The sequence below is a fragment of the Erpetoichthys calabaricus genome, chromosome 14 (assembly GCF_900747795.2).
Source record: "Erpetoichthys calabaricus chromosome 14, fErpCal1.3, whole genome shotgun sequence".
In the NCBI taxonomy this organism is placed as follows: domain Eukaryota; kingdom Metazoa; phylum Chordata; class Cladistia; order Polypteriformes; family Polypteridae; genus Erpetoichthys; species Erpetoichthys calabaricus.
The window spans coordinates 24,990,066-25,062,154 of NC_041407.2; the positions used below are offsets into that span (position 1 = coordinate 24,990,066).

Sequence of the window (72,089 nt, forward strand, 5' to 3'; positions counted from 1 at the left end):
GCTGGTCACGCTGACGGGGTGGACAGGCTGTCGCCCACCCCCATACCGCCATGACTCGGAGCTGACAGTCAGAACTTCACTGTGGTCCAGTGATGCCAGGCGCACAGACCCCAAAAGGGGGGGTTGGGGGTCAAGCGTCTAGGGTTACCACCTGTGACATGAACTTGCAGACGTGGGTGGAGGAGTCACTTGATTTGTTGGCGCGATTCATCTGAATAAGAGCCTTGCGTCTCGGAGGCAGAATGTTCTTCATGACTTGGGGGAGAAACGGAATAAATTAAAGTCTGAGCAGCCACTGCCTTGTGAACAAACCCCCGGTCAGATCTGCCAGATCAGTCGAGTGCATTTCAAAGGGTTTTGATTTCATTTTTGATTTTTGATTTTTTCAGCCGCCTTCCCAGAGGGGCCAGCGCTCGGCTGACAGAGCAGGTCCCCCACCGACGGAGATGCCGGTTGGGCGCTTGTCTCTATTCTTAGCCCCAGTTGAGGAGGCTGCTGTCCCGGCAGTAATGATGACAGGTCCTGCCAGGTCTCCCACCCACCGGACCCCCCAACTTTAGCCGGCCTTGGTGCTGGAGGAGAGACGCGGGCAGGCAGGTGGGCTCACATCATGCTGACAGGCCATATCATGTGCAGCTAAGGAGTTCCTGTGGACAAAATGTGGAAGCCATCACCGGCGTGCTTCACCTGCAGCTGGCCAGCTGAGACCTTTGAACTCCCGGGCACCATGTTCACACCGAGTGGCATCGATGCCCTGCTCTTCATCTAGTAGCCGGGCTTTGAATCTCCGTCGTCTGTCCTGCCAGAATTAATCAGACTCAAAAGATGCTTCAAGAAGCAAACAAATAAACGGAGATCACACTTGATAGTCTAAAGCAGCAGGATGGGAGAAAAAAAGGAGGAGGAGGAGGAAGAGGAAGAGTGGAGTGGGAATCTACAGGACGGTCCCCATGGGGTGAAGACGGAGGGATGATGGTGTTGTGCTCACGTTTCCTACAATGTCAGTGTCTTGTCATTGCCTCCATGTTTGTGTCTCTCCAATCTGTAGCTTGTAACTCCTTCAGAGCTCTCTCGGTGGTCTCTCGGTGGTCTCCCTCGCTAGTCCTAATCTCTCAGTTCATGATTGAGTCCAGGGCATATTCCATGACTTGGACATTTTCTTGTCTCCACCCTAGAGTCGCTCGGAGGGTCCTTTTGTCTTCGTTGTGTATGTTAGCCCACCAAGCTGGACCTTCCACATTCGGGTGCAAACCCCAGGCAGATGACCTCCATTGAGCTAATTCCGTAACTTCTACAAACCAGTTGATGACTCACCTATAGGTGTGTCACGTTCAAGAGGGGGGGGATATCTGCGCATGGTGTTAGGTGGTCCGCGGAGCTCTGGAGATTTCAAAGTGCAGGCTCAGATCGGGGGTCTTGATGGTGCTGCTCTGGCGCTGATGAACGCACACTCACTGTATATAAACGGGTGCCGCTTTCGCATTTTGGAGGGTGGAGGGTCACATCCGCGCCCAGTCAAGCTAAGTTAGAAGGAGCCTGCCTGGCAGACGGTTGGGGGGATAAGGGGGGACGGTTGAAGGAGAGAAAGAAAGAGAGAGAGAGAGAGAGAGAGAGAGATGGAGATGGATTTGGAAAAGCCAGCGTGTGGTATGGTGGAGGGAGACCTAGAGCTGGCGCTCGAGGGGGCTGAAGAGGGTCTTTAGGTTTTTAGGTAGCTGGAGTGACCCATTGCTCCCAGAGGAGAGGCTCGGTGTGGCGCACCGTTGGGACCTCAGAGAGCACCAAGGACCCCAGCCTGGGTTTAGATGGTGGGACGTCTCCTTGCGCTGCTGGATCCAAACAGGGTAACCCGGGGAGACTTTCAGGAGGACATGTCCCATTTGTGGATGTTCACCTCGTATTTATTCCTAGGTTTATGTCAACGTTGCCCAGTTTCGTGGCTTACTTATTTATGGTTTGATGCACTGCACTGTTTATCTGAGCGCTGGTTTTGAATGATTTTAATAAAAGCACCAGACACGTTTCCGCATGGGGAGTCGGGTTGAAGATGTGACCGGACGGGTGGAGCCGACCTGGACCACCTCGTCCAGTCGATTAGTGTGAGTTTTTGTTTGGTAATTAATTTGGAGCATTTTACAGAGAGCTGCCTCAGGAGACCAAGTCACAAATCAACGTGAAAGAGACCTAAACTGGGAAGAAGTTATGCGTCACCACACCGCTCCGAGGACGATGAAGGCCTATTCAAGTAGGTGCGTCGTGATGAAGTGGGAGTTACGAATTCTTTCGACCTTTGAGGGCCTTGCTAGTATTTAGTGACTTGACGTCATTCAGGACGCGGTTTGCTTTGTGCTCGTTGAGGTTCTCCATTGAAACTCCTTTCTTGTTTTTTTCTCAAACTTCAAAACAACAGAAATTCCTCCTCCCACCCCCTAATCCATATTATTAACCGAAGGTTGTAAACCGGATGGGCACAGGGCTCACCGGATGTACGGAATCCCCACAGGTCCATGCTGTGACAACGCGCGGGCCTACAACGTGCTTGCGAAAGGAGTCACGGCTCAAACCAAAGAAAACACAGTAACGAGACTACGACCTGTGAACTACACCTGAGGTCAAGCGTGCACGCCAGGGTGTACAGCCGCCTGGATGCGACCGCCCACACCACCGCATATACCTTCCATGATATGTCTTCACGCAGCGGCATCCCACCGAGGCGCATATTGCGGTGTGGCGCTCGCCCCACAGTCAGACGCAGCGGATTCCCAGAGTCAGTAGGTGGCCCCCAAACAACACAACCTGTTCAAGCAGTCGGTGTCAGCGAAGGCAACAGACTCACGTCTCCACAAAATTAGGGCGCAGGGCTCACCAGACGTACGGAATCGCCAAAGGTCCATGCTGTGACAACATGCGCGCCTACAACGCGCTTGCAAAAGGAGTAATGGCTCAACGAAACAGCTCAACTAACGGAAATACAAATCCGAGCCCATAGCTAATGACACAGCCACAGAGAAAACAAAAACGAGACGAATCAGCGCGTATTTGAATCACATTACAGTGTTACAGTACGGGAACCTCAGAGGTCCACACTACACAACATACAACAACGAGCTGCATGGATATACACAATGAACGCAGGCGCCTACAGTACCGACTCCAACACGAAAGAGCTCAACTAACAGAAATACAAAAACGAGCCCGCATGGATACCCGGACAGCATGTACGCCGACAAGTCATCATGTTGACATATTTAAACATTGACATAGAGTGCCTACACACCTCATGACTAGCAGAATCGTACGTCAACGTCGCCGCCATATTATGAGTGGCACTACTGCGGAGTGAAGTAATGAATAATGTGCTGCTTGAGATTGTACAAACTGCTGTACGCTCCAAAGCAAATCCCGGGGGATTACATTTCATAGGTAAGGCTGAACAATTGTTTTGGTTATATATGGCCGTTAGGAAATCCCGTTGTTTAATCGTTCCTTGAACTACGCCAGGCTCCGCTAGCAAAGCTATGCATTTAGGTGCTCAAGTGAGCCTCCAAACAACGTGTTGGCTAAATGTCTATAGTCTCTATATTGATTGTTGTTAGCTATTAACATGTCTCACACCTGATGATGTTCTTTCTCATTTACGAAACACACTGAAAGTGACAACCATCATATATGCTCATGTCTTTAGTTGTGTCTGTCCTCCACAAACTGAGGCTGCACCATAGTGCCAGACTGAATACTCTCATATTACAAGATCTGAGTGAGTGACAGGGGTATGAAAGCAGTCCCCAACATGTTACGTATATGGGAGAATGCTTATAAATAATTAGTATTATTATTATTTACTACTTGCCAGTATTGGTGTATACATGGATATGAATAATTGAATTTAAACAATTTGCCGTAATCTGTTGTATGTGAATAATACTGTTTTATACGTTATTGATTGTTCATCACCATACACAGTTTACACGTCTAACTGTATTAAACACCACAAGCAAAGGAGTCTCGGCTCCAAACAGAAATAACCAAGTGATTGCACTGCTTCCTGGAGAAAGCCGACTCTTTCTATGTACTGACAATGTTGATTCTGAAGACGTAACTGAGCATCTTAATTTCCCATTAGAATATTTGAACACTATTAACCCTGCCAGATTACCACAACACAATCTTAACCTTAAACTGACAACAATAGTCATGCTATTAAGACACCTTAATACTGAGGGTGCATCGAGGCGCACAAGCACTGCCACGCTGCGACGGTCCCGCCCATAGCTAACGACACAGCCATACAAAACACAGTGACGCCGGATGGACGCAGGGCACATCGAGGCACACGCGCACTGACAGCTCAACTAACGAAAATACAAATCCGAGCCCATTGCTAACGACATAGCCACAGTGAAAACAACAACGAGACGATTCACTGCGTATTTCAATCACATTACAGTGTTACTTTAAACAAACAAACTTTACTTTCAGTCATGCTATGAAGATACAGCTCCCACCCTACATCGTGTGTCATCCCTCCAACGATTATATGGAATGCCATTCGTTCTCTTGCGATTCGTTACAGAATCGGGGGTTTACTGGTGTATCATGTGATCAGCCGAGCCGCCAAAGCCCAACTGACCAATCAGATTGCTCGGATGGAACACACACACATACAGAGACACGCAGTAGTGTTTAATTATATAGCAGATAATCACAAACTAAATGAAAGACAAACAAATAAGCAAAGGGGATTTGCCCAAAAAAGACAATCCAAGGTAAAGGAGTCCAAATCTTAGAATCCAATGGCAAAATCCCATAACCGCTAGCAACATCTCACCAAAAAATTCCAAATCCAATAATACTCCCAAGAAAGATCTCAGCTCCACAGACTCCAACTGAGAGCAGCTCCTCAATCTCAATGCAAATGCTGAGGGCGGTCCCTCACCAGTGACATCATGGTGGCCCCGCCCCTTGGGGGTTCCACCCACAAAACACAAGGGTTAGATCCAAACTTCAATACATAAATGATAATAACAGTCAGTCAGTCAGCTAGTCATTATCCAACCCGCAATATCCTAACACAGGGTCACGGGGGTCTGCTGGAGCCAATCCCACCCAACACAGGGCGTAAAGGCAGGAACAAATCCCAGGCAGGGTGCCAGCCCACCGCAGTAATAATAACAGGCATTAATGTAATATAAAAACAAGAAACAGATGAAAATTAATAATTCAAAAACAACAATACAACAGAAAATGATGATAAGCTAGGAAATAAACCCTGGCTGAGATCTCCAGACGAGAGCTTCAGAGTCTGAGGTTTCATAAGTCGAAAGGTACAAAGCAACACTGAGACTACAGGAACGATCTCTGCAGGACTCAAGCCAGACAGCACAAAGAGAGTCCGTCTACCAGAGGTGAAGCTGGCGGCCAGCGAGACTGAACACAAGCGGGCGGCAAGATGTTAAAGTGAGTTGACATCGAGATCAAACAGAAGCCAACCACAAGAGATTAGGAGGGCGCGGAGATGTGATGGGATCAGACTGCGGGCCCTGAGGTAGGTGACCTAGTCGAGGACTCCGAGGCGCTAAGGTCTAACACCTTCTGAGTGCGAGGGGGAAACAAAGCATTCGAAAACCAGAATGCCTAAAATCTCAAATGTCTGCAGGGTTACTGACCTCTGACAGAACGGAACGCTTTGGAGTTACGGGTAGCTGGCAAAATCAAAGAAACGCCTCCTTCAGTTCTCTTGATAGGACACTCTGGGCCAACAGAGTGTAATTGCAGACCGCAGAACCTTTGAGGTCAGCCATGTAAAGCCCCCTCAACGTCCCTCACGTAACACCCATCGCATCAGACTGTAATTAGCATTAGGACCCTGTTACACTGTGGTTAAGATTAGGGTTGGAGGAGGCGTTTTGTGACTGACGTGATGGACATTACCTCATCTATGTCATACGTATTGCAGACTGCAGCTACGCCCTTCTCCTTTGGGCTCCTCCATGCGCCGGTGTGTGGATCTTCCAGGGGTCCAGAACTGCACTGGTGACACTGCTTTTAGATAAGAAATTCTGTCATTGGGTTGGAGTTCTGGTTATGGGCGTGGAAAACTCCATCTCAGGTGCTGCTGCAGAATCTCCAGATGGTGCTTAGCTGGGTTGAGATCTGCTGCCTTTGGAATGGGGGTGTAAGGGTTTTGGGGGATATTTTGGATATTTTACACCATTCACTTCAGTGATAATTTCGGTGCTGTGGTGGTCCCATCCTGCCATTAGTGTAGACATGCGAAAGCCCCAGGTGAGCCTGATGACTCCGATGACCTTGCTGTTACGTGACTTCCAGTCGTGTGGGGGGAGGGGGGGTATGTCAGATTGGCTGACCGCAGTTGTTGATCTTGTTGCCAGACCATATCAGTATATACAAAATAAAAAATTTCCAGGAAACCTGACTCCTGAACTCCCAGCACAGTCCTGCTCAACCCTTTGGCTGACAGTGAATAGCGTGCTGCCTGACGGGGCCGGAGCGGTATGAAGGGTTACTTTGGTTCCTGATTTTTCATGTTTTACTTCATTTATTGGCCGCTCTGTTACAGCTTTTTTTTTAATGGTTTTGTTGTTATTTTTCAAATATTTTCTGCCTTTTTGTGTTGTTGAGTATGTTTGTGGTTTTGATCTATACTAATAAAAGGCAAAGCCCTCACTCACTCACTCATCACTAATTCTCCAACTTCCCGTGTAGGTAGAAGGCTGAAATTTGGCAGGCTCATTCCTTACAGCTTACTTACAAAAGTTAGGCAGGTTTCATTTCGAAATTCAACGCATAATGGTCATAACTGGAACCTCTTTTTTGACAATATACTGTAATGGACGGCAGCTCGATGGCCGTGGGAGGCGGAGTTGACTGTCACGTCATCACGCCTCCCACGTAATCACGTGAAAAGACTGTGAATGCAGTAGGGAGAAATGAAGGAAGAGCCGCAAACAGCGAAGAACAAAAAATTCATTAAACAATTGAGAAGGGAGTGAAACAATAAGAAGCGAGCGAGTGAAGCATACAAGCATCTTCATAAGGGAAACAAAGCACGGTGTAAAACGTAAGTTTAAATTAAGTTTATAGAAACGCTCCCGCTGCGGAAGGCAATAACATATTCGCGAGATAAAACTTTAATGAGAAGACACGAGGTATAAACGAACCACACGCCGTAGTGCAACGTTAGGGGCTTCACCTCTGGCACTGACGTTCGAGATTCGATTCCCGAGAGGGGATGCAGTGAGTGTGTATGCCTGATGAGCCCAGAATTAGGGAGAAACACATGTCGCATACTCTTTGCATTATTTGAAAGTAAACTATTAAAACCATTCTATGATCTGCTTCTGGGAACAGAAAGAGGGCACGTGGCGGACGTAAGGCAACTTCCTGACCAACCACAAGCGTAACCTGGCAGGTAACCACCCATACAATCAGATTGTGATTCAGAAAACGAATGCCGTGAATGTAATTACCACGATCTACATACTGTCAAATAAACGAAACACACACCGTAGCGCGACAGCTGTGAAAAGGGAGGTTCACAAAAAAACAGATCCTTAACAAATTGTTATTGGTATATTTTCGATCCGTTTAAAAAGGTTTTCTTCTTAATAAAAAATTAAAAGCAGTACTTCGCCGCAACGAAGCGCGAGAATTTGGCTATATATATCTGCTTCTCGCAATTAAAAGAGGGCACGTGGCGGATGTTAGACGACTTGATGACCAGGCATAAGCGTTACCTGCCAGGTAACCACCCATACAATCAGATTGTGATTCAGACTAGGAATGCAATGAATGTAATTACCCCGATCTACATACAAGGCGAAAGTCTTGCAACATTCAAAGATGATGGTTTGGGATAAGTACACCATACAACATAAAAGAGCTTATGAAGCCTTGAACCGAAAAAAGCAAGATCTCAGAGATCGTAAAAAAAAAATAGGAGGTAATGTCGTTTTACTCGCTGTAGATTTTAGTCAAACATTACCAGTTATTCCACGAGGGAGACCAGCAGATGAACTCAACGCGTGTTTAAAATCCATGCTTCTCCCACGCTCGGTTATATGTCGCGTGTTCTCGGGTAGGTACACCAAAAAATGTATACATTTAAGCATGTAATGGGCAAACAAAAAATGAGGTATACCCGAAGGCACTGCAGTAGTACTCAATGTAACTTTACTTCATAAATGTTAATGTTTTACTGTTTAATAATTTATACACTTCTGATATGTTGTTCAAATTCTTTTATCAAAATGCCAGTGACAGCGCACTGCACGATAACATGGAGTGAATACACCATACACATCCGCCCACGGCCGCCCTGGTGTGCGCAGATAGGAGTTGATTCTACAATAAAATAAAATAAAGATAAAAAGAGTAATACATTCATCACCCATAAAGCGGATAGTAGACGTGACGTACTATATGTGTACCACATTTCAAGTGTATAGGTGAAACGGTTTGCAAGCTACAGGTGATTTAAAATCCTGGACAGACAAACGAATAGCCACGGTAGCAAATTACAGAAGAAGATTTTACTGTTTAATAATTTATATTTATATGAAATGTGCTTCTTATATATTACTTCATATTCTCATATGATAATGATGTTAATGTTGTTTATATTGATTTCTATGTTATTGTAAGTGCATGTATGTGTGTATATGTATATATATATATATAATATATGTGTATATGTGTGTGTTATATATATATATATAATATATGTGTATATGTGTGTGTTATATATATATATATATATATAATATATGTGTATATGTGTGTGTTATATATATATATATATAATATATGTGTATATGTGTGTGTTATATATATATATAATATATGTGTATATGTGTGTGTTATATATATATATACATATATATATATATATAATATATGTGTATATGTGTCATATATATATATAATATATGTGTATATGTGTGTGTTATATATATATATAATATATGTGTATATGTGTGTGTTATATATATATATATATGTGTATATGTGTGTGTTATATATATATATATATATATATATATATATATATATATATATATATATATATATATATATATATATATATAATATATGTGTATATGTGTGTGTTATATATATATATATATATATATATATATATAATATATGTGTATATGTGTGTGTTATATATATATATATATATATATATATAATATATGTGTATATGTGTGTGTAATATATATATATATATATATATATATATATAATATATGTGTATATGTGTGTGTTATATATATATATATATATATATATATATATATATATATATATATATATAATATATGTGTATATGTGTGTGTTATATATATATATATATATATATAATATATGTGTATATGTGTGTGTTATATATATATATATATATGTGTATGTGTATGTGTGTATATATATATATATATATGACAGCAACACTCATAACAATGACAACACAATTACATTAACAATCATGTTACGTTATTTTTAAAATGTTTCCTTTACTTTTTTATAACCTCTTTAACACACTACTTCTCCGCTGCGAAGCGCGGGTATTTTGCTAGTTTGTGATAATTATTACATTTTATAAGTGTATTTTTTTTTTGTTTTGTGGTTTTTAAGGTTCATAATTATAGAGTTGAACTCTTGAATGTATTTTGAGCAAGTCTGTTTTTTTACTGTCTTGTTCTTACTGTTTACACGATGGGCCGCGTACTGTCACATGACAGGTCGGTCACTTATCTGACCTCACAGAAAGTCAACACTACAAATATGGCTGCGGTCACCCTGGCTGTCCCTCAGTGAATACTCTTAGAATTCTCTACAAATCATAACGATGTTTGACTGGGATTTTTGGACGCCTGTCTCAGCTATGACTTTTTTATTTTCTTGTATACAAAGGAAAGAGAAAGTATAGGAATCATGAAAAAATTTCGACCTCGAGATTTTGATGAATCTCGATGTTTTAGACCTTCCGGAGTCTGAAAATAATGTTTTTGAAATGATGTCGGTCAGTGAGGTTTTGGACACCTGCTTTATATCAAAAATAAGGAATCCTATCAATGTTTGGGCCGCTTCTGCCAACCGGAAGTGGTACTTTAACTGAATAGTTTCGCAAATTTTCAAATAAACTATGGTTATAATTACAGATTGGTGATTCAAATTTTGTATCGATATTTATAATGATAAGCAAACAGAGATGACATTTGATAAAAATAACTCAACCGGAAGTAGTAGTTTATTTAACCCCTTAACCGCCCTCTGCCGGATATATCCGGCACCGTTGTTTTAAAGCTAACGCCATACTGCCGGAATTATCCGGCACATTTGCCTGTGGTTATATGAATGCCTGGCAAGTAGTATAACTGACGGTTTGGCGTGGGTATTATTACTACGTTGTATTTCGACAAGTCTGTGGTTGTTTTGGCCGGTCATGTGACGTGATTCGCATGTAACAGCTGTGAATATGGCGAAACGTAAAACTGACTTCAAGTGAGGCTTTGCAGGCGATTTTGGACAGTTCTGATCATGATTGTAGCAGTTCTGAAGAAGATTTTAGCAACAATGATGAGCAGCAACGTGCGCTGCATGATACTGTGAATGAAGACGCATCGGATGACGGCGCTGAGTGGGTGTATCCCCAGCATCTCAGCTGGGCTGCTGCCCGTGGTGAACTACCTTTTCTGCATTCGTTTGAGGGAACGTGTGGCTTTACTGTTGATGTGAACAATTACACTGCTGAGCAGTTTTATGAGCTGTTTGTGTCACCTGATTTGATCAGACATTTTGTTCATCAGACAAATCTGTATGCAGCACAGTTTATTGAGAAAAATCCCAATTTACCTCCACATTCCCGTGTTCGTGCTTGGTTTGACACTGATGAAAATGAAATGAAAAAATTCATTGGGATTTTGATGTTGATGGGAATAATCAGAAAACCAGATATTGAGATGTACTGGTCTACAGATCCTATGTATGCAACACCTATTTTTGCAGCTGTCATGACACGTAACCGATTCTCTTTGCTGCTGAAATTCTTTCATTTGAATGACAACAGAAACGAGCCAGATAAGAAAGATCCAAACCGCGACCACTTGTTCAAGCTACGTCCTTTGATTGATCATTTATTTGAAGCATTTCAGTTGCCCTACATGCCAGGACCGTCAGTTGCAGTTGATGAAAGTTTATTGTCGTGGAAGGGCCGCTTACAGTTTCGACAGTATCTACCATTGAAAAGGGCACGGTTTGGTATCAAGATGTTTTGCTTAGCTGAGAATTCAGGTTACATTTATAGATTTCGTGTATACACTGGCAACTTGCACAACATTTAGTGGTCAATACTGCTTGAATAAATGTAAAAAATGTAAAAAAAATGTAAAAAAGTAAAAAAACGAAAATTGTTCAGATTTCGCCTGGCGTGGGGAATATTTAGGGAGTTGGCGGTTAAAGGGTTAAACAACCATCCGAATTTTTTTGTATCATGGAAATGTAAATGTGCACACAATATTAAAAACTGTATTCAATATAACACATATTCTTTCAGTAACTTTTATTAATTTTATTTTAATTTATACGTCATCAGTTTAACAATAACGTGTAAACATTAAACATGCCATGTAAATATCAAGATGTCATGGGAACAATAAGCTGCTACGTCCCCGTCGTGTTCCTGGTAATACATTGAATTTTGTGATATTCTATTTTTATTTCCGCCATCATTATCATAATTAAATGTAGCTTAATGTAGTTTCACCTGTAGCAATTTATTGCAAGAAATCTATACTAATAAAAGGCAAAGCCCTCAATGACTGACTCACTGACTGACTGACTGACTGACTGACTGACTCACTCATCACTAATTTGAATGGAATTACTGAAATAAATCAACTTTGTCTGATATTCTAATTTTATGACCAGCACCTGTATATATATATATATATATATATATATATATATATATATATATATATATATATATATATGTGTGTGTGTGTATGTATGTATGTGTGTATATGTATGTGTATATATATGTTGATACTGTATATGTATATATATGTGGATGTGTAGATATGTATATATAAGTATATATGTTTATGTATATATATGTTTACATAACCTCTTTAACACACTACTTCTCCGCTGCGAAGCGCGGGTATTTTGCTAGTATATATATAATATTAACACTTTTTCTATGTTTTTTGGTGACTATAATTCTTGTTATTTTGCATGTAATCGAGGTAATGCATATGTAATTATGACAAAATTCCACTACCGCTTTCGACCTCCCTAAGTGCGACAATATCATTTTAATATAAAGGTTGATAATAAATAGAGCTACAGTGCATCCGGAAAGTATTCACAGCGCATCACTTTTTCCACATTTTGTTATGTTACAGCCTTATTCCAAAATGGATTAAATTCATTTTTTTCCTCAGAATTCTACACACAACACCCCATAATGACAACGTGAAAAAAGTTTACTTGAGGTTTTTGCAAATTTATTAAAAATAATAAAACTGAGAAATCCCGTGTACATAAGTATTCACAGCCTTTGTCATGAAGCTCAAAATTGAGCTCAGGTGCATCCTGTTTCCCCTGATCATCCTTGAGATGTTTCTGCAGCTTAATTGGAGTCCACCTGTGGTAAATTCAGTTGATTGGACATGATTTGGAAAGGCACACACCTGTCTATATAAGGTCCCACAGTTGACAGTTCATGTCAGAGCACAAACCAAGCATGAAGTCAAAGGAATTGTCTGTAGACCTCCGAGACAGGATTGTCTTGAGGCACAAATCTGGGGAAGGTTACAGAAAAATGTCTGCTGCTTTGAAGGTCCCAATGAGCACAGTGGCCTCCATCATCTGTAAGTGGAAGAAGTTCGAAACCAACAGGACTCTTCCTAGAGCTGGCCGGCCATCTAAACTGAGCGATCAGGGGAGAAGGGCCTTAGTCAGGGAGGTGACCAAGAACCCGATGGTCACTCTGTCAGAGCTCCAGAGGTCCTCTGTGGAGAGAGGAGAACCTTCCAGAAGGACAACCATCTCTGCAGCAATCCACCAATCAGGCCTGTATGGTAGAGTGGCCAGACGGAAGCCACTCCTTAGTAAAAGGCACATGGCAGCCCGCCTGGAGTTTGCCAAAAGGCACCTGAAGGACTCTCAGACCATGAGAAAGAAAAGATTGAACTCTTTGGTGTGAATGCCGGGCGTCACATTTGGAGGAAACCAGGCACCGCTCATCACCAGGCCAATACCATCCCTACAGTGAAGCATGGTGGTGGCAGCATCATGCTGTGGGGATGTTTTTCAGCGGCAGGGACTGGGAGACTAGTCAGGATAAAGGGAAAGATGACTGCAGCAATGTACAGAGACATCCTGGATGAAAACCTGCTCCAGAGCGCTCTTGACCTCAGACTGGGGTGACGGTTCATCTTTCAGCAGGACAACGACCCTAAGCACACAGCCAAGATATCAAAGGAGTGGCTTCAGGACAACTCTGTGAATGTCCTTGAGTGGCCCAGCCAGAGCCCAGACTTGAATCCGATTGAACATCTCTGGAGAGATCTTAAAATGGCTGTGCACCGACGCTTCCCATCCAACCTGATGGAGCTTGAGAGGTGCTGCAAAGAGGAATGGGCGAAACTGGCCAAGGATAGGTGTGCCAAGCTTGTGGCATCATATTCAAAAAGACTTGAGGCTGTAATTGCTGCCAAAGGTGCATCAACAAAGTATTGAGCAAAGGCTGTGAATACTTATGGACATGGGATTTCTCAGTTTTTTTATTTTTAATAAACTTGCAAAAACCTCAAGTAAACTTTTTTCACGTTGTCATTATGGGGTGTTGTGTGTAGAATTCTGAGGAAAAAATTGAATTTAATCCATTTTGGAATAAGGCTGTAACATAACAAAATGTGGGAAAAGTGATGCGCTGTGAATACTTTCCGGATGCACTGTAAATGATTGTGTATCAATATCATCACTTAGTTATGAACAAATGAGAAATATTGTGCCATTGGAAGTGCTTCTGATGACCTTTTCTTCTGTCTCAGTATATGAGAAAGTCGCGGGGCACGGACTCCCGATTTTCGATTTTGGTTTTGGTCACCCAATCGTTTTCTGGCTCCGTTACAAGCCCCGCCTGTCCTCAGTTACAGTTCAGCGTGCCACATCTCAGTCATGACTGGTCCATTCAGTTGGTGTTAGAAGTCACAGATTTAGGTCAATGGAGGTCACCTGTCTGGAGTTTCAGTCGATTGTGAGTGTGGAAGGCAGAATGGTGGCCTAACCTCGACAGTGATGACAATAAGTGAACTGTGTGAAGAGCACAAGTCAGGAGATGGAGATGGAGATGTGACGGTATCCAAGTCTCTGAATATCCACTGGAGTCCTGGTAAATCAATCACAAGGAAATAGAGCTGGAAATCCGCTACAGCAGAACATCCACAGAAACGGAGAAATCGTACAAGAAGAAGACGAGTGAGGGGGCCACCAACAAGCCTGTGAGAACAGTGGCGAAGATGCAAGCTACAGTCTGGAGAGACTGTGTGGACATCAGCTGTTGACTGGTCCCTCAGTAGCCACTGGTGGCAAAGAGGGAAACCCCACAGGACATGTCGGTGCTGGGAGAAGATTCATACGGCCTGATGAGATCAAGATTGAGTTTTTTGGCCATCAGAGTATACACATTATTTGAACACTACACATTATCATAATCACACCATCCCCACCGTGAAGCACGAGGGTGGTAGTGCCATGTTGTGAGGATGCTTCTCTGCAGCAGGCCCTGGAAGGCCTGCCAGGAGGAAAACCTGATGCAGTCCTGAAGGAACCCGATGTGTTCTTCAACAAGTCAACGACCTCAAGCCTAAGCAGCACAAGAATGGCTTTAAGACAACGTAGATATGTCCAATACCCGTATTTATTGAGCATCTCAGAGTAGGATGAGTAGTGTGATGCAGATGAGGTCCTACTAGTAGGGGTTGAGTAAGGGCGGTTTTTCAGTTCGCCTAATTTAGGGAACTCCTCGTAACGTCACCAGGATTCAGGAGAGCTTGTGAGCTGTCCTAACTGACTAGGAGCCTCCAGCAGATGGTGCTCATGCAGAGAGCGGTGCTCACATTGCAGAAATGTGGACTATTCTGGAAACGCTGGACAACAATGAACATGTGATGAACTTGTAAATGTGCATCGATTTGACAGAGATGGGGTGATACTCGTAATATTATAACATCCTCGCACATTATCTGATCGATCCTTCAGCATGGAGAAGCCGTGCGCCGTCAGTGGAAGTTAAAGTGTTGGTGACGTGACACTCTTTGGCCACAGCTTTGCAATAGTGATGGTTTGGGTGTGTCAAAACCAACCATTTCTCAAATTGTTTACCACACTTTTAACTCCCTTAAAACATGTGAGGTCCTATTTAGTGTATGCCATGAGCTGGCATCCCGACTGGGGCAGGGCATGATCCATTACCCAGCTGGGTGGCCAATAATAATAATAATACATTACATTTATATAGCGCTTTGAATGTAAAAAGGAACAGGGGGAGACAATGTATTGAAGCTACACGCTCCCCCAAACTGCTGGGTGGCAACAACCCTGGAGTCAGGTACTCTAGGAAACGCCAACAGGGCATGCTGGGAATTGTAGTGCCGTAGAGCAGCCTGCAGTGTATGCAATAAGCACAATAAAGCAACTCTTTGTCTTCTCTTTGTCTCTCTCTCGGTCACTTGTCTCCTCCACTCCTCTTCACTCCATTGTCCACCTTCCTCCCGACTCTGGCTCTTCAATGTGAGGCATGCAGCTCCTTTTTATCTCCCACCCAGGAGTACTTCCAGTCTTCCATACATGTGGTCCGAAAGAACTTCAGGGCCCCCCAGTCCCTGCAGCACCCCCTTGTGGCACCCACAGAACCCAACAGGGCTGAGTCAAAGAACTCCATGTCCCATGCTGCCCTGTGGACCTCACTGTAACCCCTTTGTGTGTGTGTGGAGGGGGACTGCCATCTAGCACTCTGGGGGAGATAATGCTCTGTGCACACTCTCTCCCCTGGTCCTTCCATCTCATGGAGGTCCCAGCCGTCCCTTACAATAGATATACATGGAGCCTAACCACTTAAGGTGGCTTGAATGGCCATGAAGAAATGTGACTGCAAAGCATCAAACAGATCTTTCTTTCTTTCTTTCTTTCTTTCTTTCTTTCTTTCTTTCTTTCTTTCTTTCTTTCTTTCTTTCTGCTTATCAGCACAGGCGTCCCCCCCTCACAGAACCTGCTGGCAATCTCTGAGTTCCTTATTCAAGCACTCCCCAGACCGTGAGGGTCTTGTTCCTGTTGTTGCCCCCGAGATGCACCTGTGCCTCTGTCTGATGCCAGTCTCAGCTCACTACTTCAGATCTCTCAAAAGCCATTTATATTAATCACTTTATTTATATTCCACGTTTCCGACGGAGTCATCCATTCTCCTCTTTGCAGGCATGCCGGCCTGGCACCAAGCCCACTGCCACTACAGCTATACCTGCTCTCGCCATGCTTCACTGAGCCATGAAAGGGTGCCAGCAGACATGATAGGATCCTCTCACTGTAACCAATCGTTGACATTCGTGGTGCGGGCGGGCAGGCAGGTGGGCTAATTGCCTTCAAAAACTAGGCCAGAGAGGGAGGTCACCTTCATCGGCAGTGACTTGGAAGCTCTCCATGTATGTGTTCCTGCTCTTCCATGTTGTGCACAGGTGCGCACACACACGCTTGTCTTCTTGGCTCCCCAAGACGTGCCACGTTCACATCAGTGTAGACCACGTGTTCTGGTTTCAAAGGAGATAATCATGAGGTGTCCCACCATAAAACCCCTGGGTGACTGGCAGGACCTCACGTCACTATGTCCTGATGATACAGGTGGTGGACAGCAATAGCCAGAGGTGCCACCCGAGACTTTACATGGCACCTGTGGACAGGAATGTCCCTCTTGCAGCCACTGTAACCATCACTCCCACCCCCATACATGGCACCCATGTCCACTAGCCAGCCCTGCAAATAAAACACCAAAAGGGACCAGATAGCTTTGTCCAGTATGTTTTACTGGTTTAATTGACTTCTGTAAATCTGAGATCACATGGAAGGGACACGTACCAGAAGGGACACAGGAGGAGAATGGCACAACACATAGCGCTGAAGGACATGCCGGTGAATGGGAGAACAAGGAAACCAACGACCAGCAGAGCCGCCGAGAGGGAGGCACAGCAGCACAACTCGCCTCTTCTCTCAGCGCTGCACTGACCTGGCACATCCAGAGCTGATGTTAACGGGTCATGCCCACTGGCACTGGCAGGTACTGGAAAAAGAAACCAGACGGCCCTTTCAAGCCATCCCTGTGTTAGCCTTGGGCCACAGGTCCTCTCAGCATATCTCCGTGGCTGTCTGAACCTCTGTCTTCTTTGCCTAATTCTGATCCCCCCTAACCCAAGTTCTTCTTGCCAGCCTCACTCAAGTCCTTTCCTTCAAAGTCCTCTGCTTCAGAGGCTTTACTTCCATCATTAAATAACCAAGGCCAGCTTCCTCTGCCCAGGCTCACCTCCCAGACATTCTTAGCCTTATAACCCCTTTCACTTGGACTGCCTTCTTACTTACTGACTCGTGGTCTCCCACCAGCCCTGATGTCTCATTCCTAGGCTCGTCCTCCTCCTCTTCCCATTGGTGTCACCTGCTCACTTCTCTCAAATGCTTGACCTGTGTTTCTTCACTCAGAGGCCCTTCATCTTCCTCCTCCCATGACTCTCGGCTCCTCCCACCAAACACAAATCTGTACTGTCACCGCCAGTAGAGCAACCTCCTTGCTCTTAGGACCCCCTCCCTGACTCGCTCATATGCTTTGACTTCTCCTATTCTCACAAGGCCCCCGTCCTCCCTTATATGCTTTACCTACTCTTCTAATTAGTCCCACCTCCTCACTCTTAGGCCATGCCCTCTTCTAATTAGCCCCACCCTCTTAGTCATAGTTCCTGCCTTCACCTTTAGTGACCCCTATTTTGTCACTCATAGGCTCCACCTTCTCTCTCTAAGACCCTGTCCTGTCCTCTAACTAGCACCTCCTTCTCATTCTTAGGCTCTACCTCCTCCTTTAATTATCCCCACCCCCTAACTTATAGTCCCTGCCTTCACCTTTAACGAGCCCCACAGGTCCCACCACCTCCTCACTCTTAGGTCCTGCCCCTCCTCTAATTAGCCTCACCCTCTTACTCTTAGTCCCTGCCTTCCGCTATAACAAGTCCCACTTTGTCACTAACAGATTCCCACCTCCTCCTCTTCTAATTAGCCTCACCTCCTCACTCCCAGGTGCTGCCTCCACCATTAATGAGTCCCAACTGCTCACTCATCGGCCTTACCTCCTGCTCCACAAATTAGCACCTCCTCCTCACTCACTCAAAGTTTCTGCCTTCACCTATAATGAGCTCCACCTTCTCACTCATAGGCCCCACCTCCTCTAATAAGTCCATCACTCTGAGGCCCTGCCTTCACCATTAGCAAAGCCCACCTACTCACAGGCCTTATCTCCTCTTCTCCTAATTAGGCCCACCTTCTAACTCTTAGTCCCTGCCCCTCCTATAATTAGCTCCTCCTTCTCATTCTTAGTCCTTATCTCCTTCTCTGCCTTAGAGATCTTAGCTCCTCTTCTAATTAGCCCCAGCTTCACACTCACAGGTTTAACCTCCTTTTCCTTTTTTTAATTCGCCCCACCTCATCAATCCTATGCCGTGTCTCCACCATTAACAAGCTCCAACTTCTCACTCGCAGGCCTTACCTTGTCCTGTAATTAGCCCCACCCCTTACTCATAGTCTATGTCTTTGCCCTTAACAAGCCCCACCTCCTCCTTTAATTAGACCCACCTCCTCACTCTTAGGCTCTTCCTCCTGCTCTAATTAACAACACCGCCTCACTCTTATGTCTTACCTTCTCCTCCTCTAATAAGCCCCACCACTTCACTCGTGGACCCTGACTCCACCTTTAACAAACCCCACCTACTCATTCACAGACCTTATCTCTTTTTCTAATTAGCTCCCCTCATTCTTTGGCTCCACCCCTCCTCTAATCAGCACCACCTCCTTAGTTATAGACCCTGCCTCCAGCACTAATGAGCCCCAACTTCTTACTCATAGGCCTTAACCTCCTCCTCTAATTAGCCCACCCCCTCATTCATAATCTCTGTCTTCACCCTTAACAAGTCCCACCTCCTCATTCTTAGGCCTTTCCCCTTCCTTTATTGAGCCCCACCCCCTCATTCTGTCTCTGTCTTCACCCTTAACAAGCCCCACCCCCTCATTCATAGTCTCTGTCTTCACCCTTAACAAGCCCCACCTCCTCATTCTTAGGCCCTTTCCCCTCCTTTAATGAGCCCCACCCACTCATTCATAGTCTCTGCCTTCACCTTTAACAAACCCCCATCCCCTTCCTCACAGGCCACAGCCACCCGAATTGGCCCTCTTTATCCCAATTGGCCCAATCATTCCTGGATGCATCCCTTGCACCTCAAACTGAAGAGGAGCTACTGAGCAGTGGAAGGGGCGGCCACAATTCTGGGACATCTCCTGAACCCACCTTTGTAGTTTCGAGTCACCTTGGGCCTCCAGCAAATTTTTATGAAGACAGAGTAGGAGAGGGTCTGGCACGTCAGGCATGTGCTTTGTGCTCCCACTTTCACATGATAATCTCTCCCTGCCTGGCACGGAGCAAGCTTTTGAAGTCCTCAGCAGGTCATGGTGGCCCACCTGCCATTCAGATACCCCCCTGTGTAGCAGCAGCTGCAGAGGGTGCTAAGGACGCCATACCCATGCTCCAAGGAATGACCTGGGTGAATGGAAATGAAGCTATGAGATATGCAGAAGGACCCCCCCTTAGTGCTGAAGCGACTGGAAGGACAGGTTAATGGGGTGCCCCTCAAATGTTTAGTGAAAGCATGCTTGACTCAGTCCCCTCAGAATCCTGTAATTGTCCATTTATGGTAAGGGCAAATGGGCAAAAGAAGAGCCCAACCGTGGACCAGTTCCTTTGTAATCTGATGTCCTATACTGGATCTGAAAGGCAGACGGAGGGTCCCATGTGTGAGGGGGACATTACTGCTACACATGCCGTATCTTCAAACCTCCCCAGGGGTCCGGAAAAGCAGGGTGGCATGGCCTCCATCCCTGTTAGCACCAGTTGAAAGGACTCTTCTGGGGGGGGCTGAATACTTTTTAGACGGGGACAGACACAGCAAGAACGACACTTGTGGGGAAAGACACGGGACATCTGCGCTTGGGGTACAAGAATATTGCTACCAATTCTGGCTCAATTGGAACTTCTCAGGCGTTGTCGCAAAAAAAAGTGCACCTGCAGGAGTGTGCCCAGCAGCCCGTGGGCGTCACGCCGGGCCCTCCCTCGCCATCTCAGGGAGGGGCTGTATCAGTACTTCACCAGTCACGGCGCCTGGTGACTCAGACAGGTGTGGTCCTCCTGTTGACGCCCTCCTTGAGGTCCTTCTGAAAGCAGTTGTGGACCTGCAGGAAGCCCGCATCCTGCTCAGAGCTGTACGTGCCACTGGTGGGGCTCTTCAGAGGGTCTCGCGAGAGGGTGTACATGGAGATTTCAGTCATGGGCACGGAACCCAGCATCTTGAGTCCCATGGGTGACGTCTCCCGAGAAGGGGAGGGCTCTGTGGAACGGGAGCTGGACGTTGACCGTCTCCTCCGATACCTGTAGCTGGGCATTCTGGAGTACGGGGAGGAGGATGACGAGGCCTTGATGAACTCCCTGCGCGTCTTAAAGCGCGTCTCCTTGTTCTTCTCAATGTAAATATTGACGGCCAGCACGCCAATGGCTTCGGCCACTATGAAGGACAGGGCCCCAAAGTAGAAGGACCAGCCATAGTTGTACTGGTTCTTTCTGTCCTCGTCCTTTTTGTCACTAGGGTCCCCTGCGTTGCTCGAGATGTACACGATGATGCCGATGATGTTACTCAGACCTGCAAGCGAGAAAACACAGAGGCCATTAGCAACCTGCCAGCAGCGCCCTCACCGCCATAGCAATGTCACCCGTGTCACGCGTCCACTTGGATACGCACCTGCGGCTACAAAGAGGATGCCGGCGCTCAACAGGATGTTGTTTTTATTGCTGTAGATCCTCCCGGCCCCCACACAGAGGCCTCCGAGGAGCAGGAGGATGGTGCTCAAGATGGGGAAAACGCTGGAGGCGCGCACGATACCTGCGAGGAAGAGGAAGAGGAAGGAGCACAGCTGGCATTTACCGACAATATTTGATTGTGTTTATTTTTTACTTAAATTGCTAACTTTACATTTGGACAAGCTGATGATCTCAAGTCAAAGGCCCGGATGAAAGGCAGTGGCTTACGTATCACATGTCAAATGTGGCACTGTCACCGCTGTCCCAGTGTGTTCCTACCAAGGTTATTATAGTTAACGAAAACTAAAATCAAAACTGAAACTATTATTAAATAAGAAGTTTCATAAACTGAAATAAAATAACAAAACCGAAATGAAAAACTAAACGAAACTATTAAAGAAGCTTAAAAGACTATGCATCGATCATTCGATCCTCCAACCCGCTGAATGCGAACACAGGGTCACGTGGTTCTGCTGGAGCCAATCCCAGCCAACACAGGGCGCAAGGCAGGAACCAATCCCGGACAGGGCGCCAACCCACCGCAGGACACACACGGGACAATTTAGAATCGCCAATCCACATGTCTTTGGACTGTGGGAGGAAACCGGAGCACCCAGAGGGGAGAACATGCAAACTCCACGCAGGGAGGACCCGGGAAGCGAACCCCGGTCTCCTCACTGCGAGGCAATATAGCTACCACTGCGCCACCGACGGTGGAAAGACTAGGTGAAGTAAAATAATAATTTACTAAAATAATTTTAGTTTTCGTTTTTGAATGAATATTCTTGCTGTTAGTTTTTAACTCTTATAAGTTTTAACTCTAAAACTGAAAGTCATCCACCACGAGCCGCCCGCACATACTCATCCAGTGACCGGCGGCTGGTGATGGAGGGCGGCTGTTCACACAGCATTTGCGGTGACAGAGCGAGCTGAATGCACGCGTAAAGCCTGTGGAATAGAAAGCGAGTTATGTGCCTCCTTTCTTTGCATTTGTTGTATATCAACATGCAATTGAAACGCCTGAAATCGGAATGTGGTGGTCAACAAAACCTTTACCGTATGGACAGAAAAATCACGAGTGAGTAACGGTTCAGTTCGTTTCTCAGGTGCCTGCTTTTTGTTGACAGCAATTCACCTGCCACTTCGCACATGAAGTATACGAAGTATAGAAAAAGTAATCATGACCCCGAGATTTTGATAACTCTTGACGTTTTAAACCTCCTCGAATCCGAAAATACCTGTTTTTGGAATAATGTGTGTGTGTGTGTAAACACGATAACTCAAAACGCAACTAGATAGACGGATGACATTTGGCATGTGTTTGTTACACCAGAATTGTAGATCTGCATTAACTTTTGGGCCAAATCCATTAACCAGAAGTGGTACTTTACCTGAACATATACTCGTTTTTTTTTTATTCATGCAGCTGCAGAGTCCGATTTATTCAACTTCACTTTTGTAATAATTGTTTGGTATATTATTAATTTGATTTGTTATTGATGTTTCTTTAATGTACATAATATAATCATTGTCATGCGGTTTATTCCTCAAATATCCATCCCCATATCCGAGTACTGGAGAAAGTCTAGTCTCGCGATTTTTGAAAATAAAACGGCGCTGGGGCGGCACGGTGGCGCAGTGGTAGCGCTGCTGCCTCGCAGTTAGGAGACCCGGGTTCGCTTCCCGGGTCCTCCCTGCGTGGAGTTTGCATGTTCTCCCCGTGTCTGCGTGGGTTTCCTCCCACAGTCCAAAGACATGCAGGTTAGGTGGATTGGCGATTCTAAATTGGCCCTAGTGTGTTTGTGTGTGTCCTGCGGTGGGTTGGCACCCTGCCCAGGATTGCTTCCTGCCTTGTGCCCTGTGTTGGCTGGGATTGGCTCCAGCAGACCCCCCGTGACCCTGTGTTCAGATTCAGCGGGTTAGAAAATGGATGGATGGATGGATGGAAAACGGCGCTGACCGAGAGACTGACTGGGTCATCATACAAGAGCAGCATATTGTTGCTGACCAATCACATTTGCTTTAAAAACGTCGTTTAACAACAAAGAGATACAAACTTTGTAAAATTCCTGAGCTGCCAACGTCTCTACTGAGCTACAGAAGAGAGTCTGCCAGGTGATGGAAAGCTAAACATACTAGTGTGTTTTTGTATTTATTCTAGATTTATTAATTTCTCTTTTTTAGTTAATATTCATCATTCTTAATACCAGATATTGTGAAAATAATCCAGTAGCAGAATTATGTTTTAAAATATCTGTCCCCATTTTTTCAATGTTTCTCTCAAAATAGTTAGTTGAAATATCATATTCTTTTTGCTCTTAACATCAGCCATATCACATTTATTGCATAACGGAGATTTTTCCTGCCTTGCATCCAAACCTGCTGGGGTTGGCTCCAGGTTCCTGTGATCCTGCTCTGGTTTAGATAATGTATATATTGTCTCTGTCATTTTGTGCCCATCCACACTCCTATTACCTGCTCTCGCTCTGCTCGTTATGGGTTTACTGTTCTTATGGTGGGCTCTCACTGCCCCTAACCTTCACACCCATCCATTCATCCATTTTCCAACCCGCTGAATCCGAACACAGGGTCACAGGGGTCTGCTGGAGCCAATCCCAACCAACACAGGGCACAAGGCAGGAACCAATCCCGGGCAGGGTGCCAATCCACTGCAGGACACACACCCACACACCAAGCACTCACTAGGGACAATTTAGAATCGCCAATCCACCTAACCAGCATGTCTTTGGACTGTGGGAGGAAACCGGAGCGCCCGGAGGAAACCCCTTCACACCTCATGCTTGTTTTTTTTGTTTCCCTCAATACAACTAGGTGGGGTCTACACACTCCTTCAAGCCTAAGACCCCTGTTCTCCCTAAGCCCCTGTGATTTTCATGATCACACCTGTCAGAACACAGTAGATTGTGTTTTCTGATTTTTGATCTTTTCAGGCCGGCGGCTGGCCAAATTGTGTCTATAAATTATTTGTGCCTGAGATGGAATCAGAGATCATATGGCTGGTAGAAAATAACAAAGCTCAGTATTTGAGATTTTTGAATGCGAGATTTTTGAATGCAATATTGAAGGCATTCATTATAAGCACATTGTTGTTGGAGTAGGATATGTGGTGTGCTGTGGATATTTAGAGTAAAAAACCCTCACACCTTAAAATTCACTTAAAGTTCATTACAAATTGGCCCATTCTGGGCAATAAAAGGAAAACAAAAAAAGTGCTAACAGTCAGCGCAGATTTGTTCAGCACAAATGACATAGAAAATATTTTAAAAATTAAAAAAAATTGTGTAAAACTGATCATATTCGGTACCTGGTTTTGATTATGCTTGTTTTTATCAGACAAAAACAAAACCAAATAGTAAAGTGTAGTGCAGTAAGCTTCCACTAACATTAAACTCATATCTAAACCCGCTAAGTGTACAGTTCTGTCTCATTGTGACACAAAAACTAAACTCCATAGCAGCTCTTTAACAGTACCATAATTACTAAAACTAAAACTGAAACTAATATATATATATAAATAAAATAGAAATGTCTTTGTAAAATAAAAAACTAAACTAAAACTAAAAATACACGATGAAGGAAAACTAAAACTAAACTGAATTTCCAAGTAAGGTCAGAAAAAATATAGAAATAAAAACTAATATAAAAAGTCTAAACTATAATAACCTTGGTCCCTACTATTCTCAAGTGTGCAGAGTGCGACGTTGTCACTGTGTGGTTACTAACAGCCCATAAGGCACCAGGGGGACATCCCTCGCTGACATGAAGCCCTCTGGCTCGGGGCCAAAAGACTCCATATTGAGAAGATCCTCATGCAGCTCACGTCCCCTCGTGCTACATGTCTGTGATGACACCATGCCAGACCCTATAGATAACCCGCTGTGACCCCCGAGCATGTAGCTCATCTACAAACCATTGACATGGCCGACATCTTCAAGTTACTGACACCCCACGTCTATGATGTTACATTGTGCTCCATGTCACTGATGCCCCGGTGTGCCACAAGTCAGCTCCATGTCCCTCATATTCTCAAGTGTACTGAGGTGCAGAGGGTCACCTGTCACTGTGTGGTTACTGAAACGCCATGTGGCACCAGGGGGACATCTCTGACATGATGCCCACTGCTCAGCAGCCTACGAGTCACTGTGAGTGAGCATGTCATGTGCTACTGATATGCCAATGTACTCCATATCCTGAAGACCTCCACACACTTGACGTCACCGTGCACGGCGTCTTTGATGACACCAGATGGTGTACCGTATGGATAAGCCACTGTGATGACACACTGACCCCCATGTGTTGCTCATCAATCTATAGACCACTGGCATCCCTTTATGCCCAGATGTCACCAACATCTCCAAGTTGTTGACATGCCCATGGACCACATGCCATTGATGTCAGAGTTTACTCCTTGTCACTGGTGTCCCACATACTGTCACCAATATCTCTGAGTGCTACATGTCCCTCGTGTTCTCAAGTGAACTGATGTGCAGAGTGCCACATGTCACTGTGTGGTTACTGATACGCCATATGGCACCATGTGGACATCCCGTGTGCTACGTGCTACTGACATGATGGCCACACCTCAGCCATCACTGTGACGTGCTACGAATATGGCAATGTACTCCATACTGTGAAGATCGTCATGCACTTGACGTCACCTTGTTCAACATGTCTCTGATGACCCATTGTGATGACACCCTGACACCCTAGCGCGTAGCTCAGCAGTCCACAAATTACTGGCATCACTAACGTCACCAACATCTTCAGTAATTGACACCCCAGTGGGCCACATGCAACTGATGTCACAGTGTGCTACCGGTTACTGATGTCCCAGTACTCCACAAATCACCGGTGTCCCTGCACGCACGTCACATTGTGAACATGTCTCTGTCACCCCTGTGAGATCCATATCACGAGTGTCTTCTGCAGTCTTTATGTCACTTCATGCCAGAAGCCATAGCACCTGCACTTCAGAGTAGGTCCTCCAAGTTGAAGCTAAACACGGTCAGGCCCGGCCAGTACTTGGATGGGAGACCATTTAGGAAAAACTTGGGCTTCTGCTGGAAGAGGTGTTGGTGAGGCCAGCAGGGGGCGCTCATCCTGTGGTCTGAATGTGGATCCCAATACCCTCCAGTGCAGTGATGAGGACACTGAGCTCTAAAATGATGACACGTAAAACCGAAGTGCCGACTCTGATTGGTCATAAAAGATCCCTGGGCATCCTTCGTAAAGAGCAGGGTGACCCTGAGGTCCAGTCTGAACTGCCCATCACGGCCACTGTGACCCCCAAATCATCCCCCGTCTCTGACTGGCTATCTCTCTCACTCCTTCACCTCCTAATAGCTAATGTGTGGTGAGCATACTGATGAGATACTGGCTGCCATCCCATCATCCAGGTGGGTGCTGCACATTGGTGGTGGTCTAAGTAATGTGCTACATAAGTGTAAACAATTATTATTATTGATGTTACTGGGGTCTCAGTGTGATATCAGCAAGACCCCAGTGCTCAGTCTTTAGTGACATCACATTGTGGCCCATGTCACAGAGGTTCACAACATGTCACTGAAATCCCAGCAGTCCGCATGTCTCAAGGCCCAGGGTGACATTTATTAGAGCATTAGAAACATTTTGACAAGGTCAGCCACAAAACTTCTGTCCACCTAATTTCTCCAAAGTAATATCGTCTACTTTTGAAGGTCACTAATGTCCTGCTGTCCCCCACACTGCTTTGTTGTTTATTTCAGGTCTCTTTAGTTGTCTGCACGAAGAAGAACTCATTTTAATGTCACCGTCTCAATCTACTGGACTAATCCCCTTCATCATTTTAAAAACTTCAGTCAGGTCACCTCTTAGTCTCTCCTCACGGCTCATTCCTCTCAGTCCTGAATCAGCCGAGTCGCTCTCCTCTGGGCTTCCACCAGCACTGCTGCGTGGGAAATCACAACTGAACACGGACCTCCAGGAGAGGCCTCAACCAGTCAGATCGATGGAAGGAGCAGAACCTCCACTGACTTGTACTGCACACGTCAGGGCGCTATATCACCTGAAATTCTGTTAGTCTCCTTAATGGCTTCTGTACTCTGTCTGGATGTAGACAATGACCACCTCACTGGGACGCCCAGCTCCCCCTCCTAATAAAGGACATCTGTCAAGCTGGAGATCTCCCATTGACTCACATCAAAGTATATCAGCAGGATCCTCTGCAACCTCCATGTTTGTGTGCTGTCAGTGCCAACCAGGACCATCCCAGCGCTAGAGAGCAGGACTTGAGGGAGCCTCCAAAACTTAACATGTCGTTACTTCACTACATTTAGGTGGGCCGGGCGTAATGGCCTGCTCTCTCATCCAAATTTATCTGTCTATTTATCTATAGTGCCTTTCACATCTATCTATCTGTTATATAGTGCCTTTCACATCTATCTATCTATCTATCTATCTATCTATCTATCTATCTATCTATCTATCTATCTATCTATCTATCTATCTATCTATAGTGCCTTTTATATTCTATCTATCTGTTATACAGTGCCTTTTATAATCAATCTATCTATCTATCTATAGTGCCTTTCACATCTATCTATCTGTTAAATAGTGCCTTTTATATTCTATCTACTGCGGTGGGTTGGCACCCTGCCCGGGATTGGTTCCTGCCTTGTGCCCCGTGTTGGCTGGGATTGGCTCCAGCAGACCCCCGTGACCCTGTGTTCGGATTCAGCGGGTTGGAAAATGGATGGATGGATATTCTATCTATCTGTTATACAGTGCCTTTTATATTCTATCTATCTATCTATAGTGCCTTTCACATCTATCTATCTATCTATCTATCTATCTATCTATCTATCTATCTATCTATCTATCTATCTATCTATCTATCTATCTATCTATCATATAGTGCCTTTATATAGTATCTATCTATCTATCTATCTATCTATCTATCTATCTATCTATCTATCTATCTATCTATCTATCTATCTATCTATCTATCTATCTATCTTATAGTGCCTTTCACATCTATCTATCTATCTATCTATCTATCTATCTATCTATCTATCTATCTATCTATCTATCTATCTATCTATCTATCTATCTATCTGTCATATAGTGCCTTTCACATCTATCTATCTATCTATCTATCTATCTATCATATAGTGCCTTTATATAGTAGCTATCTATCTATCTATCTATCTATCTATCTATCTATCTATCTATCTATCTATCTATCTATCTATCTATCTATCTATCTATCATATAGTGCCTTTCACATCTATCTATCTATCTATCTATCTATCTATCTATCTATCTATCTATCTATCTATCTATCTATCTATCTATCTATCTATCTGTTATATAGTGCCTTTTATAATCTATTTATAGTGCCTTTCATATCTATCTATGTTATACAGTGCCTTTTGTATTCTATCTATCTATCTATAGTGCCTTTCACATCTATCTATCTATCTATCTATCTATCTATCTATCTATCTATCTATCTATCTATCTATCTGTCATATAGTGCCTTTATATAGTATCTATCTATCTATCTATCTATCTATCTATCTATCTATCTATCTATCTATCTATCATATAGTGCCTTTCACATCTATCTATCTATCTATCTATCTATCTATCTATCTATCTATCTATCTATCTATCTATCTATCTATCTGTTATATAGTGCCTTTTATAATCTATTTATAGTGCCTTTCATATCTATCTATGTTATATAGTGCCTTTTATATTCTATATATCTATCTATAGTGCCTTTCACATCTATCTATCTGTTATATAGTGCCTTTCATATCTATCTATCTATCTATCTATCTATCTATCTATCTATCTATCTATCTATTATATAGTGCCTTTATATAGTATCTATCTATCTATCTATCTATCTATCTATCTATCTATCTATCTATCTATCTATCTATCTTATAGTGCCTTTCACATCTATCTATCTATCTATCTATCTATCTATCTATCTATCTATCTATCTATCTATCTATCTATCTATCTATCTATCTGTCATATAGTGCCTTTCACATCTATCTATCTATCTATCTATCTATCTATCTATCTATCTATCTATCTATCTATCTATCTATCTATCATATAGTGCCTTTATATAGTAGCTATCTATCTATCTATCTATCTATCTATCTATCTATCTATCTATCTATCTATCTATCTATCTATCTATCTATCTATCTATCATATAGTGCCTTTCACATCTATCTATCTATCTATCTATCTATCTATCTATCTATCTATCTATCTATCTATCTATCTATCTGTTATATAGTGCCTTTTATAATCTATTTATAGTGCCTTTCATATCTATCTATGTTATACAGTGCCTTTTGTATTCTATCTATCTATCTATAGTGCCTTTCACATCTATCTATCTATCTATCTATCTATCTATCTATCTATCTATCTATCTATCTATCTATCTATCTATCTATCTATCTGTCATATAGTGCCTTTATATAGTATCTATCTATCTATCTATCTATCTATCTATCTATCTATCTATCATATAGTGCCTTTCACATCTATCTATCTATCTATCTATCTATCTATCTATCTATCTATCTATCTATCTGTTATATAGTGCCTTTTATAATCTATTTATAGTGCCTTTCATATCTATCTATGTTATATAGTGCCTTTTATATTCTATATATCTATCTATAGTGCCTTTCACATCTATCTATCTGTTATATAGTGCCTTTCATATCTATCTATCTATCTATCTATCTATCTATCTATCTATCTATCTATCTATCTATCTATCTATCTATTATATAGTGCCTTTTATATTCTATCTATCTATTATATAGTGTCTTACATGTCTATTTATCAGTCTCTCTCTCTCCATGTCACTCACTTGATTGATTTGTCACCATTCGACATGTCCACACATTCCCAGTACTCAGTTGCCCCCGACTCATCACACCAAGCAGTCGAGTGTCCCCTCTGACGCTGAGTGATGTGTTGTCAAGGCGCTATATACACTACACCACCCTGTCTGTGTCATCATCACGCTGCTGTCTTTGATGTTGTGCAGTGTGGCTGGTATCTCAGAGACCCCAGAGAGTTAAACATTTATGACTTTTCAGATTTCTGTGATATTTCCGCTGCTGGTCTGTCATGGATACCCAGCCATGTGCGTTGTGCTTTTCACGACTGTTCCATGTTTTCACGACTATGGCAGTTAAACAAGCGCTTCTGCCACCAGTAAGGTCTCATCGTCCTGGCATCACGCTTACCCCACTATCCTAGACTTGCCCACCCCAGCAGGTACTTGAGCACTGTACAGTACATATTTGTGTTTCCACCACCTCTTGGTCCTGTCATCCCCCATTTAGCTCTCTTTAAATGTGGTGACACCCCAGACCTAACCTAAGGGAGGTGGTCCTCTCATCTCAAACCCCCAAAAGCAGTGAGCACTCCTAGTAGATGTGGCCCATGACAGCCATACTTACGCAGCAGGTACTCCGAGCTGTCGGTGTCGTAGTCGTTATCCTCAGGGAAATGGTTGATCCGGTAGCAGCTTCCTCTGTTGAGACCTGGAAGTGAACAGAAGACCCTGAGCAAAGGTGACACAGAGTGATGGGCGTTAGGATGGGGGGTGGGCAGTTGGGGGGTCACAGATTGCAGCACCTTAGTATCAGTAGTCATATGGTGATGTGGACAGAGTACAGCACAATTCTCACACGCACATCCAGTCAACATGCGACCTGCCACCCCCCTCCGGTCACATGAGGAGGAGAAGGATGGAGTGGCGGTGCTCAGATGGAGGAAGAGGAGGAGGAGGCTGTGACTCTTGTGCTCCACATCGAGGAATCCAATTGACTTGTGTGGTGACGCCTGCAGTCGGTGGACTGGGGTGCAGAAAATGCATTTGAGGGCTGCCTGGGTTTATGTTTTATGCCCTATTGTTCGTTTTTGCTTTTTGGTCACTATTATGTATGTTAATGTTGTTATTTATGTTTATTATTTGTATAATTATGTATTTTTTATTAGTGTGGTTTATTGTCTGGTTTCTAAGCTGGTTCTGCCTTGTACATTGTGTTGTGTGGGTGTTTCCCTATGAGGCGTGACCATCTGTCAATCTCAGCTGAGGGACCGCCTCCAGCCTTATGAAGGCTCATGGGAATTGCAGTCCCTTGTGGTACCTTGTATGCGCTTGACTGTTGATGAGTTTTCCATCCTTTTATTTTTTATTATTGCTGTTTGAATTTTTTTTTTCTCTGTTTAAGGATTTTGGTTTATGGATTGGGGCCTGGTGACTGTAGATTGCCGGTTTTTTTAGGCAACTCCTTTTTGGTTCCTTTGAGCCTTTTGCATTTTGGTTAATAATCCTTTGAGGGACTTGTCTCTGCTCTAGCTGGAGTTTCTTGGTTCTGCCCCTAGTGAGACATTTTCAAATGTTTGAATTTTAAGGCTTTAAGCCTCCCATTTTTCTGGGTCAGGCTTTCCTTGGCTGAGATCTGTTCTGCGGACTTTACAGAGGTCTCACCCCTCCGCCATTTTGTGACAGGGGCACCCTCAGATTTTCGTCATTCAGGAACTTGCTCAGGGTGATGCCATCAAACCCCTGGCAGTATCGGTGAACTTGGGATTACAGAACGTTCCTGTCAGCCCCTGTGGCTAAAGGAGACCTCCGGTTGTTAGATTGACCAATAAGAGGCATGTCCCTTACACAGCAGTCACCCGCCCAGTTTTACATTCACCTCACCCCCATTTATATCTGCTGAGGAATTCACTCAGGGTGACATCTTCCTTTCAGCTGCTCGTGCTCTCCAATAAAGGGGCTTACTTACATCTCCTACCCACCCTGGGCCATAGGTCCCCAACAGATGTCCTCCAGGCAGCTCTGTCCTACACTTAAGTGAAGTCCAGGGCTCAGCACCGTGTGTTTCTTGGCCTTCTTTTCTTCCTTGGGTCACGGACCGTTTGGTGATGCTGGTGGGACGCCTTCCAAAGGCTGCTCAAATCCACCACCATTTCTTCTTTAAAATCTCCGCTTCTGCAGGCATCCCGTGTGTTCTCTGCCAAAGGTAACTGCGGCTGACGTGTCTGGAGGATCCTTCATAGACACGTGTTGATGAAGATCTGAACATTCTTAACTGGTTGTAACAGTCATTCTCCAGGTCTCAGCTTCAGAAAGAAGGACCGACGTCACTTTGGTACTGGGAATCCCTTCACCAGCTCCTTGGACCTCCAGATGTTTCTCAGCTGCAGACATGCTGTCCTAGCCTTGCTGGTTCTGGCCTAACATCGGTATCTTGGTCTCCCTACTTGTCAGTGAGACTCCCAAGTTGGTGAAGGTTTGCACTTCTAGTGATCCAGGGTTGGTCTTGTTGGTGTTGATGAGTTTCACCTTTCATTTGTTAATGGAACGTCAAACTTTGGTAAAAGCGTTTGCCAAGTTATTGGTCTTATCTTGTATCTGCCGATGCACATGTGACAGGAGCACAAGGTCATTGGAGAAGTGAAGATCATCCAGCTGCTTCCAAAGAGTCCATTGGATAAGAGGAATCAGATGTCACACTCTGGTCCTTGGGATTACAGGACAGCATCCTATGCCATCTGTGCCACAGGAGAACTCGTTCTGCTCCTCAGCCAATCAGGTTCAGTCTGTGAGGGCTCCTCCCTCTTAGCCTCGTTCTGCTCACCCCATTCACTGCACTCATCCCGTCTGATGGTGTATCCAGGTCACGTCACCATTTGACACTCAGGGTGATGCCTCCCCAGCTCAGCTCTCCCTCCCAGTGACAGCAGCAGGTGGACTTTGAATTACAGGACGTCTCCTTTGGGCGACTATGGCACTCTGCAAACTCTAAGTTCAAGTTGCACTGCTATCTCAGGAAGGATGAGCAGACGAAAGTGGGCTGCCACACTGAGTGAATTCCAGACGGACCCCCTCCTGATTATTTATTTTGTGCCACACGTAACATTTGAGAAGGGGGTCATTTTTGCTTTTATTTTTGACAAAATGGAACGGCCATTTCTGTGCATTACTATCTGCCATCCTTGATCACCCAACTTGCGAATGGTGAAGGCCAGGGTCTGTTCCCTTGTGTTATTCGTCTACCAGATTGTGTTTCCTGATCCCTACTTTTGTTTATTTTATATGTTATTGTAATTATTTAATGGATGCATTAATATATTTCTATGACAATGAATTGTTCTCCTATGACTCTTGTGTTGGGGGTGCCATGGTGGCGCAGTGGTAGCGCTGCTGCCTCGCAGTTAGGAGACATAGGTTCGCTTCCCGGGTCCTCCCTGCGTGGAGTTTGCATGTTCTCCCCGTGTCTGCGTGGGTTTCCTCCCACAGTCCAAAGACATGCAGGTTAGGTACATTGGTGATCCTAAATTGTGCTTGGTGTGTGTGTCCTGCGGTGGGCTGGCACCCTGCCCGGGGATTTATTCCTGTTCCTGTGTTGGCTGGTATTGACCCTGTGTTAGGATATAGCAGGTTGGATAATGACTGACTGACTGACTGACTGACTGACTCTTGTGTTGTGCGGGTGGCACCCCAGGAGGCGGGGCCACCCTGATGTCACCACACCGCCGTCTGGCTATTCAGGTGGTCTTTCTTATTGGATTTTCTAAATTGTTGATAGTTTACTGCTTTGTTTTTGGTTTATGACATCTGGATCACGCCTTGGCAGGCTGAGGACTGCCTTTTAGGCCGCTCTTGTTCAATTTTTTGAGCTTTGTTGTTTTTCTCTTTTGCTAAGTAAACACCTTCATGTTTATAAAGATCCCTTATTTTACTGTAGACTGGCTCTCCAAACACTGGAGAATGGACTGAAGTTGTTAGAATCTACTCCTTGTGTTCTTTGGGTGGAACCGTAAGAGGCGGGGCCACGATGACATCACTTCTGTGGGCCCACCCCCTAACTTTATATTCAGAGTCTGTGTGAGGATTGTTTTGATTTTTCTATTTTTTTTATGGATTTATTTCTTCCATTTTTAAATTCTTTCAAGAGAGTTTTCATAGGTTTCCTCTCCCTTGAAGGGCATTTTTGGGGAGCTTTTAAACATTTATTATTATTAATTATTATTTGGCTGATACCTTTATCCAAGGTGACGTACAATAATTGATATACAACTGCTTACATTGTTTTTAATGGGAGGATTTGAACCCACAACCTCAGTGGTTACCGTACAATGGATGGACTGATTTATAGACGTACTGATGTTTAAATTACACGGTGATTGTGGAGAAGGGTTCAACAGGAAAGATTACTGACTGAGTGATTGGTTTGTAAATTACATGGCTATTGTTCAGAAATGTTCAATACATAAGAAAATGAACTGATTATTATTTGGCTGACTCTTTTATCCAAGGTGACTTACAACATTTAATATACAACTGGTCACTCAATGTCAGTAACAGAATTTAAACCCACAACCTCAGAGTTTTAAGTCCAAAGCCTTAACCACTACTATACCAGCGCCAGGCAAAATTTAAAGGCACTACCTCGTTTTGAATCTACACATGTCTGAAGGCTTGTCTCTTGAGCTTGGGGTCTGGCTGCCTGGGGTGAGACCTGCTTGAGAGGCTGACCAGTGACGTCCTGATACTGTCAAGGATTCTTCATCCCTTTTTATCAAAGTTCTTACACAAAAAATCTTACACAATCACCCCAAAAGTGCACGCAGTGCCTTGCAGTCCTTACTATTCTCTTGACTAATATTAGATAGATAGATATGAAAGGTGCTATTTAACAGATAGACAGATATGAAAGGCACTATATAACAGATAGATAGGTAGATAGATAGATAGATAGATAGATAGATAGATAGATAGATAGATAGATAGATAGATAGATAGATAGATAGATAGATAGATAGATATGAAAGGCACTATATGAGATAGATATGAAAGGCACTATATAACAGATAGATATGAAAGGCACTATATGAGATAGATATGAAAGGCACTATATAAGATAGATACTGTAGATATGAAAGGCGCTATATAACAGATATATATGAAAGGCACTATATAACAGATAGATAGATAGATAGATAGATAGATAGATAGATAGATAGATAGATAGATATGAAAGGTGCTATATAACAGATAGATAGATGTGAAAGGCACTATATAACAGATAGATAGATAGATAGATAGATAGATAGATAGATAGATAGATAGATAGATATGAAAGGCACTATATAACAGATAGATAGATAGATAGATAGATAGATAGATAGATAGATAGATATGAAAGGCACTATATGAGATAGATATGAAAGGCACTATATAACAGATAGATAGATATGAAAGGCACTATATGAGATAGATACTGTAGATATGAAAGGTGCTATATAACAGATATATATGAAAGGCACTATATAACAGATAGATAGATAGATAGATAGATAGATAGATAGATAGATAGATAGATAGATAGATAGATAGATATGAAAGGTGCTATATGATAGATATATATGAAAGGCACTATATAACAGATAGATAGATGTGAAAGGCACTATATAACATAGATAGATACATAGATAGATATGAAAGCACTATGTAACAGATAACTAGATAGATATGAAAGGCACTATATAACAGATAGATAGATTACAGTGCCAGTGAGGCATCATACTGGCGTAGTCGGTAGGACTGCATTTATTGCAATATTCACTCCACGTTTATGAGGTTTTTGCTGCCCGATGCTGGTGACATGTGGCATGTTGGTCTTACACACACCTAAGAGTTTCATGAGCCTCTGTACCTGTGTCAATAAGCTCGGGAGCTGGACTCATCCAAAGATGACCTTCAGAAGATGGCGGCCCCAGTTCGGCTTCATACTGTGAAGGTCAAGCTGGCTTAGTGCCCCCCAAGTGTTCTAGCTTTACAGGACAAAGACACATCTGATGAACATCAGGACAACTCCTTTTAATGGCGGCCCTACGTCCCCAATCAGCAGACCTGGCCTTTCGTAGTCTTTCTCCATTGAACATGGGCTGCGTGTGGCTGCGTGTGGCTTCATGAAGCCCTCCATTCTCTTTCTGCCCCCCACGTGTTGACATGTTAATTATTAAATGATTTCTGTGTCCTGCCCTCCCCCCTAACGTGCTTTGAAACTTTCTCCCAAACGCCCGCCCCTCCCTGCGCCGTCCGCTCTTATTAAAAGCTGTGATCCATTTTTCAGTGGCCGGTTAATTACGGAGTCTGCTATCTGCCCCTCTTTGCTTTCCCACATGCCTTTCGGTTTCATTGCCTTGTTAATTAGCGGATGTGACAGCTTGCCTCTGGAAGAAGCGGCCTCCTCCCTCAGTAATGAACCCTGTCTGGTGGCACGGCGGGACGCGGAGGGGCTTCCTCCCTACCGCACAGTGCAGCTTCTCCATGGCAACCTGCACCGGCTTCCAAGAATCGCATTTCCATAACGTCTCCAAGGATGCCTTTGACATCTTCATTGTTCCTTCATACAAAAACCCCTGGTCGTTGCCAGCCAGGCTTCTGGATTGAAGTGAGCAATACATCGGCCAGGCCGGCAGACTCGCTGCTAAATTACGAGTCAAAACATGCCAACGCACCGCTTGTTAGAGTCGGCTAATAATTCGATTAGTAGCAGTAATAACAGAGCGGCGCCACAGGGGCCCGGCTAGCGCCAACAACTACAAAAGACGCTGTGAGCTGGCAATCCCCGGCTAGCACCTTCACCACCCACACAGAATGAGAGCAAGACGCTGCGTCTCCCAGTGATGCACAAGTGCCAGAAGAATTGGGAGAACGAGAGGTGACTGGCATCAAAACACACCTAAGATCGATTGGCACCTGCCCATCTTCTCGAGCCATCAATGTGAAGTCAAGTCTCATGCATGTGGGCACCTCTTGACGGGGAGGGGGGCCACACAGGGAGCCGTCCACAGCCACCTGCACTCCCTAAACGCTGCGTCCAGCATCAACAACACGCACCTCCTGTTCATCAGTGGACTGTGTAGTATAGCGCCTCACACCCAAGCCTCTCTCCAGGTTAGAGAAGCAGCAGAGACCCTTTTACAACCATCCTTAGACAGTAACATACAGTGGCTGGAAGGCATGAGGGTCTTACCTCTGATGCAGTACAATTTCGGCCCATTCAGACCTCCACACCAGTGCTTCAAAGTTTCAAATGGTTTTTATAATCACCCGCCATGCATGCACACACCTCACCTTGACGTAGAGCGATCCGGGGCACTCTCAGGGAAACAATTCCTGTGGGATTTGCAGGTTCTCCACGTGTCTGTGTGAAGCTCTGATTTTCCTTCCGTATCAAAAACACATGCAGGTCAGGTCTGCACTGACCAGGAGTGAGTGTGGGTACCCCGTGCTGAACGACACCTTTGTCTACACTCTTAGAAAAATAAAAGGTGCCAAAGTGGTTCTTCAGAGTGATGTCGTAGGAGAACCATTTTTCGTTCCCAAAAGAACCATCTACATGAAGGTTCCAGAAAGAACTTTCATTTATGCCGATCCATAGCAAGCTGTATAAATAACCATGAGTGGACAGTAACATGGGCTGAGATGAGGATTTCTTGATCGGCCTGCGTCCTGCTGGCTAGCCTAGTAGACATTAAAGATTTCCCGCTTGGTCCACATATTAGGAATGCTTTCTAAGCCCAAAGAACCAACTTCATCTGCAAAGAACCCTTCCAAGAATGAAAAGGCTCTTAGTTATGCAGTATGTCTACGAGGAACCACAAAGACCCAACCGAGCGTCTTTACAACTGTTATTTTTAACAGTGCGGCGTTGATTCCAGCCCTGTACCCACCTGCTTGGGCAGCTCCGAGACCCCAGGAACCTAAAATTGATCTAAGTGGACACAGAAAACAGGTAGATGTCTGCACCTATAGCGTCCCGCATTCCGTATGTGTACGTGGATCGGGGTATCTGGGTGTGCTCCCCCATCAGTGTGTCTCTGTGTACGTCATGGTGTACACACCTTCCCCTTACCCAGAGACACACCACATCCTGCCACCCATCCACTCGGCTATTCGGTAGGCTGAGCTCCAGTCTGAGTGCTGCCTACCGCCCCTGGGGGGACATTCCGGTACACCCCCATGTGTAGCACTGCCCTGGCAAACAATAACTCTGAAGTATTAAAGTTGAAATAAAAATAAAAGATTCTGGCACCCCGGACTCCAAACATCTTCTGCGAGACGTTCTTCTGCATTTCATAAACACAACATCAGGTTAACTGACCACCCAAAAGTGAGTGAAGGTGACAAGACTGGCATCCCATCCTGGGTGGGTTCCAGCCATCTACACTTTGCTTTAAGGGTACACTCTTAAAAATAAAAGTGCCAGAGTGGTCCTTCAGAGCGATGCCACCGGGTATCCTCAACACAACTCTCCACATGAAGGTTCCAGGAAGAACTTTGAATTATTTCGATCCATAACAGACTCCACGAATAGACGATGACAAAATCTGTGAAATCCCAAAAGGCTTCTGATTTTAAAAGGACACACAATAGCACAAGTTGAGTTTGGGTTTTCATCATCTGTTATATCTTGCTTGGTAGTCTAAGGATTTCTATTTTGTTTAATTTTTAGGAACCTTTTGAAATCTCAGAGACCCAATTTAATTTACAAAGACCCCCACCTACAATGAAACGGATCTTTGTCAAGCAATGGTAGCACTAGCCCCCGTATGTGTGTTCACCCTGTGATGGACGGGTGGCCCGTCCACGGATTGTTCCTGCCTTGCACCCAGTGCTTGCTACACAGGCTTCAGCTCCTCAGCGTCCCTGCTCAGGATAAGCGGGTATGAAAATGAAAGGATAGCTGGAGTTAGGAGAAACCACAAAAACTAGTAATGTGACATTCATGGGGTGAAGATCTTTAAGAGTGTACGCTTAAGATATGACCGGGGACCAATGGATATAAAAATGGACGGAGACGCACACTCTTCGTATTCAACGGCCCTCCGTTTAGTTCGGGGGACTGGCGTCCCTAAGAAATCGAACTGTGCTCTAAAATGATCAAACACTGCATGAAGGAAAAGGAAAAATCGTCGACCCTAAGCGTTCCACCCAGGCCGCAGCCTGCATGAGCCCACTTCAGTCGACCCCGCCGACGAGTTCAGCACTTGGACAAAGAACAGCGCCTGTGCCAAAGGGGACAAGTCACTACTGGTAGACCCCCTCCTCCCACTCCCCACCCCGTGGCTCCTTCTGCCGTGGAAAAACGGGCAGCAGCGTTGACCCCGGCGATGTATTCAGGGCTTTGAGGAACCGCTGGGGGTCCGTCGACTTGCGCCGCGGGAGATGCAAAGAGCTAATGAGCGAGCGGCTCCTCATGCATTATTACCGAAGAAAGAGCATCGGAAAGGGCCGTCGCTTAGGGCAGGGACGACAGCGAGAACCGGCCGATCCAGCGCATGCAATCAACAAAGAGAAATCGGCATTGAAGAGCGCGGAGCGTACAGGACCGGAGACCTCATTAAACCGCACGACACGCGGCCCATTTGGACGATGAAGTGAGTCGTCTGTCAAGAAGGGAGAACCGAGAGCCATTAAGGACCCCCCTCTCGGCTTCCGACTCGTTTCAGTAATCAAAAGTGGGGGTGGGACTTGGAGGACAGAGTGTTAGGGGCCGAGGGCCTTTGTGAAAGATGGTGAATTGGGGGGGTGGGGGCTTTGAGATACAGCTAACACTGAAATACAGCGTGTGTCCATCACTCAGACCACCTCTTGGAGCTCAATATATAGTGCCTTTTATAATCTATCTATCTATCTATCTATCTATCTATCTATCTATCTATCTATCTATCTATCTATCTATCTATCTATCTATCTATTATATAGTGCCTTTTATAATCTATCTATCTATCTATCTATCTATCTATCATATAGTGGCTTGTTCTATCTATCTATCTGCTATATAGTGCCATTCATATCTATCTATCTATCTATCTATCTATCTATCTATCTATCTATCTATTATATAGTGCCTTTTATAATCTATCTATCTATCTATCTATCTATCTATCTATCTATCTATCTATCTATCTATCTATCTATCTATCTATTATATAGTGCCTTTTATAATCTATCTATCTATCTATCATATAGTGGCTTGTTCTATCTATCTATCTGCTATATAGTGCCATTCATATCTATCTATCTATCTATCTATCTATCTATCTATCTATCTATCTATCATATAGTGCCTTGTTCTATCTATCTATCTATCTGCTATATAGTGCCATTCATATCTATCTATCTATCTATCTATCTATCTATCTATCTATCTATCTATCTATCTATCTATCTATCTATCTATCTATCTATCTATCTATCTATCTATCTATCATATAGTGCCTTGTTCTATCTATCTATCTGCTATATAGTGCCATTCATATCTATCTATCTATCTATCTATCTATCTATCTATCTATCTATCTATCTATCTATCTATCTATCTATCATATAGTGCCTTGTTCTATCTATCTATCTGCTATATAGTGCCATTCATATCTATCTATCTATCTATCTATCTATCTATCTATCTATCTATCTATCTATCTATCTATCTATCTATCTATCATATAGTGCCTTGTTCTATCTATCTATCTATCTATCTGCTATATAGTGCCATTCATATCTATCTATCTATCTATCTATCTATCTATCTATCTATCTATCTATCTATCTATCTATCTATCTATCATATAGTGCCTTGTTCTATCTATCTATCTGCTATATAGTGCCATTCATATCTATCTATCTATCTATCTATCTATCTATCTATCTATCTATCTATCTATCTATCTATCTATCTATCTATCTATCTATCATATAGTGCCTTGTTCTATCTATCTATCTGCTATATAGTGCCATTCATATCTATCTATCTATCTATCTATCTATCTATCTATCTATCTATCTATCTATCTATCTATCTATCTATCTATCTATCTATCTATCTATCTATCTGTCTGTCTATCTATCTATCTATCTATCTATCTATCTATCTATCTATCTATCTATCATATAGTGCCTTGTTCTATCTATCTATCTGCTATATAGTGCCATTCATATCTATCTATCTATCTATCTATCTATCTATCTATCTATCTATCTATCTATCTATCTATCTATCTATCTATCTATCTATCTGTCTGTCTATCTATCTATCTATCTATCTATCTATCTATCTATCTATCATATAGTGCCTTGTTCTATCTATCTATCTGCTATATAGTGCCTTTCATATCTATCTGTCTGTCTAATTAGGTAATATGTCTTACACTATTATCTGCCTATCTCTCATGTCTATTTATCTATATAATATTGTGTCTTACACTAGCGGTCATCTATGTACTCTATGTACTGTATTTATCTATATAGTATAGTATTATGTATATAGTATAGTATCTTTCAAATCCGTTTCATATCTTACATATACGTGTGTGTACAACTGACTTTAAATCGGTTCACTTTTTCATACCCTCATCTTTTATATTACTTTTAAGATGAAACAGATATGTAGAAGTCTCAGGCGTTACAGTTGCGAAAAGCACAATATGATTGATAGAGGTGAAAGGCATTATATGACAGACAGACATGAAAGGCAACATATGATAAAAAGAAGAGAGATACGAAAGGCACTATATGATAGATACACATGTGTGAACGATGCTATATGATAGTTTTACATTTGTTTACATGGCTGACGCCTTACAACATTTGAGATAATATTGGTTACATTTCTTTTACTTTTTCCAGTTGGTGCACAGGCAGGTGAAGTGTATTGCTCATGATCGTTGTCAGTAGCAGGATTTTTAACCGACAGCCTCAGATTTTAAAGTGCAAAGCCATCACCACTAAGGCACACTGTATGGCCAGATGTAAAAGTCACAATATGATAGATAGATAGATGTGAAAGGCACTATATGATACAGATTTGACTCGTATGCTCCCATAGCTCATCTCTTTCTCGACCCTCTCTGCACCACGAGGTCTCACCCGATGACTGTTTTATCTAAACGGATTCCGACAACAATGAGACCCCCCCCCCCCCCCAAACACTCCCCCTCTTTCTTCCAAACACACACACACACACTCACGGACATACTTGTTTAAGGCAAACAGACAAAAGGCGGAGATGAAAGGACAAGCCAAACCTACGTGACTCCGTCGTCTTATAAAGTTGAATTGAAAGTAACATTGCCGAGATCGCGAAGCCCGTTCTCGGCGTACTCCACAGATATATTTGACAATACATTTGAATATATTTTAAGATGCCCTTCCAGCCGTCTATTTTTATACCTAGTTCACGTTTCCATAGCAATTTCACAGATGCAGTTACCAGGCAACGGCGTCAAATACAATAAAGCCTCAAATGAAAGGCGGCTGGTATACGTGCGCCCATTTATTATTAATCTGCGCTCTCTGACCGCACTTCATGCCGCTCGACTCCGTTCACATGCGTTCGCGCACAGCCATAAGCTTCCCGGTACCCCCGAGGCCGCCGTGCCCGTGCAGCTGTATGCCCCGCGCGGGCTTCAGTTCCCATCCCTGCACCCTGGTCAAGTACAGCGCCTCTGTTGTCTCCCTTCAGACTAACCCCCCCCGCCCTTCTCCTCCCCTAATTTCTATCGGCAGTCACTGGAAGGCGATGTACGCGCCGATGCGTCGCTTTGTTCCTAGCAGACCGTCGCCCCCCGCCTAATCCGCCGCTCAACTTTTGAGCCTCCTCCCCGACACCTCCGAGTCCTGTAACCGCCTGTGCTGCTCAGCCCCCTGTAGCAGGAGGCGCGCCAGCGGTCTGCACGCCCGGCATACCTTCGATACAGCAGATCCTCCAGAGCCCGGAGTGGGTCAGGTCTCCTTTAGTTTTCTTGGGTTGGTTTTGAGTTTCGTCGCTCGTGATGTTGGTGGCATTGCAGATGTGCGCTCTCGAGTAGAGCCAATAGTCGGTGCCAATCGCGATGGTCATCAGACTGAAGGCGGCAAAAGCCCCGACTGTGGTCAGTAGCGTCTGGACTCCGCGGTCACACCAAGCCATAGCGCTGCATAATAATCCAGATCCCCCCAGCTAGAGAGAAACGCTCCTCATTTCCGAGGCCACCAGTCGGCGCCCCGGGGTGCGAAGCTTTCCTCCGCGCCCCGTGCGGACTCTTCGGCGACACTTTCCTGTCGTCCGGATCGCCTCCTGCCAGTTGAAGCTTTTTCACAAACTCGAGTGATTTGATTCAGAAGGCACTCCGCCAGTTTCCACCCAGACTCCACCTTCCCACGCAGTGGCCAATTGGAAACAAACATGTCAATAGGCAGCAAGAAAAGGGGGGAAAGAGCCAGAGAAAAAGAAAGAAAGAAAGAAAGAAAGAAAGAAAGAAAGAAAGAAAGAAAGAAAGAAGACTATACAGGTTGGAGGTGCCCACACTTGTAACTACATTGGCAAAGCGGTACGGCGCACAGATTGGCACTTAAAGTTGACCAAGTTCAACACGGACTGTCCAGTGGTCTACTCTTTAGAGCAGTTCCCCATTACTGGTTTAAAAAGTGCGACAATTGCCCTTTTGGTTTGTGAGTATCTCAACATTAAAGCGACACCCCAGCTTGCACTGGCTTAGTTTCGGGGTCCCTGTTAAATCTGAGGTCCAACGAGGCGCAGTACCCGCTATAAAGAAGGCGGCACTGAAGCGCAACAACCGGCACAGCGCAACTGGTCGACTCGGAGCGCCGTCACCGCACATTAAAATCTACAATTTAAACCACAGGAATGAAACGTGCGGCGCCGTCAAAATACACGGCGAGCAAAGCGGCCTCTTCATGCGCAATTAATCTAACGCGATAACAAGGGGGGCTCCAGGAGCGGCAACGAGATAGAGAGGAACGGAGTGAGGAGTGGGGTCAAAGTCCCACAGTGTGCACTCGGAAGTTCATTCAGCCCTGGATCTTTAACAGCTGAAAGCGAAACACAGCGTCCACCTTGACTGACCTTCACGCGATGCACAGGAGGCCCTATTTTTATGTAATGTCCACCTCCGGACATCACTTGCGCCTGCTGTCCTAATGGAGATGTTCAGCTGTATGTTTTTCGCTCCCCTGTCTTGTCCAGTTCATTTTTTTTTTGTATACCGGGCTGCGTTAATTCGGTTTACCCAATGCCAACTCCGTCCAATTCAGGAACACTGGCAGTTGGCACAATGTGGGTAGGAGCTCTTGATGGGATGTCACTCCATCACTTGAGACTATGACACACGTGTCCTCAAGCTGCAGGGTCAGGTTAGAGTTTGTAACTGCCCGTTTATCTGAGGTAGAACACAGTCAGGGTGGGCAGGCTGGGGTCAGTATGGGGAAGGAAGCAGCAAGGGTGGGCAGGCTAGGGCCACTAATAGATGATAAGAATCAGAGTGGACAGGTTACGGTCAGTATGAGAGGACAGGGCGCCAGGCAGAGATCAGTATGGGAGATGATAAGAATCAGGGTGGACAAGCTGGGGTTCAGGCAGAGTGGATCGGCTGAGCGGAGAGAGGGTCAGATAGAGTGGACTGCTCCTGACAGTATTCGGGGGAGAAAAAGTGGGCAGGCAAGGGCCACTAATAGATAAAAATCAGAATGGACAGACTGGGCCAATATGAGGGGGGCTAAAAGGGCAAACAGGCTGAGGTCAGTATGACAGGAGGGACCAGAAGCAATGGATATGCTGGGTTCACCAAGATGATGAGTTAGAGTGGACACCGTGGGGAGAGTATGAGAGGAGAGGGGGCCAGACAGAGTGGACAGGCTGAGGTCAGTATGACAGGAGGGACCAGAAGCAATGGATATGCTGGGTTCACCAAGATGATAAGAGTTAGAGTGGACACCGTGGGGACAGTATGAGAGGAGAGGGGGCCAGACAGAGTGGACAGGCTGAGGTCAGTATGAGTTCAGAAAAAGTGGAGAGCCTGAAGTCGCTAAAAGCTGAAAGGAGGTCAGATAGATTGGACAGGCTTAGGTTAGTATGAGATGAAGGGATGTCCCAAAAGGGTGGACAGGCTGGGGTCATCAAGAGATGGTAAGAGTCCGTCTGGACACATTGGGGTCAGAAAAAGCAGAGGGAGGGTCAGACAGATTGGCCAGGCAGTGGTCAATGACAGAGTATGAGAGGAGAAGGGGCAGATGAAGAGGACAGTAAAAGCTGAGAGAGGGTCAGTCAGAGTGGACAAAGTTTACTGTCAAATAATAGGAGTCAGAGTGGGCATACTGGGGTATCGTGAAAAGAGAGGGGGTCGAGCAGAGAAGACAGGACGAGGCCAGTTAAAGCTGAGGGGATGCCAGACAGGCTGGAGTGGACAAGCTGGAGTAGCTATGAGCTGTAATGAGTTAGACTGGACAGACTGGACTCATTATGAAGGTCACTGTGAGTTGAAGATATTTAGAGTGGCAGAGGGAGATCATTTTAATCTGAGAGTGGACAGACAGAGTGGACAGACTGGGTAGCGTGAAGTGAAATGAGTCAAAGTGGACAGACTGGGGCTCAGTATGAACTGACAGGCTGAGGAAAGGGTGAACTGAAAGAAGACAAATGAGTGGACAAACCGGTGTCAGTATGAGCTGAGGAGGGATCAGGTAGATTGGACAGGCTTGAAACCCTATGAGATGAAAAAACTCAGAGTGGACAATGGGGCCACTGTTAACTGAAAGAGTACAGACTGAGTGGACAATCCAGGGTCAGTATAACTCTACAGGCCTCAGGCAGTGTTGACAGGGTGAGGTTACTACAGCGTTGTGGCCTTTTCAAGTGAAATGTTTTTTAATGAAGCTGACTGGTGGCCTTTCTGGTGGACGCCTCCAGCCCACGGCTGATTTAGGGGTTTACTGGTCACTCGCTTTGGGGTTCCCAGTGACTGAGTCGGCCTCCACTCATGCACTTCTCAGACTGTGCCATTGTAGATTCTGCTGCTCCCAGCACCTCCCTCTGGCCGGTGAGTGTACAGGTTAGCTGGCAGACCGGTGCCCATGCATTAGCAGAGACATCGCACAAGGACCCCCAGTCAGGCAGCTGTGTGGCTGTCTCTTTATTTCATGTTAGCTGGATTCATAGCGGTGGTCTGACCCCAGGGCCACCTGTGTGGGTGTCGCTGTGGGAGGCGTCTCTTCTTGGGAAATCAAAATTACTCATAATTATTATTTGTTGGCCATTAACTATTTGAAGGGAGAAGCCGAGGAGAAGTTCCACTGGTTACTGAGAGACAAGATGAGGAAAGACAGAGATGATCAGTGAGAAGGACAGTGGACAGTCACAGGTCAGACTCATCAACCCTAACTTATGAAACTAAGAGTTCTTAGTGACTGCTTCTTGGCTGGGTAGCTGCGTACTTTAGTTCACCCTTCAGCCTATGTGTACCGGGATGTTGTTTGCCAGTCGGTGGTCAACAACACTGAGTGGATGCAAAAGGACCTACCAGTGTACTGGCCAGTGTTTGGGTGGCAAGCTCCACAGAAGTAGCATTTCAGGCACTGCAGATCGACCCTTGGACTCCCATGCCGCATCTGTCGGATGAGATCACTCCTCTGCCATGGACGACCAGTCACTGTCCAGCCGCTCGTTTGGCTCGGAGACACTTGCCTGTTAAATTAAGCGTGACAGCGTAATAACATGAGGTTAATAGTGAGTGACTGGCAAGCGGTTGCTTAGCAACCTTCATTGACATCAATTAGCAGCGCAAAGGAAGTCGGCGCGAAGGTGGGCACAGCCAAAGTTGGGGGGGGGGGGGGGGGGGGAGGGGGGCAGGAGAAGCGGCAATCATCAAAAGTCTCAGAGTGGTTGTTTGGTCACCAGGAAGAGGATGGGAGTGCAGGAAGGGATATAATGGAACACTTCAACCTCCAATTAAACACAGGACAAGACCAGATGATCACCCCCCCCTCGCCCCACACTATGTCCTAAAAGTTCATTTTGTCCCAGGACTTGGCTACTTTAAGGGTCAGCGGGTCCAGTTCCTTAACAGGCATCGGTCAACTTCAAAACATTCTTGGTTTGGCTCCTTTTGTAAAAGCAGCTCAAATTTGGTGTGGTCCCTCTTGAATCCTCAGGTGATTCTGGTTGCCCTGTGAAGACCTTGCTACTCCCGAGTTGAGTTGGGCTTGCATTCACCACTGGTTTCTTTGTTTGGGTTTCTTTGAAGTATTGGTTTCTCTGTGACAACCACTTTACATCCTGACTTGGTTCTCATTGGTCAATCCTTGTTTTGGCTCCTACTGAAAGCCCAATAGCTTGCTGGATTTGGATTCTCTACTGGATTCAATCGGTCAGTTCCTAATTGTGGTCACTCTGCAGGACATCTTTGCACCTTGAGTTGGCTTTCTTTAATGACTTAGTCAGACCATCCCTTCAAAATGCCGCATCTCCTGGACATGGTCACTTTAAAAGACTCATAATGGTTCTGCTCCATCCCTTTTGGATGTGGTCGTTTTCAAGACTTGATCAGCTCTGTTTTGGATCCCCTTGATGCCCCCGATCCTTCCCGCCTTGCTTTTTTTAGGGCTCAGGTCAGTTCTGGTATGGTTCTATTCTAGATAGGATTGCCTTGAAGGGCTCAGGTCAGTTCTGCAAATTCCCCTAGTCTTAGGTTACTTCTTATTTCGTCCTCCCTTAATGACACTGTTCTTAACTGGTCATTTTTGCTTCCTTCAGACTGTGGTCACTTTACAATTCCCATTCACATTTGCTTCAGCTCAGCCAACTCTTAATTTGGTTCTGCTTGACCACTTTAATCCTTGAATCCATTCTTCTTGAACGTTCAGTCAGGTCCAGTTTTGGTCCCCTTGAGAGCTCTGCTGCCCCAAGTTTTGGTTTGTGTTTAGCTTGGCTTTGCTCCTTGAATTAATTTACCTTAATAATGTGGTCGGTTTCTGCTTCTCCTGGACATTCCTTTGGTTGTCTGTGGTCAGTCCTTGGGGCCTTCATTTTCTTCTTAGCCTACCTCTCCATGCTCGGTTTGGTCAGCAGCTGGTTTACTTGTGCTCGGGTAGGTTCCCCATGAGCACCTCAGCTGTCCAGGACTTCTGAAGTGCAGACTCACTCTGTGCCTGGGGTTCTGTTGCCAGTGTTTCTCATTTACTGGTTCCTTGGTCTGGTTTTCATCTCCGACTTCCTCATTTGGTTCCATCCATCCATCCATCCATTTTCCAACCCGCTGAATCCGAACACAGGGTCACGGGGGTCTGCTGGTTCCACTCTTGGATATTCCTTTTCTTGCTGGTCTGCCCGTAACCAGAGTATCAGCCCCTTTGAACTTTTGTTCCCTGTTCGATCCCAGGTTTGTTTCCACTTAATATCATGGTCAATGCAGGGTTTGGCTCCATGGCTTGGTCTGCTGCTTCATTTTCATTAACTTTTGGTTACTTCTGATTTAAGGTTCTCTATGCTGGACACTTAATTGCTACTACACTTTGATTTTCTATGACATTTCTTATTTTTGGTTCAGTATGAAAGCTTGGTCATTTTTGGATTGTCTTTCATTATTTAGTTTTGTCTCTCGTGCCCACAGTTTGGTCATCCTTGGGTTGTCTTGGCCATAGGTTGGACCTTATCTCTGTTGACTGTAGGTCAGACACTGTTGGGTCTTTTTGCTCTTGGCCACAGCTTGGTTATTTTTGGGTTGCCTGTTTTGACTATAGATCACTCAGTATTTAGTTTTGTCTCACTTGACTAGAAATTAGGCATTCACTGATTTCATCTCCCTTGGTAATAGTTTGGTCTTTCTCCAGCCTTGTCTCTTTTGACAACAGGTCACATTGTTGGACCTTCTCTTTCTTGGTCATTCTTGGGTTGTCCATGTTGACCATAGGTCTGTTTTTATTTGGTTTTGTCTCTCTTGATTTGGGATTACTCATTCTTGGGCCTTGTCTCTTTTGACCATAGGTTGTCTCTTTTACCTACACAGCTTCAAAAATTAAGGGAACACTTAATCATCAAAGTCTAACACCAAGTCAATTAATCTTCAGGGATATGCAATACAATACAATACAATACAGTTTATTTTTGTATAGCCCAAAATCACACAGGAATTGCCGCAATGGGCTTTAACAGGCCCTGCCTCTTGACAGCCCCCCAGCCTTGACTCTCTAAGAAGACAAGGAAAAACTCCCAAAAAAACCTAGTAGGAAAAAATGGAAGAAACCTTGGGAAAGGCAGTTCAAAGAGAGACCTCTTTCCAGGTAGGTTGGGCATGCAGTGGGTGTCAAAAGAAGGGGGTCGATACAACAATACAATGCACAGAACAGAACAAATATATTAATATGTCCAGTTTGGAAGCATAAGCCATTGTGAATAAACTTCACCTGCTTTGGTGCAAATGAAAATGACAAGAGGTGCACTGTTGTAATGCCCGTACTAATCTGTACTATTCTCTGCTGTATTTTCTGGCTCTTCTCTGTTGGCGATCTGCGCCACCACCATCTGATCAAGGTACCATGCTGCCCCACTGCGTTTATGGATTGAATGTCGGGTATCCCAGATGTCCACATGACCATCATCATCAAATTCTTCCATGTGAAGCCTTAAAACCATGAGGACTGATATAGACCATCTATGTCAAGTAGAATGCCCAGTGAGGACTGGGTGGTCTTTTGACATTGGAACCCCTGCAGATTTTGTTTTTGTCTCCAGCCTAACTAGAGTTGTTTTTTGTTTTTTCTGTCCTCCTGGACATCTGACCTTACCTTTTTCTTTGTTACATACTGTATAATAGTATTGCCTAATCTTGTTTTATGTTTTATATATTAACTTCCTTTTTCTTTCATCTTGTAAAGCACGTTGAGCTACATTGCTTGTATGAAGATGTGCTACATAAATAAATGTTGTTGTTGCTTTCTGCTAGTGTCCCTGTCACTGCTGGTAGCAAGAGGTGGTACCTGCAAACGATTCAGGTTGCACATTTAGTTCAGCTCCTCCAGGAGGGCACATGTTCCTTAAATTGTTATGAGCAGTGCATATCTTGGTCATTTTCTAGTTTTCTCATTCTGGACCATCTGGCTTTGTTGCATTTCATAAAACTAGACCTGACATCAGAGACACAGGAGGAAAGGCACCTAAAAATTGCAGACCCCAAGATGACTTGGGGATATCTTTATTGAGAGGGAGCCAACCAAGCCACCCTTGGGATGAGCAGATAACAAACTGTGGCTATGAAGAGAAGTGATGTTATGACAGAAGAATGAGGGAAAGATAAAGGACTGAACAATGGGACCACTGATTTTTATTTTGATCGATCCAAGTTAGTGTGAGCAAATGAGACAGAGCAACCTGAGCCTTCTTCATGGGGCAGGCATAGATGCCCTATGGGAGATACTGAATGTGGTGCAGATTCAGAATGTGTCGTTTCAACTCCCCTACAGCCTCCTGTACTGTGAGACACCTGCACCAAATCTGGGGCAGGCAGGCAGGCAGACAGACAGACAGACAGACAGACAGACAGACAGACAGACAGACAGACAGACAGACTGACTGACTGACTGACTGACTGACTGACTGACTGACTGACTTGTGTTATTGCCTTCTGTTGTTTGTGCTACTGAGGCTCCTTGTCTGCTACCCGCTGGACATGCCATCCTGGCTCAGTCGTCAGCCTCTAATAAAATCTTTGATGTCTCAGTACTGTTGCTAAACAATTAGCTTTTGCTCGTGTTCTTCAGCTCTCATGTTTGGATTACCTTTGTGTTTTCAATCATTGTATGTTCTTGTTTTTGATTTTTTGGTGTATGGACACTTCGTTTTGGCTTAAAATTGTGCTATTAGAATTTTGTTTTTGGATTTGATCCACTTTGCAATGCCCTTTGTCAATCAAACTGATCTTTTTTGTCTTTCAAGTCTTGCTTTGTTGTTCAATAAATTTTATTACTACATGGGATATTTTGCTTTTTCTTGTGGGCCAGGTGTTTTACAGTTCCTCTCTCCCTTATGGAGATTCATAGGCTTTGGCTCCATTTTAGGTGTGTATGCTGCAAGCCTGCTTCCTGAGCTTGGGGGCCTGCCTTACTTTGTATTTGTGATGTCTGCGATTTTTATTGTGCGTTATGCTGCATAGCTGTGTGAAACTGAACACGTCCAGTGTGTCCATGGATCCCCAAAAGAAATCCCTTTTGTTTTCTCATTGTGGTACCTCTTGACACCTACAAGAAGTGAAAACAGCTAAGTATAATTCACAAGTCTAAGTGGCACCTCTGGTTAGTTTAGCCACTCAAGTCACTAGTGCCCCCTGTGCCAAGTGTCCTCACTCCCCTCACTCCTCCGCCAGTCACACATCAAGACCCAGTCTGCTCACCTTCCAATTCTGCCACTAGCACTTACTGTGTCACCACATCCCTGCAAAACCACTCAGGCCAACTTGGCTTCTATTGTACCCCAGTTAGGTCATTTACTGTATACCCCCAGTACCTTCCAGTCAGCTCATTTAAGGACTGTCCACAGGTGTCCCCCAGTCCACTCAGTTCCCAGTGCCCCTGTTGTGATTTCTGCCACAAGACAGCTAAAACACAATGGGTGCAGGTCTCAAAACTAACTCAAAACAGAGCTGCCCTCTTTACAAATCTGTGCCCACCATTACGGTATAGCCCTAAACTCAAATGGCAGGCTTCAACCTAACAGTCCCAAAAATGTTGCTAAGGTTTTTTTAAAGTTCAAAGTCCCAAAATATCAAGAATGGAAGAGACGGAGACCACATACTTCTGGACCAAGGGCAGACAAAAATAAAGTTTGTTTAATTAAAGATTACTTCATTAAGAATTCAAAAAGGAATCACAAAAACAGAAGGAGCAAAACAAATCAAATGCAGAACCAGTAAACAATTCTTTAGAATGAAGCAGGTGTCCAAGTCAGTAATTCCAAATATCAAAAAGAAGAAAAAAAAATCAAACACAAAGACACAATGTGGAAGCTGCTACTCCATCTGCAGCTGCTCCTTAAACACTGCTGGGGCGGACCTCTAGCTGCACCATCTGCCGGTCGAGCCCCCTTAGGCTCTACATAAAGGGGACAGGGAAGTGAACAAAGAAACAACATAATAGAGAGGTTAGGAGCAGGCGCTGAAACAGCGCATTGCCGCACCCACCGCATGACAAACCAACTCAGGATCCCAGATTTGGACCAGTGTGCAGCCTTGCAATGGGTGACACCTCAGCAGCACGCTAGTTCAGAAGGAATGGAACCGTGTGAGGTTTTTTATGGTGGCTGGAGTGCCAATTGTGCCACCAACCCCCAGGTTGGGGGGCCTACATGCAGGACTGGATGCAGATTAACGTCACACCCAGGATGGAGCAATTGCAGGTTAAGGGGCCTTGCTCAAGGGCCCAACGAAGTAGAGTCACTTTTGGCATTTATGGGATTTGAACCGGCAACCTTCTGATTACCAGTGCAAATCCCTAGCCTCAGAGCCACCACTCCGCCACGACCAGAACATAGAGCTGAAAAATAACATAGCATACAAAACACATTGTAAATAGATAGCCCCCCCACTCAAATAACCTAACATCCCAGTTTAGACTATTATTCCCAGTGCCTTCCAGTCAGGTCACTGAACTTTCCAGTTAGGGCACTATCCCCAGTGTTCCCCAGTCATGTCTCCTAATGTTGCAGGTTAGACTCAGTCCCCAGTTTCCTGAGGTCAGACCAACATCGTTCCCAGTTTAGACTCCCTCTCCCAGGGCCCCCAAGTCTGTTCATTTATCCTCCTGCTATGGTACTGCCAGGGCTTCATATTTTATTATTAACTAGCAAAATACCCACGCTTCGCAGCGGAGAAGTAGTGTGTTAAAGAGGTTATGAAAAAGAAAAGGAAACATTTTAAAAATAACGAGAAATCACCCCGTAAATGCACACGTTTAATTCCACGTGTTAATATGTATGCTTACACAGTATTAAAAGACACTCAACAATTAACGTCATTTACCTTCGTTCCCGCGTTTGACTCGTGCTGTAAATCTCTTTCTTGTTTTCAGTTCACGTGATTACGTAGGAGGCATGATGATGCGATACGTGACTCCGCCTCCTCCATTAGAGTATATGGACAAAAAACAGGTTCCAGTTATGACCATTACGCGTAGAATTTCGAAATGAAACCTGCCTAACTTTTGTAAGTAGGCTGTAAGGAATGAGCCTGCCAAATTTCAGCCTTCTACCTACACGGGAAGTTGGAGAATTAGTGGTGAGTGAGTGAGTGAGTGAGTGAGTGAGTGAGTGAGTGAGTGAGTGAGTGAGTGAGTGAGTGAGTCAGTCAGTCAGTCAGTCAGTCAGTCAGTCAGTGAGGGCTTTGCCTTTTATTAGTATAGATTGGTTTTTTTTTTAAATTTTTTATGAGGTGGAGTCTAATACATGACAAAGGAGGTGTGAAGCATCTTTTGGCTTCAGTATCCTTAACCCAGAGCAAGAAAATCAAATCCCCAGACAATTCCAAGAAGGAAATACAATACTTAGTGAAACTCTCCAATCATCTAATGACCTCTGGCTCTCAAGTCTTCTCCACAGACTTATAAAGCCAGAGAGACGGCTCAGAAGTGATGACGTCAGGGAGGTCCCACCTCCTGGGGCTCCACTTACAAAGCACAAGGAGCACATGCACTTTTAAAGGGAGAGAACATAACTGTAGTTGAAAAAAAACAAAACAAAAACAAAACAAACATAAAGACATGAGACATAACTCAAAAACAACACTAACATATAAAATACTAGGGGGTGGCACAAAGCTACGCGCCAACCACTTGGCATCTCTGCTGCTCGCGTTGTGAAGAGGGCGGCTGAAAGAACCCCAAGGAGACGCGGTTTCTCCTCCGAAACTCCCTCTTAAAACTGTGATACAATGGGAAACACATACAACTTTTTTTACCTCCTCTTTGCTCAGTCAGCTGCTGGCTTGCCACCACTGCCCCCCGTGATCTGCATCTCGCACAGCACATTTCTGTCATATCACCTATGTCCATATATTCAATCTCTTTTCGCTTTTACCTTTTCGTCAATATCACAATGAATTTTGATTCCGTGTTTGGAATTACATCGTGACAACGCAAAGTATAACTGCCCGTGAGTGAATATTGTTTCTTTCTCTCTGCAAGAAATGTGTCTGACATAACCACGCAGGACTTTTCCAAATCTCTTTGCATAAGCTCTTGTCTCTTGGGGCGTCCGGGCCCCAGGCGTGGTTACATCGCTTGGCACGAAGACTCATTTCATGGGACGTGAAAGTGTCTCCTTCCAAGATTTTTTTTTTATAATAGAGAGACATACAGTCATATGAAAAAGTTTGGGAACCCTTCTCAGCCTGCATAATAATTTCTCTACTTTCAACAAAAAAGATAACAGTGGTATGTCTTTCATTTCCTAGGAACATCTGAGTACTGCGGTGTTTTCCGAAACAAAGATTTTTAGTGACGCAGTATTTAGTTGTATGAAATTAAATCAAATGTGAAAAACTGGCTGTGCAAAAATGTGGGTCCCCTTGTAATTTTGCTTATTTGAATGCCTGTCACTGCTCAATGCTGATTACTGGCAACACCAAATTGGTTGGATGAACTCATTAAGCCTTGAACTTCATAGACAGGTGTGTCCAATCATGAGATATAAAGGTATTTAAGGTGGTCAATTACAAGTTGTGCTTCCCTTTGACTCTCCTCCGAAGAGTAACAGCATGGGATCCTCAAAGCAACTCTCAAAAGATCTGAAAATAAAGATTGTTCAGTCTCCTGGTTTAGGGGAAGGCTACAAAAAGCTATCTCAGAGGTTTAAACTGTCAGTTTCAACTATAAGGAATGTAATCAGGAAATGGAAGGCCATGGGCACAGTTGCTGTTAAACCCAGCAGGTCTGGCAGGCCAAGAAAATACAGGAGTGGCATATGGGCAGGATTGTGAGAATGGTGACAGACAACCCACAGATCACCTCCAAAGACCTGCAAGAACATCTTGCTGTAGATGGTGTATCTGTACATCGTTCTACAATTCAGTGCAATTTGCACAAAGAACCTCTGTATGGCAGGGTGATGAGAAAGAAGCCCTTTCTGCACTCACGCCACAAACAGAGTCGCTTGTTGTATGCAAATGCTCATTTAGACAAGACAGATTCATTCTGGAACAAAGTGCTTTGGACTGATAAGACAAAAATTGAGTTGTTTGGTCAGAACAAAAAGCACTTTGCATGGCAGAAGAAGAACACCGCATTCCAAGAAAAGCACCTGCTACCTACTGTTAAATTTGGTGGAGCTGTGGGGCTGTGTGGCTAGTTCAGGGACTGGGGCCCTTGTTAAAGTCGAGGGTCAGATGAATTCAACCCAATATCAACAAATTCTTCAGGATAATGTTCAAGCATCAGTCACAAAGCTGAAGTTACGCAGGGGTTGGATATTCCAACAAGACAATGACCCAAAACACAGTTCGAAATCTACAAAGGCATTCATGCAGAGGGAGAAGTACAATGTTCTGGAATGGCCGTCACAGTCCCCTGACTTGAATATTACTGAAAATCTATGGGATGATTTGAAGCAGGCTGTCCAGGCTCGGCAGCCATCAAATTTAACTGAGCTGGAGAGATTTTGTATGGAAGAAATGGTCAAAAATACCTCCATCCAGAATCCAGACACTCATCACAGGCTATAGGAGGCATCTGTTATATTTACAAAAGGAGGCTCAACTAAGTATTGATGTCATATCTCTGTTGGGGTGCCCAAATGTATGCACCTGTCTAATTTAGTTATGATGTATATTGCATATTTTCTGTTAATCCAATAAACTTAATGACACTTCTGAAATACTACTGTTTCCATAAGGCATGTCATATATTAAAAGGAAGTTGCTACTTTGAAAGCTCAGCCAATGATAATCAAAAATCCAAAGAATTAAGAGGGGTTCCCAAACTTTTTCATATGACTATATTAACTAACACTGATGCATAAAAGGTTTCATATTTTTATAATATTATTATAGTTTTACTCATTATTGTGTACTTTAGCTTTATGTTAACATTGTGAGTATTTATTGTTTGTCGTCTGCCTTGTAGCTGCTGGACTGCCTCAGCAGTATAAATGGAGAAGCTACTGTGAGGACATTGCTAGTTTATTCCTGATTTTTGATCACAGCTTTGATTATTAAGGTGCTAATATTAGTTTGCCGGACTTGTTAGCTCTAGGTTCTTGTCTCATCTCAGTTTCTTAACTGCTTTTCCTACTGAGGGTTATGGTGGCAGTAGACCAAACAGGTCAGCCCAGACTTCCCTGTCCCCAGCTACAGATTCAAGCTATCCCCTTGGGAATTCCTGGGTGTTCCCAAGCTAGCCGGGAGTTATAATTTCTCCAGGGTATCCTGGGTCTGCTGCAGGGTCTCCACCTTGCAGGACATGTCTGGTGTAACTCTAGGGGGATTCTTCTTGGGGGCACTATTACAACATGCCCAAACCACTTCAGCAGGATCCTCTCGATCCAGAGGAGTGGCGGTTCTACTTTGAGGTTCTCCTAAACCAGTGAGCTACCACAGAGTGTCAGCCCAGCCACTCTGGGAGGTTCTTGTCTTTAAGGCAAAATTTATTTTTGCTCTTTTGTTTCTAAATTACCTTTAGTGCTATTTTTAAAATATACTATAATAAATATTTAAAGTATTCAAGGAACATTGTTTTTTGTTTGGACAAAATTCTTTTTTCACCCTCGCTTACTGATATATGTGAGCATTCTGAAATTTGCTGAACTTTTAAAGCCCTTTTTTTGGCCTGTGCAGGCTGGGAAGTTTGAGTTTGGGGTTAGGCAGCCCCCGGCTGAGGCCTTTTCAATATGCCCAGACCAATATTAAGGGCAGGTCTGGCCTTTTGTGTGGCTCTTTTTGAGCTACTTGTGGCAATAATCACAACACCTTCCAGGTTAGATTTAGTCCCCAAGTTCCCCCAGTTAGGTCACCTTATTTCCAGTTTAGACTCTCCCTTCTCCCACTCTCCCCCAGTCAGGTGGTCATGCTTCCAAGTCAGTTAATATATCCTCCTTGTTCAGGGTCTCCCTCCCTCTCAGTGACTCCCTGTCAGGTCACCTAATCTCTCAGTGAAGATACCAATTACCCTGGTGGCACCCAGACCGGGCACCTCACCAGTATTCAGACTCTGACTCCTGGGCTGCCCCTGTCAAGTGTGCTCAAAAGTTTTCTTTACTTTAATTCAAATAGGATCCCTTACTGTAGTGGACACAATGGATGTCGAAGATGGGGGGATTTTTCTGTCTTATTGTGTAAAACTGAATATCAGCTGATTTCCCCTGAGGTGCTCAGATTCTAAACTCTCCACAGGTTTTGACACCATTGTGGGGCAGATGGGCTATGTTGATAGAAGCCATGAATGCCTCTTTGTCAGAGCTCAGTGAAGAGAATGAATTGCAGCTATGTAGATCTGCAGCTCTGACGGGCCGGTGGAGGCTCACCAGCAAAGGCTTTCTGAAAATCTCCTCAGCTGCTGGCTGCTGCCTGGCAGCATCCCCACTTTGCCACCTGCAGGTTCCTGACCTTTCCACCAGACTGTGGCGGGCTGTCTCCTACCAGCGTCATATTTTCTTTTCTTCCTTTCAGTGGGTTTAGTGGTGTAGGGGGTAATGCTGTGGGATTTGTATCACTTGGATGCCTGTGCCATTTGTGTGGCCCCTCATGTTTTTGTGCATTATGGTCAATTAGCAAGTGATGGATGGTCATAATGCCCAGGGTGCTGTCTTGCTTCATGCCTATTGATTCCGGGAATAAGGCAGTAAAAAAAGGAAAACAATCCGTCTCAGCAGTTATCTATCTTGATTCATACTCTGGTCACCCTCATTGGCAGCATATTTATGCCCCAAGGTTCAAATTTATACATAACAAAGCCAACACCATAGGTGGGTGTTGTAACATAGCTATTGACGATGCAGTTTCATGGTCTGGGTGCAACTGTACCTTGTTTGTATGGAGTTTACAAGTTCTTCTTGTGTTGGCGTGGGCTTTTCTCCCACAATCTGCATTTCATTGTGTAGGAAGGCAGCTGGTCACTTATGTGGCTGCTTCATAAGGTGCCACCCTAAGCCTCTGAGCCCACTGTGACATTTTAAATTGGAGGCTTTAGATGATTTTTAATTGCATAGATGGCAAATTTCAACCTCATTAGACTGGTTTGAGACTACACAGCTGGTAGTGTACGGTGGTGCAGTGCTTAGTGCCAACATAGCCGGGCATGGCAAGGCAGCATGGTGGTTATTGGGAGTGGAATGGTGATTTGTGGCTACATAGTCAGGAGTGGCATGGTGACACAGTTAGTGCTGCCGCCTGACAGACTCAGAGTCCCAGGTTCAAACACACCCTGTCTTTGCCACTGTGGGGTCTGCTGGTTCACCTCATGTGCCACAGGGCTTTTCCTCCCACATCCTCAAAAACTTGTTGGTCAGGTTGACTGATGACTCTGAAGTGATCCTTATTGTAAGACAGATTGGCATTATCCATTTTGCCAGGCTGGAACACATGCCCAGGCTTAGCAAGCCGCTTAACTTTTTCACTGGCCCCGTCTTTGGAAAGCACCCTCTGTGCCTTATCTGATTAAATGATCAATCACCAAGTGACATCTTAGAGCCATCTTCTCATGGTATCAGTTAAATACTTGGTCAAACAAAGAGGTATAACTCGAGGACTGGCAACCCTGAAGGACAGACCTTTGCATCAATGCTAACCCTAAACGTTTGGACTTACAGTATGTGCAACCAAAGAAAACCAATTGCAAGATGTCCACTCCTCCCTCAAAAACACCCAAGCACAACCTAACTCTGACCTATTCTATCAGCTCATTGCTCAGTCTGACAAAGTAGAAACACCAGGGCTTATCAGGTGTGACCTCAACAAAGAGCAATCACCAGGGATGGAATGGAAAAAACGGAAGATCGTCCATAACAGGAGCTAGACAAGGGGTGCCATTAGTCCAAACTTTGCTAAAGACAGCAAGTGTAAGGTAAGAGGAAGACCATATAAGTGAAACCACCAAATCAAATTGCTAATGACAGGAGCCGGCTGATTAGCAGCCAACCCAGCAGGCGAAAATTTGCTAGCAACAGGAGGACTGACACAGCGTTTTTGAACCTCAAAGACAAACTGCAGTAGTGCCCACAACCAGAAGATGTGACCAAGGCGAAGAAGGAAGTGAACTCCTAAAACAAAGAAAGAAAGCATGCAGAAGATTATTCCATATGTCTGGAGAAAGCCAACCAGAAAAGAAACAAAATATCGCTTACGCCAGACCATAAGTATGCCTACCTTGATTCAGTGAACTATTCATTGTAATTTAATAGATTGGATAAAACCAGCTATGTTTTATGGCATTGATGTCACTGTAGCTAGAAGGTGAAGGATAAGTTCTAGCTGTTATGAGGTTCTCCTCCTAAATCCTGTAAGAAAGTGCAGAGCAACATCTCACACGCACACACCTACACACACACAGAAACGGGGGTAAGCAAGTACAGGCTAGCTGTGAGTATGCTAACACCACCCTCATGGTGCAGGCACTAGAAGCTTAATAACTAGAATTGAAAAATCAGCATTCATAAGTTATGTGCCTTTTATTTTTACAAGACAGAAAAAGTTCAACTAAGTTATCATAATTTTATATTTTGTGTTGTGTTTTTTGTCTATATATCTTTATACATATACTGTATTTCTATATCTGTCTATATATACCTGCATATATCAATTTTCTATTATCCTTATGTTATAAATAAACTGTACTATTATGTTTATTTCAACAAGCGCATTTAGTTTTATTGAAAGTAAGTTTATCGCCACATTCAGATCACAACAGATTTTTGCTGATCTTAGAACTTCATTCATAAACTGTACAGATATCATATTTCTGGCATGCCATCTGGAAAGTTAAACAGAGATCCCTCACTCAACCTACATTAATTTCATGTCCCCCTTTGTGGGCGTCTTAAAAATGGTGTTAAATCATTACCAGCATTGCCAAAGGCAAAACGGATAATTAGCTATGCAGTTAAGCCCTCTTTCCCACATTATTTTGACTTCCCTGGGAGTGGGCAAGTTAAAATCACTCATTTACCTACACCGTACTGTATGAGTGGACATGTGGGTCCCCTGTATTGCACTGGTGTCCCATCCGGGGTTGGTTAGGCAGTCCCACTGGGATAGTCTTCTGCTCTCTTTGTCCTTGAACTGGATTAAAGGGGTTTGAGAATGTTATGTTACAAATTCACAAAAGAGATCACAATGTCCATTACGTGCAGGGCTATCTATCTTCAGCTGGATACAGTAGACAATGTCGGTGGTTTGAATTTGTTTCCCCAGGACTTTAAAGTAATGCAGCTGAAAGTTTTACATCTGTATTGGTATCATTTGGCTGTAAAGTGAGGCCACCGTACTGTAGATGGCCAAACCTCCTTCTATGGAAACCCATAAAATAACAAAAGACGAGAGACCCGAAAATGGTTTGAACAAAATTTGTGGAACTTTTCACTTCTTACCACTTTCATTTCCTCTTCTTTGAAACTCTTAACAGTTACTTCAGGCAAAAATGCTGTGTTGGCATCACATGGTTAGTATCACTGGTCATGGTGTTCTTCCAGTTTGTTTTTATGAGTTTTATCATGTATTTTACCATTTTGTTGCACCACATGTGACATCACTAATAGCCAGCTCTACTTAGGCTTTGGATATACTTAATGCAATGTGACGCATGAGCTTGAGGACGCTGCTTCTACGCAAGCAGTGTACTGACTATACTTGCGTGCATACTTTAACCTGGAGGATTCCAGCAGGTGTCAGTGTGAGAAATCATCACAGGGGAAAAAACGGATTTGCTGTGTTGTGAGTTGAGGGAAGAAAAATGTTAAAAAAAGAAAGATTCTGATGATGTTGCAAAGGTGCCAGTGACAAAGACTGTCGGGACAGTATCTGATACTTTTAAATGTACGGCGTCATTACAATGGGGAATATGCAATGCTTGTATTGCCTATTCAAGAAATGGATGAAGACAAGCACCATGAAGACATTTTCATGTCAGCACTTAAGTTTGATAATTTGCTTTGCATCTAACCATTCATAAAACATTAAAGCACACACATTGATCCTGTTAGAGCTGCAAGCTTGCCATCACATGTTGATAGTAAACACGGATGCTGACGTCACGTACCAAAACTTGCACACTCATGCTACCCATATTTTTGGTGGAATTGCAACTCATGCATGTGTCGCGTTAATTTCTGAGAACATGCTCAGAGGACACGTCAAAAGAACGCATGTGTGTACGTGTTTTGAACGTGAGGTATAAACCAGCCCTTAAAGGAGAAGTTTGCTAGTTTAGAAGTCAGTTATTTCTTATTTCATGGTATGTATTAATTTGCACACATAAAATTACATTCTAAAGTGAAGCAATTTTTCTATAAATTTAAAAAAATAACTAGCCTGCATATGCATTTTTAATGAAGGTTATGGGAACCAAGGCCCCATGGTGAAGATAAAAGCCCTAAAACTTACCAAATATGTCCACTTTGACGTGGAAAAGTCTTCAATTTAAGAGAACAAGTCGCATGAGTTTCTGAGGCGTGCTTGTGACGACAAAAATAAACTGGAAATAATACATTTATTCAGAGCTTCTTGCCACTTTTCTTTGAGGTAAAGATACATTTCTTGGCACAGTGGGCACCATGGGTGAAGTTTTGAAACAGCCATAAAAATGTCATTGTGCTTAATACACATAAATTTGAAGTGAACTGATTACACTGCATTGTATTTTTATGAAAGCTTTAGAATTTTGAAAAAGCCAAGCCATCTGCACATCATTACAAAGTTCACAGGGCCAATCAACACTTAGGATTACGCAGTTTCTGTGGCAAGTTGTGAGCATGCATGATAACTAATACTGAGAAAACGAAAAAGACAGAGTATGCAATAGAGCCAAACCAGGATGAAACCACGTGACAAGCCAGTTATTTAATTTTATAGCACATTCTGAGTCTTGCTGAAGATAATGGTAATAAAAGAACAGAGGACCACATTTTTGAGTGAGTACACTGACTGATACCCATAAGTACATGGGGAGTACCTGCAGACGCCATACAGACCCGAACACTATGAGGCAGGAATGGCAGCTCTGCGTTGTCTATCTACCTATGTGTATCCACCGGGGGGCGCTAACTCCCTTGTTGGAATAAGTTCTTTTGTAATTGCGGCATGTTACATAACCCAAAACTATATACTGTAGATATAATACAAAAAGGCGATACCCCCTTAATGGCGTAAGGAATCACATAGGAGAAATAAATTAGCTTTCTTTAATGATGGATTATACTGCATAACAGACGAAGGAAGCCATAACAAGACCTTCGGGAGTGGGGGCCCGATGTATAGAGTCTGTAATTTTCATCGCTGCGTTGGAAGGATTTTCCGGATCGGATGACGTTATCTACCATCCGTCTGTCGGCTTCAAAGGTGTGCCGGGCAATGTTCCAAGGCTTTATACTCTTTCTTCATCTGCAGGCCCCCACTTAGGTGAATCATGCCATTCCAAACAAGGCCAAGAGGATACAGTTTCATGCTGAGTTTGACACACAGAAATAGGGCACAATGGTCGTCAGTCTGACTGCCCATTTCGCAGTTGTCCTTGTCTCATCTTAAAATGCTTGCCTAGCAGTTCTTATATGGTGAACTCCTGTGCTAAATCTGGCTCTGTACTAGCTGTGCATGTGAGTAGAAAGAAAAGTAGATTTATAAAATATTTGTACAGAGCACAGTGACATGTTAAACATATACACTTGTTACACTATGTTAAAACATTGGCACGGAGAGTACTAAACTTTAACCTACTTGTTTGCCTATAACATCTGTTTAGCTTGTCACTTGATTGTATGTTACACACATGCTCATTCTTTCACTGCTAGAACATCAATGCATATGCATGCACTATAATACCTAAGAGAGCAGGCAATATCTTTTGAAATAACACAGTATTTTTTTATTTTGAATGGGGGAAATAAGCTTCCATATAGAGAAAGACTGAGTGATTGTAAATGTGGCTTACCTAGTTGTCTACAGAATAGAGACAGCAATTCATGTCTGGGGATCAACATTTAATAATGTCAATAACGGTGCTTCGTGATGTCCTTCCATGTCCATGGCCCTGAAGGTTGCTGCAGCAGTGAGGTGGACCACATGGCAGGTCTCGATTTGAAATGGCTGAACCTCACAATAGTGCTTTTCCTTTTGCCTTCTTAAAAAGACACAAGTATTCTGTTTTATGTTGTAAAAGAGGCACCTTATTGTGCCCAACCCGGCACAGACTCACACGGAGGCATGTGTAAAAATAAATAAACTTTTTATTTTCTTCACCTGTGGGGCACGTCTTTCCTGTGAACCCCACAGGCACAACACAGTCCAAAACACCAACACAAGCACTAAACACTTCTTCTCCTTTCTGGCACTGCCACTCCTCCTCTTTAGCTTCGTCCTCCTCCTCCTCCCGACTCTGGCCACCGAGTGGTGGTTTCTGGCCCCATTTACAGCCCACCCAGAAGCGCTCCACATACTTGACCACCTGTTTCCAGTTGCACTTTTCGGGTTGGGGCTGAAGATTCGTCCAGCCAAGCTCAGGGCCCCATGCAGCGCCCCCTGGTGGCCACCCCAGATCCCAACAGGGCTGTGGAAAACTCCGTCTCCCATGGAGCCCTGCGGGAAGCTGAGGCACCACTCCAACCCAGGGGGGCGGCCATCCAGCGTGCAGGGGGAGGTGTTGCACCATCCAGGGCTGCTCCCCCTGAATATACAGCGAAGGGGCGTCCCAGCCGGGCATGGGACCCGGCTGTCCTTCATAATGTGCAATCACAAGATGCAGATCCATCCATCCATTTTCCAACCCGCTGAATCCGAACACAGGGTCACAGGGGTCTGCTGGAGCCAATCCCAGCCAACACAGGGCACAAGGCAGGGAACCAATCCCGGGCAGGGTGCCAACCCACCGCAGGACACACACAAACACACCAAGCACACACTAGGGCCAATTTAGAATCGCCAATCCACCTAACCTGCATGTCTTTGGACTGTGGGAGGAAACCCACGCAGACACGGGGAGAACATGCAAACTCCACACAGGGAGGACCAGATGCAGATCAATACTTGATAATACTTTTGGCCTGAAAGTTCAACATATTCAGTAAGTTTTGAGACTTTTTTTTTTTTTTACCTTTGGGACCTCTGTACTCTTTATCTCAATCATAAAATGTAAGACCATATAAAAAAAAACACTCCAATTAAAAAAAATATATACTATGATTGTGAGAAAATAACTTTGGCTTAAAAATGCCAAACTTTTGCTTTAAAAGGGCATCATGGGCTCATGTTTCTAATCTCATTTTGAGACAGTCATATTTTTTTTTTTTTTAGTGTTTAGGGACTTCTGGCCGGAGTATTGAACTTTTGTCAATCTGATCTTAACTACAGCTTTTGTGTGCAGTTTTCAGTTTAACCGTCAAGCATTTTTGAGCACCTGTTAATAAACTTTGCTCCGTGTCTCTTCTTTTGTGGTCACATTAAAATTCACACATTTGCCAGCCATTGTACCATCTTGGCATTACAGGCAGGTGTCATGGTCTAGCTCTTTTTATTCTACTGCTCTTTGGTGTCTAAAAATGATTTGAGTATGGTTTTCAGGATTTCTGAGGCCAAGGGATCAAGTCGTCACATTCGTCTTTTATTTCCTTCCGTTCTCCCACTGTGCTAACTAGTTTTCCTAGAGACTGGTGGCTAAGACGTGACACCCTGAAGTCATGCATCATGTCATTACTAGTGTCACCCTTTAAAAGGCAACAACACACGTTCGTTACGGTATAAGACAAGATTTACAAAACAAATTTTGAAATTACTGTTCTGTAGAAAATTCTGCCTCCTAATTACGATTTATGTCTTGCATTTCTTGGCTCTGGTTATGTGTATCCTTTAATGCTTACAACTTACTGCTCTGTTGTTGAACTACGATTTTGGCTACAAATCCTGTGCTTTGTTATTTGATTATAGTTTTCTCAGTTATAACTCCTCTGTATTCTTTGTACCATCTTCTGATTCCATTTTCTCAAATGTACAACATTATGTGAATGCATTTCCTGTTCATGAGGCAAACTGCTTTGTCAGGAATATAATTATTAATAACATTTTAATAAGAATTGCATGTGTTTGTGCATGTGACTAGATAACTGGTGTGTAGAATATGCAAAACAAGTAACGTGACTTTTTTTTTTCCTTTTTCGCCCTCCCCCACCATAACCTATCATCTATGGGGAGGAGCGAAAGCTTTAGATTCATCAAAAATTTTGATTTCCGGTTATCGACGGATCTCGACATTTTAGGGTACAAAAACGTCAATATCTCGATGATGGGTGTGTGTCTGTCTGTGTGTCACAGTTTCTGGAGGACAGTCTGGAGCTAAAATGGCTGGATGGAAAAACACCAAACTCGAAACTTAAGCCTGTTATTTGATGACGATGTGCTCATTAGTTTTTGAGCCAAATCATGTAAGAGAACCCTGGAATACCGGAATTCTGCAATTAATTATGAATTTTTCTCATCGATTGCTATAGTAATTAACTATTTTATGATCAAAAAATCAGCATCAGAGCAGTAAATAAGTACTGAAATGTTATAGAATAATTTGTGTAACTTGGAATCTAGGGCACAAAGCCTACTGACGCTAAAATTCAAATTTTTCCATGGATGTTTTTCATATTGCTTGCCATTGTACAGCACTGGTCACCTTTGGGTCTCGTTATGCAATCAAAATTTTCTCTACTTTCATTACAGAAAACACGAGATTAAAATATTCACTTGACCATCACTAAAAACTACCTGAGGTAAGTAACATATAAAAAACTAGGGGGCTTTGCCTGCTGCTCGCTTCGCTAGCCAACCCCCGTGTTTGTTTTTCCAGATACACACTTTTAAGATTTTTTTTTCTTTGAATTGCTGCTATTTCATTAGTTTCACTTTTATTTCAGAACTTCTGTAAAAACAATTTTTGTAATGTTGCGAGTCCCAATATGCTGAATCTTTTTAATGAGGTCAGGACAGGTTACTCTGTTTGGAATTTCAGCACAGAACAAACGATCGACATCATCAGCAGTTAATCATTTTTTTTTATGAAGTAACAAAGTAAGTAGAGTTCTGCATTGGACTCCTGTCTGTAAAGTCGTGCTATTTTCCTCTCACAGTTCCAAAGGTACATGGGGTTACCAAGGTGATACCCCAGCTTTTGTCTAGGTTTTTGTACAAGGGCTAGACAGAACGTTTTTGACTCCTGGGGTAAATGTAGCTTTTTAAATAAGCAGACAGATAAATATATATACATGAACAAAGTAACCAATAAATGTATGTGTGGTAAACTCCGATTTTGAAATTCTTAAGATTCTTTATTTGTCACATGCATAGTTATACAGGACAACACGGCGTGAAATGCGTCCTGATCTGCTTATCAAAAACTGTGCAAAGTTAACTTAACTTAAAGTTAAATTAACAAAAAGTCATAGATTGAAAGATAACAGTATAGCAGAACATACTGTAATAAATAAGTAAAATTATGTGAATAAAGTAGAATTAAGTGTTAAGGTGCAATAGTGTAGTAATTATTTTGCAAAACCAAAGTTAGACTGGTGCATAGTTACATGAGGCAGTTTGTTCGTTTGCGCTACTGCGATCTTTACTTTCTTTTTTTATATTTTCTAATTTTCCTACTTTCATATCTTTTAACTTTCTCCACATGTGTATAGCGCCGTTTTTTGTTTTTTTTTTGAGCCTTTCTAATTTCACTGGTTTCATAGTCTCTAACCTGCTCTACATGTGTTTAGCGCCAACATTTGTAAACGTCTTCATGAAGTTCCACTTTGTCATTTTACTCACTGTCTTTTAATTCTGAGCCGGATTGGACGTGCTTTTGTTTCAATTCCACTTGTTCCGGGCTGATAATTACTTTCCTTATTTTCTGAATTTGCACCTCGATTATTCTTTTTTGTTCTTTTGTCTGTCCAATGCATCTGAGTCTCTTTTCTCCGCGCTGCTTTCTTCTTCGCTTAGATGTCAACATTTAATTTATAACGTACTGTCCTTATACGCTTTATATGCGCTGAGAGCCCTGGATCTGTGTGTGCTCAAATCCTTCACATGACTGAATGTTTTGCTGCCTATTGTCCTATTTAATAGATTGTAATTAGGGCGTGTCTTTGGTCTCACGGGTCTTTAAAAAGTCTTCCGAGAAGATAACGTATAGTAGACTTACTTCTTGCTTTCCAGGACAGGATTTCTTTTTATAATAGATAGATATCATTATTGGGTGGAGCGTTCCTTTAAAATGTTGTTGCCTTGTGCAATAGGATTTTCCTTCTGCTCTTTTCCTTTCCTTTGTTGTCTTTTTCACTGTTTTCATCTTTTTTCCTTTGTATTTATTTTTGTTACATACTCTTTGTCAGTAATTCTAAATTACAGTAATCCCTCCTCCATCGCGGGGGTTGCGTTCCAGAGCCACCCGCGAAATAAGAAAATCCGCGAAGTAGAAACCATATGTTTATATGGTTATTTTTATATTGTCATGCTTGGGTCACAGATTTGCGCAGAAACACAGGAGGTTGTAGAGAGACAGGAACGTTATTCAAACACTGCAAACAAACATTTGTCTCTTTTTCAAAAGTTTAAACTGTGCTCCATGACAAGACAGAGATGACAGTTCCGTCTCACAATTAAAAGAATGCAAACATATCTTCCTCTTCAAAGGAATGCGCGTCAGGAGCAGATAATGTCAGAAAGAGAGAGAGAAAAGCAAACAAATCAATAGGGCTGTTTGCTTTTAAGTATGCGAAGCACCACGGCACAAAGCTGTTGAAGGCAGCAGCTCACACTCCCTCCATCAGGAGCAGAGAAAGAGAGAGAGAGAGAGAGACAGAGTTTGTTTTTCAATCAAAAATCAATACGTGCCCTTCGAGCTTTTAAGTATGCGAAGCACCGTGCAGCTTGTCGTTTCAGGAAGCAGCTGCACAAAAGATAGCAACGTGAAGATAATCTTTTAGCATTTTTAGACAAGCGTCCTTATCGTCTAGGTGTGCAAACAGCCCCCCTGCTCACACCCCCTACGTCAGGATCAGAGAAAGTCAGCGCAAGAGAGAGAGAGAAAAGTAACTTGGGTAGCTTCTCAGCCATCTGCCAATAGCGTCCCTTGTATGAAATCAACTGGGCAAACCAACTGAGGAAGCATGTACCAGAAATTAAAAGACCCATTGTCCTCAGAAATCCGCGAACCAGCAAAAAATCCGCGATATATATTTAAATATGCTTACACATAAAATCCGCGATGGAGTGAAGTGCGAAAGGCGAATCGCGATATAGCGAGGGATTACTGTATTCTGTTTTAGTTTATTATTGTGTGTTAAAATTAAGTTCTGCATTTTCACACATTCTTGTTTATCATGGTGCCTGAGAGTAGTGACCTGTATTTAAGAGTTGGACACGCAAGTACAGATTTCACTATGTTCTGTACATGTGACTACTGCTAATTAACTTCAATTGTATTATGTTAATTTGTGAGTGGGGTTCTGAATTACACTCCTACCCTCAGGTGCTGCTGATATTGGGGCTAAAGTTCTCAGAGGGATACTAAAGACACCTGCAGCCTCGGCTTCTTTGCTGTGCCATAAGTTTTTTGTCACTTACTCTTTGGATTTTGTTTTGCTCCACTCTCATGGTTTACCTTCTTTTAGATTTTTCTGTTTTTTCACTTAATGTTCATTATTAGGTGTTATGTCTGCAGTTGTGCAGGACAAGCCTGACAAAATCTAGGCTCAGGATTGCTAAGGCTTAGTGTTCAAAATGGCCAAGGCATAAAAAGTTAAGCAAACTTCAGCCTACACTAGCAACAAGACAATCCTTTATAATCTTCCATATGAAATACTAACAAGGAGGGAGAGAAGAAATGTGAAAATTCTGGTACTTTGAAAATAAGATTTATCTCTCTATTATAAAAAATAAAATCTTGGAAGGAGACGAGACGTGATTTTCTCAGAGAGACACTTATATGTCCCGTGAGACGAGTCCACACCCGGGGCCGGAAATGAAGGACACAAAGTAGAACGTTGTAAAGAATTCAAAAACGGTGCGATACACATGCAGAACAGGTTAGAGGTAATGGAAGTACGAAAATTCGAAAGTCTCAAAAAAAAGGATAGGAAAGATCGCATTAGCGCAAACAAATGGAAATTATTACTCAATGAAATAACGGAACAGTGAAAAGAGATCGAATATATTGTTCGGATTTAAACTTTAAGTCAGAGACTTGTAGATCGTCTAATAATTCATGTTGACAGCGAGAATTAAAAGATTCCAAAAACATTGGCATGGTATGAAGTCCCGTGAGACGGAGACTTTAAACATGAGACTCTTTCAAGTCACACCCTACTTACGACTATTTTCAAACAAGACCACAGTCATCTAACCTCAGTCGTGTGAATGCTTTTGGCAGACACATTTTCTGTGCTCTCAGCTCTTATAAATATTATCAGGACAATAATATTATACATTCTAGATGAAACGTCAATGACTAAGCGAAGAAGAAAGAGCAGGGACAAACAATCGAAAAAGTTGTTTTATTTATTAGAGAGAAAGAAACGATGTTCACTCACAGGCAGTGATATGTACAGTAGTGTTGTCACAATGTAAGTCCAAACACAGAATCAAAATTCAATGTGATCTTGAAGAAAAGTTAATTCCAAATATTGTTTTTACTAAATTTTTAAAGCAAAAGTGAAAAAAATGCATATGTAACAAATCCCATGAAAATAACAATCTCTTAAAATTGTATATCCGGTTAACGAAACCCAGGGGTGGGCGAGCGAAGCGAGTTAACAAAAAGAAAATACAGTGGAACCTCGGTTCACGAACGTCTCGGTACACGTACAAATCAGTTTACGACCAAAAAGTTCGCCAAACTTTTGCATCTGTTCACGACCACACACTCGGTATACGAACAAGCCAGGTTCCCTTTCGGTTTGTACATGTCCAGTCTCTCCCTGTGCATTTCCTGTGCATCGAGCAAGAGAGAGAGAGCGAGAGCGCGCGACACACACACGAGAGAGAGACACACACACACAGGCACACACGAGCGAGAGAGAGGGCTGGATTCATAAGGCAGAGAAGGCAGTTAAAGAATGCACTGGGCTTGATTTTGTTTTCACTTCTGTTTACAGCGATCGGTTCGTAGCCTGCATTGTTGCAATGTTACTTTTCTTGGTGGTTTATTAAATTACAGATTTTTTTCAAATGTTCATTTTTTCCCTGTGCTTAATACTCATTAAAAAAAAAGTGTTTTTAGCGAGCGGTTGGTAACGCTGTAGCGCAAACTATTGCAGTGTTAGTTTTCTCTGTTGTTCAAGGTTTTCTCAGTGCTATTCAATGTTTTTACATTTAGTTTACTATTACGCTGTGCATTCTATGGTTTAATTAACTATATTTGTGCTTAAAAACTTAAAAATATATATATATATTTACATACAGTTCATATGGTCTGGAACGGATTAATTGTATTTACATATGGGGGAAATTGCTTCGGTTCACGATCAAATCAGGTTACGACCAGAGTTTTGGAATGAATTATGGTCGTGAACCGAGGTTCCAGTGTATATTAAAGCAACAGCAAAAAGATGGCCAAACACAGGGGTTGCCTTATAATGTTGTAATGCAGGTTTGATAATTTTTTTCTGAATTTACTGTTATGTTTTTCTAAACTTTTTCATGACCATTTTGGATTTTGAAACATGTAGATTTCAGTTTAATAATAACTATTTTAAGTTGTTTAATTATTTGTGCCATTCTGTTTAGTACGTTTCCTATGATTTTGTAGAGTGGTTGGAATGCCATTGCTAGGGACTCATACAGAGAGGTTGTACCCTGTGATGTTACTGGTGCAACAGTTTAAAGGTTAATGCGATGCACTTCCTGGTATCTGGGATTCTGGACAACTTCCTTGAGACTATGTGTTGGAATTTCTTCTATCTAGTTTATCCTCTGACTTTGATTTAGGGTTTGTTTTTTGGTTTTGATGACAGTACAGTTTGATCTTTGTGTGTTTATTTTGACTTATGTTTCGTCTCCTGACCCTTTTCAGTTTAAATCTGCTCTCTCACATTTACGGCAGAACAAAAAGGGAGTCCAAGCAACAAAACCCACTAAAAAAAAAAAAAAAATAAAATAAAGCAAGGGAACAGAATTAAAAAAAATCCACAAATGTCCTCACAAAGGATCTCACAATGCTGATCTGGAGGATCTGACCCTTTGGATTGAACTATATAGGAAGGAAGCAGGTAAGGTGTCACGGTTGCCTATCCTCTGAAACGCAACATAAAGGGGAAGAGCATATAACTACAACTAAAAAAACAGAATACACGCACAGTTAACAAATAACCAAAACAATAAACAGGACGCAAAAGATATAATTAATAGCCAAAATAATATTTAACAAATAACATAGCAAATAAGAATTTACTTGAGCTAGAGACAGATCTCTGGCTAAACCATTGCAGCCATGAAACAGACAGGGGGAAAAATAGCGACCTGGAGATGAAGATGGTAAAAGTGATTTAAGCCTAATTTTGATAACCAAACGTCTGTCCTTTCTTTACACGAAGCCAAGAACTGTAACTGAAAATGAAAGCTAGAATTCTTTGAACTGGAAAATCTAACACAATAGCATATACCAACAAGGAGATTTTTATTGTTTTGATCCAAACACAGATACGAAGAAATTAGTAATGCTAGCCTTTATACATTTATTATGATCTCTAAATTTTATATATTTTTTTGTGTAAAACCATGTGTATTTCCTATAACCTTATGGATCATAAGGTTTTGAGACTTAAGGAATTGAAATTTGGGGTTTAATTTT

At 43.4% G+C, this 72,089-nt stretch overlaps 1 protein-coding gene across 1 annotated transcript; it reads right to left on the minus strand.

The window, feature by feature from the left end:
• Positions 1-17,084: 17,084 nt before the first annotated feature.
• cacng4b (calcium channel, voltage-dependent, gamma subunit 4b) lies at positions 17,085-43,438 on the minus strand. The gene is made up of 5 exons (XM_051919066.1): positions 43,008-43,438; positions 30,688-30,771; positions 21,123-21,263; positions 19,382-21,023; positions 17,085-18,912 (listed from the first exon to the last, which is right to left on the minus strand). The coding sequence occupies exons 1-4, from the start codon at positions 43,228-43,230 to the stop codon at positions 20,497-20,499; spliced, it is 975 nt and encodes a 324-aa protein (XP_051775026.1). The 5' UTR covers positions 43,231-43,438; the 3' UTR covers positions 17,085-18,912; positions 19,382-20,496.
• Between the last annotated feature and the right edge of the window lie 28,651 nt (positions 43,439-72,089).

Coding starts and splice junctions, on each gene's coding strand:
- cacng4b (XM_051919066.1), bottom strand. CDS start 43,230: ATGGCTTGGTGTGACCGCGGAGTCCAGACGCTACTGACCACAGTCGGG. Junction 30,772..43,007: donor GAGGATCTGCTGTATCGAAG/GTATGCCGGGCG, acceptor GTTCACTTCCAG/GTCTCAACAGAGGAAGCTGC. Junction 21,024..21,122: donor CATCCTCTTTGTAGCCGCAG/GTGCGTATCCAA, acceptor TCTCGCTTGCAG/GTCTGAGTAACATCATCGGC.